The 71,333-nt window shown below is 32.4% G+C and overlaps 8 protein-coding genes and 3 pseudogenes across 9 annotated transcripts in view; 3 read left to right on the top strand and 8 right to left on the bottom strand.

Annotated features, from left to right (window-relative positions):
- The window catches only part of LOC120183793 (probable ubiquitin-conjugating enzyme E2 16), a 2,350-nt gene extending 2,282 nt beyond the window's left edge, over positions 1–68 (bottom strand). For both annotated transcript variants that reach the window (XM_039188422.1, XM_039188423.1), the window contains exon 1: positions 1–68. This exon is cut by the window's left edge and continues 85 nt beyond it. The gene's annotated coding sequence lies outside the window, so the exon portion shown is untranslated.
- A 10,343-nt stretch (positions 69–10,411) lies between these two features.
- LOC120183792 lies at positions 10,412–13,277 on the bottom strand (annotated as a pseudogene).
- Positions 13,278–16,733: 3,456 nt separating this feature from the next.
- On the top strand, positions 16,734–19,130 carry LOC120183779 (transcription factor bHLH110-like). The gene is made up of 7 exons (XM_039188407.1): positions 16,734–16,861; positions 17,049–17,733; positions 17,981–18,100; positions 18,203–18,274; positions 18,424–18,489; positions 18,589–18,648; positions 18,790–19,130. The coding sequence occupies exons 1-7, from the start codon at positions 16,734–16,736 to the stop codon at positions 18,907–18,909; spliced, it is 1,251 nt and encodes a 416-aa protein (XP_039044338.1). The 3' UTR covers positions 18,910–19,130.
- A 154-nt stretch (positions 19,131–19,284) lies between these two features.
- LOC120183758 lies at positions 19,285–21,672 on the bottom strand (annotated as a pseudogene).
- Positions 21,673–22,593: 921 nt separating this feature from the next.
- LOC120183778 (heavy metal-associated isoprenylated plant protein 43-like) lies at positions 22,594–23,099 on the bottom strand. The gene is made up of 2 exons (XM_039188406.1): positions 23,015–23,099; positions 22,594–22,904 (listed from the first exon to the last, which is right to left on the bottom strand). The coding sequence occupies exons 1-2, from the start codon at positions 23,097–23,099 to the stop codon at positions 22,594–22,596; spliced, it is 396 nt and encodes a 131-aa protein (XP_039044337.1).
- A 9,274-nt stretch (positions 23,100–32,373) lies between these two features.
- Positions 32,374–33,923, top strand: LOC120183753 (salicylate carboxymethyltransferase-like). The gene is made up of 4 exons (XM_039188386.1): positions 32,374–32,446; positions 32,716–33,120; positions 33,229–33,501; positions 33,588–33,923. The coding sequence occupies exons 1-4, from the start codon at positions 32,390–32,392 to the stop codon at positions 33,921–33,923; spliced, it is 1,071 nt and encodes a 356-aa protein (XP_039044317.1). The 5' UTR covers positions 32,374–32,389.
- Positions 33,924–48,058: 14,135 nt separating this feature from the next.
- LOC120183755 (lipid phosphate phosphatase epsilon 2, chloroplastic-like) lies at positions 48,059–49,549 on the top strand. Its single transcript, XM_039188387.1, has 5 exons — positions 48,059–48,425; positions 48,521–48,749; positions 48,865–48,938; positions 49,043–49,397; positions 49,478–49,549. Exons 1-4 carry the CDS (start codon positions 48,117–48,119, stop codon positions 49,220–49,222), a joined length of 792 nt encoding a protein of 263 aa, XP_039044318.1. The 5' UTR covers positions 48,059–48,116; the 3' UTR covers positions 49,223–49,397; positions 49,478–49,549.
- Positions 49,550–50,357: 808 nt separating this feature from the next.
- On the bottom strand, positions 50,358–53,764 carry LOC120183752. Its single transcript, XM_039188384.1, has 5 exons — positions 53,553–53,764; positions 52,770–52,900; positions 51,863–52,647; positions 51,036–51,464; positions 50,358–50,838 (listed from the first exon to the last, which is right to left on the bottom strand). The coding sequence occupies exons 2-5, from the start codon at positions 52,796–52,798 to the stop codon at positions 50,657–50,659; spliced, it is 1,425 nt and encodes a 474-aa protein (XP_039044315.1). The 5' UTR covers positions 52,799–52,900; positions 53,553–53,764; the 3' UTR covers positions 50,358–50,656.
- Positions 53,765–55,534: 1,770 nt separating this feature from the next.
- On the bottom strand, positions 55,535–55,997 carry LOC120183757 (annotated as a pseudogene).
- A 3,274-nt stretch (positions 55,998–59,271) lies between these two features.
- LOC120183756 (soluble inorganic pyrophosphatase PPA1-like) lies at positions 59,272–66,512 on the bottom strand. Its single transcript, XM_039188388.1, has 9 exons — positions 66,325–66,512; positions 66,193–66,221; positions 66,017–66,082; positions 65,611–65,718; positions 65,440–65,505; positions 64,953–65,073; positions 64,727–64,808; positions 64,491–64,601; positions 59,272–59,411 (listed from the first exon to the last, which is right to left on the bottom strand). The coding sequence occupies exons 1-8, from the start codon at positions 66,452–66,454 to the stop codon at positions 64,559–64,561; spliced, it is 645 nt and encodes a 214-aa protein (XP_039044319.1). The 5' UTR covers positions 66,455–66,512; the 3' UTR covers positions 59,272–59,411; positions 64,491–64,558.
- A 1,166-nt stretch (positions 66,513–67,678) lies between these two features.
- LOC120183776 lies at positions 67,679–71,105 on the bottom strand. The gene is made up of 10 exons (XM_039188405.1): positions 69,807–71,105; positions 69,603–69,713; positions 69,124–69,301; positions 68,860–69,041; positions 68,424–68,560; positions 68,239–68,334; positions 68,099–68,168; positions 67,941–68,015; positions 67,819–67,864; positions 67,679–67,740 (listed from the first exon to the last, which is right to left on the bottom strand). The coding sequence occupies exons 1-10, from the start codon at positions 71,103–71,105 to the stop codon at positions 67,679–67,681; spliced, it is 2,256 nt and encodes a 751-aa protein (XP_039044336.1).
- Positions 71,106–71,333: the final 228 nt, after the last annotated feature.

The following is a 71,333-nucleotide window of genomic DNA, read 5'->3' as shown; positions in this document are numbered from 1 at the left end:
TTGTATTTGAGTGTGTTTTTGAAATCAGAAAGAAAATGAAATTATCAATGGACGACGTAAGGGAAGAGAGTTTATGGAGAAAGGGAAAGGAAAGAGCGACGATTTATGGGGGGGAAGGAGTTTGGCCCCGCTTTGTGTTCCCCACCGTTAACTCTCTTTCTCTCTCTCTTGAATCCGATGGCTTACATTTGTTAAGCAGTTTTTCTTTTGACAAAAAGTCCTCCTAGTCAATTGTTTTTACGGAAGATACGACGCCGTTTACTTTTGTCTAAGACCTCGATTTTTTCATTAATTTGATTTTTTGTTGATTTATAGAAAAAAAAAATCATTTGTAACCAGGAAGGATGGGTCATGTTTAAATTAGAGACCTAATCCACATGAATAGTGGAAGGTCTTCATTTTTTCTTTTAAATTATTTTAAGATAATTCTTAAATTAAATTCATTAAATACTGACCTTTTTTATTTTTTTTAGTTTAAATATCTATTAAATTTTTATTAATCTGGATTATATAAATTAAGCTTGATTTTTATGTTGTTTTTAATTTTTAAAAAATTGATAAATTAATTATTAGTTTTAAGATTTTAAATTGAAGATTGAATAATTTGTTATTTTATTATTATTTACCTTTAATCTCTTAAAATTTCAATACGGTTTTGTCATTATAAGTATTTTTGAATATTTTCTATGTTTGTTTTATTATTTATACTTAGAGCTCATTATTGTTTCTTCCGATAACTAGTTGTTAGTGGATCAATGGAGGTACTGCGACCTTGTTGGGCTGTGGCAACCTCTGGAGTACCTGTTCGAGAACAACTGTTCAGTGCTTCAATATGCCCTTTCAATTTATTCCAGTATGGAGAGTTGTACAGAGGTTTTGGTCGAAGTGCAAATGTTGCTTCTTTAGAAGGGGAAACAATCATTCTTATCCCCAAAAGTGACGGACATAGCATCGTAAGGGAAGCCGTGGTGATGTTATTTTCTTAACCAATCGAGGAGAGGTATGCTATTATTCTGTGTCTAACATTGGCTTAGCTCCTTGGCTGGTTTGTTGCATTTTCTCTAAGGCTGTAAAATCAGGTAATCAGACAGGTTTCAGTCGGATCTTGGCAGGTCGGGTAAAATCGGGTACAAGTCAACTCAAGTTGATTTGACACCATATCCAGATCGGTTCAGGTCATGTCAAATCAGTTCGGTTTATTTTCAGATTGATTTAACACCAGATCCAAATCGGGTTCAGGTCATGTCATTTTCAGTTCGGATCGATGTCAGTTCAGGTCCGAAGCAGATAAAGATCAGGTTAATTCAGGTTCGGGTAGACTTCAGTCGGATCTTGTTCAAATCGGGTCACATCATTGACATATAAAATTCAAGTCGGATGTTTACCGGATACGGATTGAGTTTAGGTCAGGTCGTTTTTATTTTTGGATTAATTATTTTGTCATCTTTCGTGATTATTGAATTGCAAGTTGTAATTGTATATGATTTCGAGTAAATTAAGAGAAAAATAAATATCCATGGATCAATTTTGTAAAAAATATAAATTTAAGGACAAAATTGAAGAAATGTAAAATTATAAATAAAATATTAAAATATAAATTAAACAACACAAATAGGTAAGCGACTAAATCGAAATAAATTTAAAATGTGAGGTTTAAATTAATATAAAAAAGACTAAATTAAATACGTTTAAAAAGTTACGGGCCAGTTACAAAAATAAATAACAACTAACAATGGGCCAATTGAAGATGCAAATATAAATTTAAGGACTAAATTGAATACATATAAAAGTGAAAGACTTAAAATTGAAATAAATTTAAAAAACAAAAAAGGATTAAATTGAAATAAATGCAAAATGTGAAGAAATAATGAAAAATATAGTAAATTGCATTCATTTAAAAAATTAAAAAAATATAATATATATATATATAATATAAGTTCATATATAAATTATATATAAACTATATAATTATTATAAATTATATATATATATATATTATGTTTATATGAACTATATATATAACTATATATGTATAAACTATAAAAAGTATATAGTTTATAAGCTATAATTTATATTAATATAGTATATATATATATATATATATATATATATTATTCAAAGTGAGTAGTGGGAGAAATCTTATTAAAATAAATATTTTTTTGTGTGAAATTTTTTGATTTTATTTGGGAACTTTTAAGGAAATTTTGAGAATATAGAGAAATTGAGAATTTACTGAGAAATTGAGAAATTTTGGGGGGAAATTGAGAATTGAGATTTTATTTGGAAAGATATTTTGGGTTAATTAGGCTCATGCTCCTCCAACAATCATCATTTTTCCACTTATATTTGATTTTTGATTTCTTTCATTTTAGTCATGGTTTAATTGTAAATATCTTCTTGAATTTTCAATTTTTACAATTCGATGCAATTTAATCCTGTATACATTTTAATTACTTTCAATTTTCTCTATATATATGTATGTATGTATATATGTATGTATGTATGTATGTATGTATGTATGTATGTATGTATGTATGTATGTATGTATGTATGTATGTATGTATGTATGTATGTATGTATGTATGTATGTATGTATGTATGTATGTATGTATGTATGTATGTATGTATGTATGTATGTATGTATGTATGTATGTATGTATGTATGTATGTATGTATGTATGTATGTATGTATGTATGTATGTATGTATGTATGTATGTATATAAACTATATGTATAAACTATATAAAATATATAGTTTATAAATTATAATTTATATTAATATATATATATATATATATATATATATATATATATTACAGAAACACTAAGCATTAACTATATAAAGTAATAAAGTATATAGTTTATAAAAACCTTAAACCCTAAACTCTAAATTATAAACCCTAAATATTTAACCATTAACCCTAAACCCTGAACTATATATGTATAAACCATGTAGAGTATATATAAACTATATATATATATATATATATATATATATATAATATAAAGTAAATTACTTATATAGTTTATAGAAATACTATGCATAAAGTAATAAAGTATATAGTTTATAGAAACCATAAACCCTAATATAAATGAACTAACAATAATGCATATATATTTGTAATAAAAGAGTGGACTTATGTATTGGGCCTATGTAAACTAATGTAAATGAACTAACACTATTGGAAATGAACTTATTTTTTGGTTTTATTATTACTTATTCATAACAACAAAATAGATAAACTATTAATGTGAATTAACCTAACATGCAACTAAAATATTAATTATGCAAATAAAATTAATATGGCATGTACTACTATTTATGAACCATATAATATGCAATGTGACATACTAATTATTTAACACCTAATTAATCATGTTTTATATAATTTACATTTAAATAATTTTATTAAATAATTTTATATAATATGTATGTATAAACCATGTATATTATATATAAACAATATATATATATATATATATATATATATATATATAAACTATATAAAGTATATTACTTATATAGTTTATAGAAACACTATGCATAAACTATATAAAGTAATAAAGTATATAGTTTATAGAAACCTTAAACCATAAATTATAAACTTTAAAGCATAAACACTAACCCTAAACCACAAACCCTAATATAAATGAACTATCACTAATGCATATATATTTGAAATAAAAGAGTGGGCTTATGTATTGTGTCTATGTAAACTAATGTAAATGGACTAGCACTGTAACACCTCAACTCGTACCCGATCCGGATACGAGTCTGAGATGTCACATTGACTTTTCAAAACATTTTTCTTACAATATATCAAAACATTTGAACTCATTTTAGGAAAATACCATGATATTCTATTAAATTGTGTTTCGTATAAAATTTCAAATCAAAAACGTATTTATGAACAGTACCTGCTACAATACCCAAATGTTAAAATTTTACATATTCAAATAGGGGAACCGATTCCCCTGCTACAGAGAATCGATACCCTACTATAATGCTGCTATAATACTGCTACAGTACTTCCGTAAAAATACTTATAAATTTATAAAAAAAATCTGAGGTTTCATTCGTATAAAATTACCATTTACCTATACATATTTAAAACATTACCAAATTTAAACATCTGATTTTACAAAACCGATTAAAACATATCAGATTTAATCCTTTATTTACATGCCAACCACTATCCTTATTACAAAATACATACTATACATTTCTTTTCTGATCTGATCTTTGGAAAGGAGAAACTGACCTGTCTTGCATAACTTTTACCAATCTTTCTCTTCTCGGAACCTACGCGTGAAACAATCACACGCTAAGTCGTTGACTTAGTGAGGCATATAAAACATAATTATATGCTAATTGTAACTTCTACAATGCATGAACATTTGATATTACCTTATCATACCAAATCATATATTCTTTTCTGTAATATATACATACATGCACATATCATGTAACATAACATCATTAACATGCTTATCATTTCTAATTTTATCATCACTAATTTCTTTATATACTATATCAGCATATAATATAAACTCTAAATCACACCATTGCATAAATAATTACCAATCTCATATAACAAATACATTTCACTTAGGAATACACACAGTATCACATATGAATCTTGTAAATACTTTTGATGTCTTTTATAGGCCCATGTACATTACTAAGAACTCAAGGTATGTGAGTACTGTGAGGTTGTGCACTATGCTGTCACCACAGCTCGTATAAATTTACACCGTAGTGCCACGTAGAATTTGCACCGAAGTGCCGCGTAGAAATGCATTGTAGTGCCGCGTAGAAATGCACCGTAGTGCCATATAAGATTGTCCATAAGGACCACATATAAATTCTTTAAGAATCATATACATATACAAAGGATCAAGTAAGTGTCTCAAAGACCTCATACATGTTCCAGAGAATACATATACGTCCCGAAAGACCACGTAGAATTTGTCCCAAAGGACCGCGTAGACCCTCTACTCTTGGCATGCCAACTATACCCCTAGCTCTCATATTACATAACATGGGCATTATCATTTATGTCATTTCACATATTTATATATGCACAAAGTTCACTTACATGTAGAACATTTTCATATGATTCACTTTCACATGTCACATGGCTTATATCTTGTTTTTATGTCTTCTCATAGACATATCATTTCCATACCTTTATCACGTAGCTCATATAATTTTTCATGCATATCCATGTCACATATTTCATATCACTTTGCATGGAATCACGTAGGTTGTTTCATATGGCTTATATCATTTCTCGTTTGTTCATATATATATGTCATATATACATCACATAGCACATATAATAACATATAAATTTATAAATAAATCATTTCCATTTGATTCACATATCACCTATCTCATTTCTTATATCTCTTATGATCATGTAATCATACCAAACATATTCACACATACATGTATTCACATAAATCACATGTAGAAATGCACTTACTCTATAGACATATGCATGTATTCATTTTATTGCTCTTATAATCACATATAATAACATATACATATTTTTATGTACTCATGCACATAAAAGAATTCCATCAACTATATAACATTTTAGGAGTCACTTCTTACCATAGTAACTCCGCCATCGGCTCATCGCAAGCCAATGTATGTTCAATAACATACGTACAATTAAATTGCACTCACCTTAGCCTTGCTTTGATTCGATCCTAATCCTTTGATTATTCCGGAACTTGTTTAGGCTCAATATCTACATAAATATAACATTTCAAAACAACTATCAGAAACCTAAACCTTAAACTTGATATTGATAACTTAAGCCGGTTTAATGAACCAAAATTCCATTTTTTCATTTAGGGGGAATCGATACCCCCTCAGGGGGGAATCTGTACCCCCTGCACAATCTGGAATTTTCGTTCAAGCCTAGAAAAATCATTGTTCATGCCCGAAAATTCACTATATCAACTTAAATTCTTCATGTTTCATTCCCTTTTATATTCTTAATTCAAATATACACACTTAAACTAATTTATATCCATTTATTTAATCTTAAACCTCAAAATTTTATTCTCCATATAGAAATCAATAATCATACCAAATTTTCCATGTTGTCCAAACTTAATTCTAACACTTCTAACTTCTTATTCTCATATATGACAAGTCAAATTCAACCTCCAAATTCATTTAAACATTCATATTCAAAATTTCACTTCAAAACCCATTTTCTTTAATCTGTCATAACTCCTTTATCTTTTGAATTTAAGATAACTTAAGCTTTCCTTAAGCTTAGTTATCGTCTAATGATCAAAACCCAACCTTTAATTCAAAAAATAATCAACAAAATCGAAAACTCACCTTTGCCTAGCTTCCACGGGGAGGAGGAAGAAGAAAGAAAGAAGAAGATGAAATGTTTTCATCTCCCACGTTTTTATCTCCTATTAAAGGGGATAAAAATATCTTTAATGCCAATTGACCATTTTACCCTTTAATTCCTTGAATAATTACTAAAAACTTTTCGGAAATATTCCCAAATAAATCATTGAACTATTCAACTATTCTACTTTAATTACCAAATTTCAAAATTTTACAATTAGTCACTAACCCATAATTTGGGATGTTACAAGCACTATTGGAAATAGACTTATTTTTTGGTTTTATTATTACTTATTCATAACAACAAAATAAATGGGCTATTAATGTGAATTAACCTAACATGCAACTAAAATACTAATTATGCAAATGAAATTATTATGACATGTACTACTATTTATGAACCATATAATATGAAATGTGACATACTAATTATTTAACACCTAATTAATCATGTTTTATATAATTTACATTTAAATAATTTTATTAATTTTATTAAATAATTTTATATAATATGTATGTATAAACCATGTATAGTATATATAATATATATATATATATATATATATATATATATATATATATATATAAACTATATAAAGTAAATTACTTATATAGTTTATAGAAACACTATGCATAAACTATATAAAGTAATAAAGTATATAGTTTATATAAACCCTAAACCTTAAACCATAAACACTAACCCTTAAACCATAAACCCTAACCCCAAAACCATAAACCCTAATATAAAGGGACTAGCACTAATGCATATATATTTGCAATAAAAGAGTGTGCTATGTATTAGGCCTATGTAAACTAATGTAAATGGACTAGCACTAATGCAAATGAACTTTTTTTTGTTTTATTATTACTTATTCATAACAACAAAATAAATGGACTATTAATGTGAATTAACCTAACATGCAACTAAAATACTAATTATGCAAATGAAATTAATGACATGTACTACTATTTATGAACCATATAATATACAATGTGACATACTAATTATTTAACATTTAAATAATTTTATTAATTTTATTAAACAATTTTATATAATATGCATGTGTAGTATATATAACCTATATATATATACTATATAAAGTAATAAAGTATATAGTTTATAAAAACCCTAAGCCCTAAATCATAAACCCTAAACCCTAAACTTTAAACTATACACACTAACCCTAAACCCTAGTATAAATAAACTAGCACTAATGCATATATATTTGTAATAAAAGAGTAGGCTTATGTATTGGGCCTATGTAAACTAATGTAAGTGGACTAGCACTATTGGAAATGAACTTAATTTTGGGTTTTATTATTAATTATTCATAACAACAAAATAAATGGGCTATTAATGTGAATTAACCTAACATGCAACTAAAATACTAATTATGCAAATGAAATTAATATGACATCTGCTACTATTTATTAACGATATAATATGCAATGTGACATACTAATTATTTAACACCTAATTAATCATGTTTTATATAATTTACATTTAAATAATTTTATTAATTTTATTAAATAATTGTATATAATATGTATGTATAAACCATGTATAGTATATATAAACTATATATATATATATATATATATAAAGTAAATTACTTATATAGTTTATAGAAACACTATGCATAAACTATATAAAGTAATAAAATATATAGTTTATAGAAACCCTAAACCTTAAACTTTAAATCCTAAACACAAGCCATAAACCATAAACCCTAATATAAATAGATTAGCACTAATGCATATATATTTGTAATAAAAGAGTGGGCTTATGTATTGGGCCTATGTAAACTAATGTAAATGGACTAGCACTATTGGAAATGAACTTATTTTTTGGTTTTATTATTACTTATTCATAACAACAAAATAAATGGGCTATTAATGTGAATTAACCTAACATGTAACTAAAATACTAATTATGCAAATGAAATTAATATGACATGTACTACTATTTATGAACCATATAATATGCAATGTGACATACTAATTATTTAACACTTAATTAATCATGTTTTATATAATTTACATTTAAATGATTTTATTAATTTTATTAAATAATTTTATATAATATGTATGTATAAACCATGTATAGTATAATATATATATATATATATATATATAAACTATGTAATGTAAATTACCTATATAGTTTATGGAAACACTATGCATAAACTATATAAAGTAATAAAATATATAGTTTATAGAAACCTTAAACCTTAAACTTTGAATCATAAACTCTAAACCCTAAACTTTAAACCCTAAACCCTAAACCATAATATAAATAGACTAGCACTAATGCATATATATTAGTAATAAAAGAGTGAGCTTATATATTTGGCCTATGTAATCTAATGTATTGCCAAAATTATTTATATTAATAATATAAAACGTTAATATATATTACATAATAAATACTTTCATTATTAATATTATTTTTTCTTTATATAAATTAAACAATATAATTTATATAAATTAAACTATATTAATTTTCCTTTGTATTATTAATCATGTTTTATCTAATTTAAATTTAAATAATTTTATTAATTTTATTAATTTTATTAAATAATTTTATATAATAGGTCTATTTATTAATTTAATTATCATAATAAATATTTTATTATAACATTTAAAAAGTGATTATATTAATTTTTTAATTAAATCATAAATTAAAAAACTCATAATTTTATTAAAATCTTATAATTTCGTCCATGGTAATATATAAGTCAGGTAAATATCATATCAGGTCATTAACAAGTCGGATAATTTACAGGTCAGTTTAAAAACATGTCAGGTTGAAAACAGATCAGGTTGAAAACAGGTCGGGTAATACCACTTATTTACCATGTCAATCTCGGGCTCGGGTTCGGGTTCATATCAGTCGGATGCAGATCGGATTCGGGTATCATATTTTCGGTTCAATTCTGGTTCAGGTTCTTAGGTCGGATGCAGGTCGGGTTCGGATCCATAATTTTCAGGTCCAACTCGGGTTCAAGTCAACACTAGTTCCGACTCGAGTCGGTTTCGGATCGCCACAGCGTAGGTCAAAAATAGTTTTGACTCGAGTCGGTTTCAATCAGTTTTGCAGGTCGGATCAGCTTTTTACAGCCCTAATTTTCTCAACTACAGTGTTTGGTCATGCATGTATAGTTTTCATTTTTTAGTACGTAGCTGCAAAGTGATGTTAAATTTTATCTATGCTGAAGACTTGGGAACATAGAATAATGCATTGATCCTTTCAGGTAACCGCGTACTCTCCTGGCTTGCACGGACATGATGCTGAATGGCAATGGCAGCTCTTGACAGATGCTACATGATCAAATCTACCTTCACCTTCAGGGATGATGGAAGGTGGTAAAGGGGTTCCAACATTGAAACCGATCTCATTGAGTGTGTACGGCAATCAGCTAATGATCCTTGCTGCTGGAGATCAAACAGGTGCAATTATTCCCCCCCCCCCCCGGTGGAAGTTCTTAACATCAATCGATCTTCCTGCTCCACCCACCTATGCCCTGATCACGCCGAGGACTTCTCGAATGATGGGCTCACTGATATCATTCTTGTGACCTCCAGTGGAGTATATGGTTTTGTCCAGACTAGACAACCCGGAGCTCTCTTCTTCAGCATACTGGTAGGCTGCCTTTTACTTGTGATGGGGGTAATCTTCGTCATCCAACACTTGAATTCAATAAAAGTTAAACCTCGCGCTTCATCTGGTCCTTGGTGAAAAACAAGGTTCGTGTTATAGGCATGGCTAACAAATATCTCCAACATTTGAGCTGGAAAAATGGCTGTAATAACTTATACGAGTTCTAACACTCTGGAATTCGAAGAGATCAAAGATTCTCAGGCTCATAGTTCTCGAGTTTGTATGATTTATGTAATGCAGAATTGGATTTACCATGGAGGAGCCGAGGAGGATCATGCAATTGTTTTAAGCTCAGGAAACGTTTTACTATTAATGTTGTGGGATCTCTTATGTTTTTCAATTTCATTTTTTCTCGTTCTAATTTTATATTCATCTTAATTGGTTGCTGAAGTGTATTATATTCATAATAGCAAATAAACGCAATATACCTGAAATTGCATCTGCATTGCAATTTAAGTTCCTAATTACAACATAAATAATTGAAGTAAAACAAGATTAAAGAAGAAAAAAGAACTCTGGGCATCTGAAAAACACTAGTAAAAGAAACAAGGGTAATATTAATAGCAACTAGAAAGCTACGGTATGCAACAAAGAACTGATTAATCAATACATAATCATATCAGCAGAAGCCATGAATGGTTGATTAACAGAGAACGAATTCCACGGATACATGAAAGCGTCATCATTGATCTGATGATGAGGATTAAAATAGGCAGCCTGGTAAAAGTTTTCACTTTCAAGAACCCCATTGCTCGAGTTTATGAAATCAATGATTTCATTGAGAGATTGCAATCTGGTAGTGAGCTCACTCATCTGAGCTCTAAGAACCGAGTTCTCAGCCTCAACCTTCAAGTAAAGTTGGGAGGTGAGAACTCATAAACTCGAAGGAGAACTCGGTTGATGCAGATCATGAACAAGCTGTTTAGACAAAATCATGGCAAAATTGGTGAGATCCAAAGGAGAATTCCCGATAACAATGTCTACGTTGGAAGCAGATCATGAAAATGCAGTTGAACCAAGCAAAGTTAATTTCATATAACCATTTGTTGATGCAGCCTCTGGGTGGTAGTGAAGCATCTCACTCAACATCATCTCCCTAATCATCTGTTCTCCCATGTTTTTTTCATCAATATCGAGATTAATTGGGACTCGGGCTGGCGGATTGCGGCTTGGATCGTACAGGGATGACATGTAAGGATGTTGGAGAGCTTCTGTGACAGTGATTCTCTTAGATGGGTCAAAAATCAGCATCTTTTGCAACAAATCTATGGCTGATGGATCGGCTCGAGGATATAAACGCGAAACGCGAAAAATGGATGCCCCTAGTGTAAGGAAGTGACTTGATGTATCTTCTGGCTTTGGGATTATCTATAAACTCGAGATCAGCCTCTTCCTGACTTCCAAGGACATCAAAAATTAGCTTAAGCTGGTTGAGGCATTCCGTCCCGGGAAAGATAGGTTGCCGGCCAAGAATCTCAGCGAAGATGCATCCCACAGACCAAACATCAATGGAGGTCCCATAATTGTCACAACAGAGTAAGAGCTCCGGTGAACGGTACCAGCGGGTGACAACATACTCTGTCATGAATTGTTCATTGCCTATGCTGGTTCGGGCCAGCCCGAAATCACATATTTTCAGATCACAGTTAGCATTGATGAGAAGGTTCCCTGGCTTTAAGTCTCGATGAAGGATGCTCGCTGAGTGCAGGTACTTCAGCCCACGTAGGAGCTAAAATTCATTACAAATGTTAGTAACAAGCTGATAACCAAATCGAACTCAGTCTGTTAGCATATGGTACAAGCTGCATTTCATTCGTAACCGAACGAAATGAACACGGAAAAGACCCTTGCCAAACGAAACGAACACGGTATTGCTAACCAAATAACTCTCCTCTAATGAATATACATATGCACATGTTCCTTAAACCGATGAACGACAATGAACAACCGATAAGATTCTAGTGGTACAAGCTTTCTCTCACACCAATCCTAATAACTCATCAACCTACTTTTGCTGCTGAACGAAAATGCAATTAGGGACCAGAATGTCACACATTAAAATGCAGCAATTCAAAACAGTAAACGGTAAAGAAAAAGAAAGGGGTTATTTCCCAGTACCTGAAAAACAAAATACTTGCAATGATCATTAGTAAGTGGCTGAGGAGACTTGATAATCTGGAGCAAATCGGTGTCCATAAGCTCGTAAACCAGATAAACATCCTTAAAACTGGTTCTGGAAGCAGGCATCATAATGTCTTTCAAGTCAATCACGTTCTCGTGTCGAATGTGTCTTAGAAGTTTCAACTCCCTCAGAGTTCTCAATGCATCAATTCGGTTCCCGAACACGTTGCTGATCTTCTTTATGGCCACTTTCTCATTGGTTTCCCTGTTGATTGAGGAGCAAACAACACCGTATGATCCTCTCCCTATAGGCTTAATCGGAACATACTTTGTGTCAATCTCGAAAAGGATTTGCCATATTGAATAATAATGCTTCCCTCTTGGCTTCTCCCCATTCGGTGGCTCTACAGGAGTCGCCATTCCTCTGAAATTCCCAGAAAAAATAACACTTAATTTTAACCAAAAATGAAAGGGGGATAGGGATTAGAATCAATTCTTACTTGCCGCTTCTACTTCTTTGCTTTGATCCTTGCTAACAGCTTTTTCGCTACCCTTTCCTTTAATCTATAAGCAAACCCCAAATTCACCAATTTGTAAAATTTCAAACTTTCTCACCCATTTCTTCCAAAATGAAAATAAAAATACCACAATTTTGTTCTACCTCTATACCAATTCCAAATTCACAAATTTGAAATCATCCCATTGTAAATAAAACCAGAAATCCTCTTCATTTGAATTTCACAGCAACAAAAGTTGGGTCTTTATGCAAAATTCTTATCCAAAACAAAGAGAAATCGATCTTATCTGAATCAAAATTCCATATCAGACAAAAGAGACAAGAAAGAGAAAGAGAAAGAAGAAAGTATCTGTATAAAGAACGGAAATTTAAAAAGATGTGGTAAAGCCTTTAAATGGTTCTTAACAAATAGTAGTCCAAGGAAAAGAATTAACTAAAATTGATGAAAAGCATTGGTTTTCCAATTAATAATTTCTATTAGTAGCACATCATAGTCAGCTTGAAGCTGAAAACTTTCCCACCCCAATGGCTAAACTTAGCTTTGCATTGCCAAATAAAAAACGTGGAAGGGATGCTTCTTGCATTGAACTTATCGAGCATTGTCCATTGCTTTTCCTTTAATCAATCAATGAATCTGTCGGTCCAACGGTGCATTGGATTTCTATTAGTTCCAAGTAAAGGTACCGCCCACGTGTGCTCACCCCTTTTGGCCGCCTCGCTTGCTTTCGTTTGCAGACATCACATTCCTCAGGATAGTTACCATGCACGCAATGATTGAAGATAGAATGAGAAACGAGTATCGTTTTGCGGCCATGGGGATAACAAATCGGTTACTAAATTCGTGCTTTTCTCGACTTTCAAGTCGTTACATCTTCAAACTCGAAAGGAGATTCCCTTTTCATTGGTTAAAATTGCATTTGATTATTAGAAAGAAAGATGGCAAAAGGAGGGATAAAATGCAAGGATTGTTGGATTAAACACTTGCAATGTATAATTCGGTTAAGTTTTTCATTTTCCTTCAGGTTTCAAAGGAAAAAAAAAACAAACATCAAACTTTCAGCATAAACTATAATCATTCGGTCTGGTTTTTCAACATTTCATGCACCTCATGTTCAAAGAACGAATAAGATTTAAATCTTTAATTTTTTAATTTTATTTAAAAAAATTATGTCTCACTCTATCAATTAATAATTATTAAATTATATAGTTGTCTCTCTCTTTCTTCTAACTTAGATTTTTTCTAATTATTTTTATGAACACTAATTTTAATATTAGTTGTAAATTGACGGTGATTATTAGTTCTCTCATTTTTTTTTATTATGTATTTTGTTTTTTTTCTTGTTTTTTTTTTCAATTTTGAATAAGAATCTATATTCTTGTGACACATGTTTTTTCTGTTATTGTGACACTATCTTTACGATTTTTGGTACATTTTTCACATACATTTGTAATCGTTTTGGTGCTCACACAAAGATTCTCACGATATTTATTTTTGATTGGTTTGTCGGTGATCACATAGAGTCAAATCCCCTCTTTGGTAAAAGGTTGTTTGCCGTTATAATCAGAATTGTGTAGTGAAGCAGCCTGCCAAATAGTTTAGTTAGCTCACCACTCTTTTATCACTTTGCAAAGCTTCTCGTTCGACAAAGATAATGTGTTTTTATAAAGGTTGCTAGGTTCTTTTGTTGTTGGTTGTCATTCTCAATGAAATGTTTTATTTTTCTTCCTATCTTTGAGTTTAGTACTTTTACTTTTGTATGAGTTTTTGGTGATTATTGTCTTCATTTTTTTTATACTTGAGTGTGTTGCAATTGTGATTAATTTCATTATTTTATTAATAAAATTCAGTTGTAATTGTTAAAAAATAATTAAATTATCAATTATAATTGAGTCCCTACAATAGCCCTCAAAAGTAATAACAATGGAGAGGTTATGTTATTTTATGATATTTAAAAGAAAAAAATTATTTTTGAATAATATAAATTTATATTTTCAATATATATATATATATATATATATATATATATATATATATGAGTTAGGATCTACTTACACTCTGTGTAAAACTTAGTTTTACATCTTTTTAAGACTGTTGGAGGAGAGAAATCAAAAGTTGATATTAACTCATTGTTTTTTTTCAATGAATATATTCTCATTTTCTACTGTTAATCACAACCTTTGATTTCTCTCGTTCAACAGTCCTAAAAAGATATAAAACTCTTAATTTTGTATCGAGTGTAATTGAACTCTATTCCTATATATAGAGAGAGTTAATTGCATCACATGTCCTCAAAATATAACTCTCATTTTAAATTGGTCCCTAAACTTTTAAATATTCCAAATTCATCCCTAAACAATAATTATCATTCTAAATTAGTCATTAAACTTTTGAACATTTCAATTCAATCCCCTAACTATGACCTTCATTCTAAATTGGTCTCCAAACTTTTTGAACATTTTAATTTCATCCTAAATTATACGTATATACTAATCGCATCCCTTTTTAATAAAATTGTTAGATTAGGTTATATTATTATATGTTTGAGAGAAAAAAGCAAAATTTATGTTAAACTATGGTTGAAACTAAGGAAATTGGAATTTCTAAAAGTTTGGGGACCAATTTAGAAATGGGGTAATAGTTTATGGATGAAATTAAAATGCATCCTAACGTGGATTCCAATTGGGATACTTATTTAAGCCAGTAGATAAGTGGCCTTTCACTTTGAAATTCTCTACTAATTAATTATAAATATACAAAAAAAATAGGCAAAATTAGTTGAACTAGTAAAGAAGATTTTTTTTATGAAATAGTGATCGTGAAAGTTTATTTTCTTAAATAAGAATCTTTTTATAGTGTGTCGGAGAAGATAATCAGACGACATAGTATCTTTTGAGAAAATAGTTGGATGGCATGGTATCTTTTACATATACAAAGAACCATATCATAGTTGTCTTCTTCAGATACAGTAAAAAATCGCTAATTTAGAAAAAAAAATCCATTGCAATACACATTTTTTTTCTATACCTTACCCGGGCATTTTTGCCCAAAAAATTGCATCTTGGAACCCTAATGTTATTCCAATAATTGGTTCATTATTATAAACCTAAAAATTAGACAGCCAATTAGATAATTAATATTTTTAGTAATGCATATAAATATAATTTAAACTTATTAAATATTTATATAAATAAAATTTTAGTTGATTATTCTTTTAAAACCACTTAGCAGATAAGGTTGACAGAAATGTTTGATTTGGTGTTGTGTTCCAAATAATGTATTTTAGGAACCGACCCAATGTTGAAACAAAGGGACTGGGAATTAAAGCATGAAAAAGTAATGGGAGAAAGTAGAGGGGAATAGACAAACGACAAGTTTGCTATATGGCCCATAATCTCCATATTTTTATCATCTTTTTCCTCTCATTCTCAGCTAACTTTTCTGGGTTTATCATTTGCTTATTATATGCAGATCCTTTTTCCTTGAAAATACATCTTGTTATTGTTTAGTTCAACAATTCCGAAAGTTCAGCTCAAGCAAACCCTAGCTGGTTTTCAATCATCTACACAATTACCATCTAATATAAATATATTTGAAATGTTAAGATTAGAATCTGGATTTATAACCTTTTAAAAATATTTATATGAATTATGTTTCGTTAAACAGTGGTATTACCTGATATTTTTAACTTTAGGATGAAAACCCCAGCTCCTAACATATATATATAAATTACAAAGTGAAAGGAAAGAGCATTTTAAAAAGGAAACCTTAGTGCAATTCCAGGGTCAGGGTTTCAATCATGCCTCATGCATCTATTTGATCTTGCTAACTCCAACATATAGGGTACTCGTTTTTCTTTGCTTCAGATTCTTGCTTTAAGCTGAGACTTTTGCATGCAGTTGAAGGAAAAGGAAATCAAGGGAGAAAAGTAGTTTTGGCTAAAGTGTTTTACAATATATATTGCTTTCTTCCTTGAACCAAAGGGAAATGATAGCTTATTTGGTTTATATTTTCAAGGGTTAATATATAATATTTATTATTTATTGGAATCATCATGGAGTCTGCAAATCTTCATCCTCATAACCATAAGGTTCAAGAGCAGTATGTCAAATATTCTTCTCCGGTACCTTCAACAAGCCATCGAGTTTCAGCCATAGATGAATGGAACCCGAACGTCTTTCCGTAAGTACCTAAATCAGTTTCCTTCTCATTCCTGCTTTCCCTTTTTCATTGTTGTAGTCCGAGAGTCTGAGCTTTATTTATTTGTTGATTATATAACATGTACGATCTGGTATGGTTCATGCAACATCTGTATGCCTCTGGGGTTTGTTTGGTTTTCAATATGATGGTATGTTGGTAATGTTTTCAGGCTAAATATATTCTGTTTGTTGTTATGTCTTTCATGCAAGAATATTGGTAGTAAATACGATAGGGATCTGAATGAAACCATCTCAGCAAAAGATTCATGGCAAGCGCCACCACTGACAAGGACTTCCATGAACCAAGATAGCTTCAACCAACAATCTGCAAGTGAATTTCTCCTTGCAAATATCAAAGATGATATGTCAGATTCCTTCCCCAAATTGAGTGAGATGATGTACTGGTACTCTATAGAGCACTCATATCTACCCTCTAAAAAGCACTACTGTCCACAGTATCCTAGTGATTATGATCTTGGAGGGAATCTATTGCACAGCAATCTCTTCATTGCTAACAACATGACCGAGCTGCAACTTTCCTCAGGAGAGTTGTACAATAATGTTCATCATTCCCCACGTACGGGAACTACATCAGCAACTAGCAGATATGATTTCAATCATGTCTTTCCAAGTACAAGCATTTCCACCTCGGATTTTTGTTCCACATTGTTGTCAAGCTCTTCGGACTTGAACTTGAAATCCTTGGATCTTTTGACCTCAACGTATGATGGTGGAAGTTATAATCAATCTTTACTTGATATGATTCCCGGGAAATTAAGCAGAAGTGTGTTTATAAGCCATGAATCCAATGATCAAAGAAGAGAACACAGTGATAGTATGTCCACCAGTTCCAAAGTGGGTATCTTTCTCTTATTCTTATCCATGCCACTTTGAATTTTCATGCATTTACAAACTCCTTAACACCAAACAAAACAACTTAATAATGGAAAAGCTAGCCTTGGAAAGATATAGGGAAAAGGGTGCACTTTCCATTTTTCAGTTTTACAAACGAATCTTCAATTCAAATTCACCAGCAATGAAATAGTTATTTTCTCATTGGTCACTCCATAAATTGAATTGCTTTTCTGTCAACCGTCAAAAGGTATCAGCCTTTGTTAGTGGATCTCATACAAACACAAAGAGGCCTGGAAGCTTTTCTGATACAAAAGAATCGACCCATACAGATGCTAAAAAGCATAGGTCCTCATGTCCCACATTGAAGGTGAAACTGATATTCCACTTACAAACTCTGCAAGTTGTAGTTTCTATTTTACTTTGTCAATCTCTTAAATAGCTTGGTCTTTTGTTTTTTTTTTTTTTTTAGCTTCAGGTTAGGAAAGAGGAACTAGGAGACAGGATCGCAGCTCTTCAGAAGTTAGTGGCACCTTTTGGCAAGGTATATTTCATTTCCATGTTACTTCCCGATCACCGTCCACTAAGTCTGATTGCGTCTGAGATGAGAGAACCTTGCAGTTAAAGAAGTTAATATATTAATAGGGCCATACTTGCATATATCTAAATTTTCTATATTTGAATGATGGCCAGACAGATACATCTACTGTGTTAACAGAAGCCATAGGGTACATCCAATTCCTCCAGGATCAAGTTCAGGTAATTTTCATTCCTTTCACTATTGCATGCATGTATGTGTGTATGCATGTAGTTGCTTTGGGATCTTGAACAAGTTTCTTCTTCAATTTCCGTTTGCAGACACTGAGCGTGCCATTTATGAAGTCATCACAAAGCAAGCTTTATAGGACAAAGCAAGGGGTACAGAATTCCTTAGCTATCCAAATAAGCCGAACAGTTGCAATCGAAATGATTTTAGAACTAAATATTAATCACCATTAATCGAAGAATCCATTATTGGCGAGAGAAAAATACAAATTTCTTTTCTCTTATCGGCTGCAGGATCCAAGAGAGGAAGGAGGAAAAGAAGGGCAGAAGTTTGACCTCAGAAGTAGAGGACTATGCCTTGTGCCCCGCTCTTTAGCATCATATTTTATTAATAGTTGCAGTAGTGGGATTTAGACATCTCCCCATTGAGAACTTGAGATTGTACTTGTACATAAGTAACAGTAATTTCAGCCTTTGGGATTATGAAGCTTTATATAAACTACAGTTTATGAATTCGGTTCAAGGTCTGGTTATAGACACCACGAGCTTTGGCTGGCCCATTTATTACTTGCCAACCTCCATTTATAAAATCTTTATTAGGTACTAATCAACTTGGCATTAAACTTCCCCATTACAAGGCATTATCAACAATATTGCAAGAAGGAAAAAAACAGAAATATAATAGAGAAGGTTGTCACCACATCTAGCAGTAGAATACAATAAATTTATGAGCTAGATGCAAGTTCAATCAAATTTCCTCCTAAGAAAATCATTCATAAATATGATGAAATGCTAAAATCTTGCAGGAAATTACTACAGCAATTGAACGTCAACAAAGATGTATGACTTGATACATAACCAGGCAAATAGCACAATCATACATCTATGACCTTTACGGAAATAAAGCATAACCAGAGAAATGTCACATAGAGAATAGTCTGCCTGTCAAGCTTCCTCTCTTTTTCAATACAATTAGAACTTCAAACCCATATAATCATGTCATGAAGGCCGAAGGCCAGCGCCCGTAATTAATTTTCTTAGCATGTTGCTATTGATTTGAGAATTCAAACTGCACTTCTTGAGATAAGGAACCTGATAGAAGCCAGTAAATTTTTTTCCTTTTCTTTTTCAGTCGGAATCAGAATCGTGATTTAGAGACGATCTCACTGATCTGCGCCTACTCTCGTCATAAATGTCATCCTCATCATCTTCATTTTTCTTCTCACTAATTATACCTGTAAAATGATACATGGTTTTCAGCTCTGCTAAATGCTATAAAATATAAATTGCATGTTTGTTCAAGGCAAAGTCATTACCTTTCTTTATCAGAAAAACCTCGAGTGTCCTTGTAGCAAAATCATCTTTCCCCCAAGATCTTGAAACCCAACCAACCTATCTACAGCAACCCCTTTTCTGACCAAACATTGCAAATATTCAAGTTAGATAGATGTGATAAAAGAGAGAATTGTTTTCTAAATTCAACAGTCGATGCCAAAACTTATCAATATTCGTGCCAAGGAAAAAGAAACTAAGAGATGGCTGACCTGAAAATTATAACACAAGGCAAAGTTTTGACTGCAAGTTTGGTAACAAAGAAAGGAGCATTCTGCCAAAAAGTTCAGAATCGTAAGTTCGCAATGAAACCAACACCAAAACTGGAATGAAATATGATAAACCTCTACCAAGCTTTAAATTATAGTAAGCTTGTTGATGTTCACCTCAGCATCCAGCTTGATGAACTTTGTATCCAGATGCTTTGGTGCAAGGGCTTTTAAATGTTTATCCATAATCCTGGATGTCCATGCATAATACCCAACAAGTCTCGCACATTTATAATTGAGCATGCGCAGTATGTGTATCCAAACTGTATGTCATTTAAAGTGTATATGCTACATAGTATACAGAGAAAAGTAAAAAAAAAAAACTTTACTTGCATCGATAGAATTCCTTATGGTAGAAGTGGCAAATCACTTTCTCACTTCCAGTGACTTCACCCAAGAAATCTCCTTCAGAGATCTCCCTGTATTCTCCATGCCCTTGCCCTTCATTGCTTCTCGCTTCTCAGCTTCTTTCTATTCAAATAAATCTAGTGTCATTATGGACTTCAGAACAAATATGCCCAGATCTATAGACCATTTTGCATCATTTTGAATTCAGAATTGTCATTAAATTTCTAACCTTGAGAGCAGCAATCCTATCTGCATGCAATTTTTCCAGCTCAGGATCCTGTACACAAGAAGCACATGAGCCTACGGAAAAACAGAGTAATGTAGAATGGATGAACGATGCTCCATCATAAAATATAAAAAGCTTCGTAAGACTTACATCCATCAATTCATCCAGGTCAACCTCCTCGTTGGCTGAAGCAGATGACTGTACCTTCTCTTGGGTAAGCAACTCCTATAAGATCAACACATACACAAATTCGCACACATTAAACACGTATCACTCAGCGTGCCTATTTTCTTACCAGCTAAATTGGATAACCAGACATCAAATTTTACAGCAAGTCAAGTCAACCTGGCTTAGCCATTTAAAAATCACTATTCAATTTACAGTTCCCAATCCATCATTGAGAAACCATTCTATTAGACCAAAACAGAATTTTAAAATTGTATGACTATTATCTACAAGTTCAAGCACAAGTTATTGTCTTCAAGTTCTCCAACAAATTACAGTACCTTCAGTAGCTTAACAGTAAAATTAAAATATTTCCCAAAGGCAAGCATGTAAAAACCCAATTAGTATAGTGTATCCAACATTGATGTGCAACTATTTATCGCCTTTGGGGAGGAACAACATAACAGACAATATAATTTCAAAAAAAAAAAACATGACAATATGTCAACCATCTACTTTTGTTTTTACAAATTTTCAGAGCATTACTTACTATTCAGTAGAAACTTTGTGGATACAAATGGGAAGGATCAAGTCAGCGTATAAAAAAGAACCAAAATAAGAGAAAAATAAGGTAAAAGGACAACCTTTTGATAATCACGAGCAGCTGCTGCCATAACATTCCCGAATGCTAAATTGGACAACGTTGATTTAACTGAATCCGGATCCATTTCTCTTTCTCCGAAAGATCAAAACAAACAAAAATAAAGAACAATTGATTTAGAGGGGGGGGGAACCGAGGCTTTCGTGGAAACTATATAGAAGCAAGCAGATCCAGGTATAACCTTACCTGTTTTCAATTATTTTGGTAAAGATTCAAAAAAAAAAGATGAAAAGAAAAATGAGATCTTGAAAATTTTAAGAGAAGGTTCTCTTGCGAAAGGCACCGTTTTCGATACGGACTTACTGTGGCACACAGCAGGCTAACCTTGTCTTTCTTGAAGGCCCAAATTTGATACTTTATAGTTCGATGTGTCCATTTCAAGCACAAATAATGGACTGACTTGATAGTCTTTGCAGGCTAAAGCACCGAAGGCACAATTATACAGATTGTTTTCCACCTGAAGTTGAACTTTGGGCTGTTCATCCCAAGTCCCTTAAAAAGTAAGTAATCTCTCAATTCTTACACCGTCCATGAATATGAAAGTTCCGTGTACAACTTATATACAAGTATTTCAAATATATTTAAAATATATATTTTTAGAAAAGAATTTTGAAAATTTTAATTTATAAATATTTATAAATTATTTAAAATTCATACATTTACTTTTTTTGTTTTTAATTTCCTAATTTTATACTTTTACAATTCATAGTTTTTTTTTGAATTTTTTATTCTTTCATGTAGTACTATCTAATATGTGATAGATGGATGTAGTCTTTAGGATAGATACTGAAATTCAAATTTAATTTTTTAAATTTTAATTTTTTATTAGTTATTTGTTTTATTGATTGTATAAACTATAAAATTTTATTGTATCTAGCTATATATATAAATTTTATGCTTTAATATATGTATGTTAAACCTAAAAAAAAAACTTTCTAAATCTGCTGCTGTATCTAATAGTGCTCCAAGACGTGTTCTAGATGTACCGTATCAGTTTAAACACGGGAGATAATGATGAAAAAGAAATTGCTTAGGATTATAATTTGGGTTTTTTTGGATTGATTAAAGGTTTTCATTTTGTGCAATAAAGGATACTATTACATGATAGAGCATCCTGTGTTGGGCTCTGTATAGACGACATGCATTTGCTGACAGACAGGACATGTTAAGGGATTGTGGAAGTGGGGCATTATCAACGGGTCGGTCTTCTTATCATCTTTCTTGGGTTCAGCCTTCTTCTCTTCAGGCTTCTTTTGGGGTTCCTTTGGAGGTTGTGGAGGAGGCCCTACGCTCACCAGCTCTACATGTTTCCCTACTCTTCTCGTTCGAACAATAATCTCGTACGGATCGGCATCGCCGGTTACTGATAGAGTTCCCTTACCAGCATCCACCTCTATCTTGTCTACTCCTGTACGTCATTAACATTCAATCATCTTTAATTGATTGCAATGATTAATTAAAACTGTAAATAAATACGAAGAGAATGGAATATTATGTAACCGTGTTTAGTGTTTTTACCTTGTAGTCCAGAGATTGCCTTAAGAAGCTTCTTCCTGCATTTATGGCATGAGATATCAACTTTCAGAACAGTCTTCTTTACCATGGAACCAACAAAAAGAAGGCTACTTTATATCTAGAATAAAAAAACAAGTTTTAGGTTAAGTACTGTACTAATTGCAGCATTATGATGTTATTTAAAGAGGAAGATGGAGAAATATATCAGAATCAGAATCATTGGATTGTTCACCTGGCCATCGTAGTTGGGGGAGGCTTGTCCTATTGCCTGTTTTCCTTGAATCCATCAAATTATATATGATCACAAGTTTCAGAGTCATGGGTTTCTTGCATTTGACCTATCTGTGTTTATTGTTTATATTTGGACATATTAGCTTAGGCTGCCTTCGGCTTTTAGTAGTCACCAGGTTGCACCATCTGGTGCATTAGCACTTAACGAGTCAAGAATCAAAATTCATTGTAAGGGTCATCGCTAACCAAATCCAAAATCAATTATGTTGGTATAATTCTGCTTGTCTTTTGTATTAGGGTAAATTACAAATTTATCATTAATCTTTACTTTCTTCTATTTTACTCACTAAACTTTAAAAGTTTTAAATTTTCTCACTGAACTTAATATATTGGGGTTTTTTTTCACTCCGTTATTAATAGTTAATGGCGTTAAAACAAAACTGTTTTAAAAATACAAAATTTTCACCGTAATGACGTCGTTTTACATTTATATAACAGTCCATTTATAATGTTGTTAATGAGAAAATGACTAAGTGACCCCAAAAAAAGCCTAATATACAAGAAGAAAATATGTGATAACATAAGAAGTAATATGTATTATCTTTTCGATATGAATTGTATACAAGACCTTTTATAAACTCTATATTTATAAACACGAGAGATTAATATATATCATATAAAAATCCAATCCTAATAAACATTACTACAATAGATTATAATAATAAAGTACTTTAAGATCCTATTTAATACATAGAACCCTTATCACAACAAACAATCACATAATTAAATATCCATAATACCAACAACTAATTGGTTTTGTGAGATAAGACACTACAACCATTGAGAAAGGTTAAGGGTTCAAATCCAGGCATTTACGAATGGAACAAGCTAAGTTGAGAGCCCATGCCTCTGTAATATTCGATCCAAATTAGTCGATTAATAAATCGAAAATCGGTGGTTATACCAAAAAAATAAATATTCATAATATTCTAAATTTTATTAAATAATTAATAACTATATTATACAATTATATGTTAATATTTATAATATATAAATTATATAATACTTGAAATACGAAGTAATATATGCTGTAAAATAATAAAAATGAACCGAGATGTTCAAATCGTACACGATTTTTTTTTTCAACAAGTCCAATTTTTTCCAATATAATCTAACTCAACTCTCAAAATTTGGGTATTGTAGTATTGTTTACATTTTGATTCTAGATGAAGAATTGTACATGTATTTGGGGTGTTGTTAATCATGAAGAACACGTTTCCCTTTCACGGAAAAAGAAACGTTTTATTCATGTATTTACTTGAAAAAGCATTCGTATTTACAGAAAACTTCTTCAAAACATCTTGGTTCCTTGGAGAGTCCACCCCAACGGCACCCGAACCCGACGGTTCCGACCCGATTGGGTCGGTTTATTTTTAAAAAAAATCGGGGTCGAATTCAGGTTTATGATGAAAAATACCTGACCCGAAAAAATTTATAATTTTACCTTACATATTTAGGAATAATTACAATAATACTTTTCTATATATTACTTTTTTTCAATTAAGTCACTATTTTTTATTGAATAAAAATAATATTTTTATTATTATTTCGAATCAGATTTTTAAGTTATATATCGGGTCGGGTGAAATCTTATTTTGGTCGGATCGGGTCTCGAGTGGAGGATTTCTTAATCTCGGGTCAGGTAGGGTGGACCCAAAACCCGACCCATGCCCATCCTCTACCGTCGCCGTGCCCCACCTCTATTTAGTTTTTTAGGGTAAACTACACTTTTAGTATCCCAATTATCCTTTTTATTCTATTTTGGTTACTCAACTATATATTTTTTTCAAAATCGTACATAACAATTGTATTTTTTATTTTTTCCAATTATGATGTGATATTATCTTAGGGTAATATATCAACATCATCGTTTTTTTCTAAAGAAAAGTGACCAAAATGAAATCAAAACTAAATGTTAAATATGATTTTAAAAAAAATTAATTGGATGATAAAAACAAAACAAAAGTGATAGTTGAGATACTATAGTTTTTATTAATTATTTCAAATATTTTATTTTATTAAAAGTAAATAAATATATAAAAATGTACAGAACATAAAAAATAATACTTTCTTATAATATTTGTTATGATGTAAATAATTATATATAAAATTAAAATGATAATTTCATATAATAAAACACAAAACTATTTTTAATGGATGTAATATCTTAATGGAAAATGATAATTTTGGAACCTTTTAATAGTAAAATAACTAATTTTTAACTTTTAATAGTCGAAAAACTTAATAAAATAATATTTTTTAGATGGGGAATTGTTTTTTTTAATAGTAAAAAAATCTCTATAATCAATATAACAAGTACTTTTAAAAAAGGTATAACATTAATAACACGAGCTCAAGCAAGCAACCCCATTTAATGATCAATATGTGGCCGTAAATATACGTATGCCTAACATCTAAAATTATTGATATCCTCCACTCTTTTAATCGGTGGAATATGATTTTTGTAATGAAATTTCAGACTAAGAGCTCAGCTAAGGCACATCTTAGTTTAAAATTGTCAAATTTTGCTCCTTGTCTTCATGCGCTTTAAAATTTAAATTCTTTTATTTTCTTTTAATTTTTACTTGTTTAATTTAAAATTTAAAATTCAATTGATAAAACTAATAAATATATTTTATACATTTACATTTTAATACGGATTATCACTTTCTGGTACGTGAAAAGAAAAGCAAAAATGACATTATTTTGTATGATTGTTTAATACTTGAAGCTGATGGTGACTCTATAATAAAATAGACAAGTACTATTTTGAAGAAAAAGAACAGAAAAACTGGATGAAAATAAAATAAAATAAAATTATTGTACCAAAATGAAACACGCACATTTAGTGGCCAGATACATGCATTGACACATACATAAATCAAGCCACAACAGTGATGCACATGTGAATGTTTTAACTTTCATCATTCAATGAAAGTAAATTAAAAAAATTATATTTAAAAATTGGGGGGGGGGGGGAAATAACAATATCCAACCACCGTAAGATTGCAAACAAACGAAATCTCACATTAGTTGAATATTAGTTTTTTGGGTAAACTACACGTTTAGTATGTAAACTATCAATTTTATTTTATTTTAGTGTCTAAATTTTATTTATTTCAAAATTATACCTGATATTATTTTTTGCTTCATTTTAGTATCTAAGTTTTTTATTTATTTCAAAAGTATACCTAATATTTATTTTTTATTTTAGTATCTCGTTGTTAAAAATTTAATGTAATTGTCGAGCGTGGTGTTTTTATGGGTAAATTACATATCACTTAACCATCTTATAACTCCACTTTTGATCACTAAAGTTTAAAAAATTAAATTTAACTACTCAATTTTCAAATTGTTCATGTTTTAATACTCTAATTTATTTTATTAATAATTTGTGACATTAAATTTTAAAGATTTTATTTTCCTTTGTTATTTTATCATTTTGTGCTTCTCTTTGTGCGGTCACCATATGCATCTATCGGTTGTAATGGTAGCCCACCATTGATTCCGTCCAAGTGTGCAAACCCAACGTATGATGCTATTATTTTATTTATTTATAATTATTGTAATACATTATATATATTTAAGGTTTTATGATATCAATAATATTAGATAATTCCTTTATAGTCTATTATTAATTATGATAAAAAAATTCTCCCCATATTTTATATTTAATTTCTTTTACATAAATTTATTTATATCATTTTGTAACCATTTGCCTAAACTTGATTTATAATGAACATATTCTATTAAGTCTTTAATAACATCATTTTGAGACCACTAATTTGCACCAAGATATTTCCACGTGTGTTATGGAATACTTAAAAGCATGAAGCACACGATCGAGTCAATTGGGCATTTATCCAAGTACAAAAGTGACATTCTGCACAGCTAAGCTAATAACACATTGAAAACTACTTGAACTACTCTCACTGGGGAATCTTTTTAACTTCATCTTTCTCCATTCTTTTGACTGTGCCTGCCTGGCTACCAATGCAATGGTTAGTGCCCCGACAAATTTGATTGTGATTGGAGCCTTTTGGGGTCTTGAACTACAAAATATGGATGGGGACACTCAAATTGCAGCATCATTTGCCTGCCATTTGTTCACCTCTTTCCAGCTGCAGAAGAATCCACACAATGTTACACTCTAAAGTTGCAACTCTTGGAAAGCTAAGAGCAATTAAGGCAAATACAAGACAGCACTTAAAATGGGTACTCCGGGAAAGTTGACAAATTAGGCAACGTTTTCATTATATTTTTATAATAAAAAATTGTTGCTAATTAGGAGAGATGACTGGAATTTGAACCTTACTTTTACACTTCACCGTTAATGGTCCTCTCTTTCAAACTATCGAATCTTCACGCCCATCGTAATGCATGCCATAAATAATTGCATTTTATTTCAACCGATAGGAACGTTATGTGATTATGATACTTGCATTTTCATAAGAGTAATTAAGATTGTACTTCTTCTTCGTTTACATGCAAATTAAGCTTTTAATTCACCAGGGTACTTTTGAATGGTTACCCCCACCAAAAAACCAAGAGGAGCAGTAACAAGGCATTGGTTCATGGGGGCCCTGCCACGATGGTTAATGAAAAGATGTTAATTATTAAGCTACCATGACAAGGTATATAGGGTTGTAAAAAGCTAATACGAATTGCAGATAAAATTGACTTAAGTCGAAATTGTTTGAGACATGGGAAGAGATGATTCGAGATCGATTAGAGTTTTGACTTAAGTCGAAATTGTTTGAGACATGGGAAGAGATGATTCGAGATCGATTAGAGTTTGAATTGACGTTGACCTGAACCTGAGTTGGACTGAGAAATTGTGGATTTGAACTCGACCTGCATCCGAACGATATGAACCTGAATATGAGATTAACTTGGTAAATGAATGGTATTACATGACTTGTTATCAAACTGACTTGTTATGAACCTGACCTGTAATTGACTCAACCTGTAAATGATCTGACTTGTTATTGAACTGATATAATATTTACCTGATTTATAGGTAATAAGTTAGCATTAATGCAATTTATAAGATTTTAAATTTATACTAAACTTGTGATAATTAAATTAATATGTTAATTTTTGAAATTTAAAATAAATTATTAATTATGATAACTAAATAATAAATTTACTTTCTATATTAAATTATAATCCTTATATATAAATTTTAATTATAATCATTAAATTAATTTTATTTACATGCAAATTAGCTTTTAATTCACCAGGGTACTTTTGAATGGTTACCCCCACAAAAAACCAAGAGGAGCAGTAACAAGGCATTGGTTCATGGGGGCCTGCCACGATGGTTAATGAAAAGATGTTAATTATTAAGCTACCATGACAAGGTATATAGGGTTGCAAAAAGCTGATACGAATTGCAGATAAAATTGACTTAAGTCGAAATTGTTTGTGACATGGGAAAGATGATTCGAGATCGATTAGAGTTCGAATTGACGTTGACCTGAACCTGAGTAGGACTGAGAAATTGTGGATTTGAACTCGACCTGCATCCGAACGATATGAACCTGAATATGAGATTAACTTGGTAAATAACTGGTATTACAGACTTGTTATCAAACTGACTTGTATCAAACTGACTTGTTATGAACCTGACATGTAATTGACTCAACCTGTAAATGATCTGACTTGTTATTGAACTGATATAATATTTACCTGATTTATAAATAATAAGTTAGCATTAATGCAATTATAAGATTTTAATTTATACTAAACGTGTGATAATTAAATTAATATGTTTAATTTTTGAAATTTAAAATAATTATTAATTATGATACTAAGTTAATAAATTTACTTTCTATATTAATTATAATCCTTATATTATAAATTTTAATTATAATCATTAAATTAATTTTATTATATAATTTAGTTATTGAACATGATTTTAATAGATTATATAAAATTAATTAAGATATTATAAATATATTTTATTTTTATATAAAAAATATTATACTATAAATATTTACTTAAAATTTTAATATATTATATATTATAAAAAGATGAATTTACTAGAGATTGGAAATTTGAATACACAACAACAAAATAATAATTTATAAATTAAAAAATAAAATTATTACACTTTAATACAATCAATTATAATAAAATCAACTAAACAAATATATGTAAAATTTATGCTCTTGTCATCACCTATTTTATTCGGATGATGGTATTAATATAAACTATATATTAGTATATACAATATACCATATACCATTTTCATATTCCATATCCATTTACATATATTATCCATAAAAATATAGTCTACTTTTATTCAAATTCAAAAATAATAAAAACCCATTTATTACATGTAGGTCTATTACATATATTATAACCCAATAAATGAAATCCATTAAAAAAAAACTTTTAGGCCAAATTACAAGCCCAACATGATACAAAAGTCAAATCCTAAACTCTAAAATTTATCATGCTTTGCCTCCACTTTCTTGGTCATTTTATTGATGGAAAGCAAAAAGTAAAGGGCTTTATTAGTGAATTTTTGCATTTAAAGGAGATTCAAAGCAAGCCCCTCACCATCAGAACCGGATCGGTTAGCGAACCGATCAGTTACAGGTTTACTGGTTCAACCGGTCAAACCGGTCAACGTCATAATTATTTAAAAAATTAAATAAAAATACCAAAAATATTTTAATAAAAATAATTTTTATATCACAAGTCATATTCAAAGCAAGTCATAACATATAAAGTTAAAAACTATAAAATCAAATGAAACAAATGATTCAAATTAACTACAACATAATATTTAAGTAAAACATATAAATAATAAACATAATTAATAACTATAAAAAAAATAAATTTGGGGTTAAAAAATCATAAAAATGATATTGTTTGGTTTATTTTTTTAAAAAAACAATCCCACATGCTAAGAAACATAGAAGAGCATCCTAAAAGTCTAAAGAGTAAAATATGAGAACAAAACAATCTCACATTGCTAAGAAACATAGAAGCGCATCACAACTAACTTCTATAAAATAGAGGTAATTGGCATTCAAAATGGGAGCCTTTTGGTGAGCAGTGAACTATTATTTCACTTCAATCAAGCTATAATTTTAGGCTTCAATCGAGATTCTAATTTTTTTTTTGAGTTCAAGCCTTTTTGTGTTCAAGTTTCAATATTATATTTCGAGTTTGAGTTGAACTTGATAATTTTTAGCTTGTGAGTTTGAGTTGAGTTGAGCTTACTTTTAAAGTTTTCAAGTTCGAGTCGAGCTCAGCAATACTCAAGTCGACTTGGCTCGTTTAACAAACGACGTTGTTTAGTTTAATTTTTTTTAAAAAAATAAAAAATCCCGGTTTTTCCCGGTTTTCATCCGGTCTGGTTCGAACGGTTCAGCGGTTCTGACCGGTTCACTAATAGCGGTTCAACTGGTTTAGATTGAACCGGATTAAGCAACGGTTCCGGTTGAACCGGTCGATCCGGTCCGGTTTTCAAAACAGAGCCCTCACTAATTCAAATTCACCTCTTGGCAGTAAGCATCCTTGTAGTGAAACATGGATGTGGAGAAAGTCTTTCATATGACTGACTATGCCCAAAATTCTTCTCTCCAGGTTTGGCCTATCCTTATCTTTCAATTTTCTTTTCTGCTGACCAGAGGCTGAACGATCGCTCTTAACACAAGCAACCGAAAGAGGACAATACATTAATGTTATCAGCACTAACACTTTCTATTTCACCATTTTCTTTCATTTTCTTCTCTGCTAACTATGTTTTCTCCAACAGAAAAATGGATCCGATATGGTGAAACATATAACCATGGAAACGATACAAAAAGTTTGGGCTTTAATCTTAAAATGAACTGGACAGAATTAGGGTAATGATCTCACCAATGCTGGTACAATAAAAAATGAAATCAAACCTAATTGGAGAGCATCTTGTACTTGGTTCTCGTGGATCAATATAGATTCCAAGCATTGCTTGTTTGTCGGAATGCTACAATCACATGCAAAGAAAAACACAATGTCCAACCTGACTGTGACCTTTATTCTTTTAAGTACTGAGTTGAAGATTCCCATCCATTGAATGTTTGTCGGAATGCATCCAAATAACATAAATAACCAACCAGCCTGACAGTGACCTTTATTTTAAGTATCGAGTGAAGATTCCCATGCCGAAAACCCAAATGCTTGATCTCAAATGAAAAGTTCCAAAAAAACTAATAGGCCGAACAACAGTTGAATTGTTTCCACGAAGACTAAGTAAAGATGCCCTTCCAATATATTTGATTTCATTTGTTTATTTTACCAGCGTTGGTGAGATCATAGCCAGCGAGGTTCCAAAAGTACCATAATTAATATATATATATATAATAATAATAAGATGATCACCAAAATAATAGTTTATGTAAGATTTAAATAACCCCAGAAAATCTGACGAAACGGTAGCAATGTAATGTCAGATTAGCTGCATTTTACTTGGAATTGTGTGGTAGATGTTTAAGGGTTCACGTGTCTGGTCTAACCAATGCAATGGTTAGTGCCCTGAGAAATTGATTGTGATTGAGCCTTTCGAGCCTTGAACTACAAAAGATGGATGGGGACAGTCACATTGGTGCATCCCTTGTCTGCCATTTCTCCAGCTCGTCCGGCTGGAGAAGAATCCCTACAATATTACACTCTAAAAGATACGGTATCTGATTTGAAGCTCATTTTCTTTTTGATTCCTTGCAAAATGGGAACTCTGGGAAAGTCGAGAGCAATGAAGGCAATACAAGACAGCAGTTAAAATGGACTTAAAAAAGACTTCATTTACATGCAAATTAAGCTTTTAATTCACTTAGGGTATTTTTGAATGGTCACCCCATCAAGAAACCAAGAGGAGCACTAACAAGGCATTGGTTCATGGGGGCCCTGCCACGATGGTTAATGATAAGATGTTAATTTAGCTACCATGACAAGTAATATATAAACAAAACAAGGATAACCACAAAAAGTAAAGTGCTGTATGATTGAATTTTGCCTTTAAAAAATGTGATTCAAAGCAAGCCCTCACTAATTTAAATTCACCTCTAAGCAGTAAGCATCCTTGTAGTGAACATGGATGTGGAGAAAGTCTTTCATATGACTGGCTATGCCCAAAACTCTTCTCTCCAGGTTTGGCCTATCCTTCTCTTTCAATTTTCTTTTCTATTGACCATTGTGCTTATAACTCTTAGGGCGTAGTTACTTTTAAAAACATTACATTCTCGAGGTTCTGTCTCCGATTCTGAAGAGAGCTTGAAAATTCCTCTTAGTGCCTGAACGATCGCTCTTAACAAATAGCACCCAAAAGAGGACAATACATTAATGTTATCAGCACTAACACTTTCTATTTCACCATTTTCTTTCATTTTCTTCTCTGCTAACTATGTTTTCTCCAACAGAAAAAGGGATCTGATATGGTGAAACATATAACCATGGAAATGATACAAAAAGTTTACTATGAATTAAAACCGAGGAGCATAGGCATAGCTGATTTGGGTTGCTCTTCTGGACCCAACTCGTTATCCATCATCAAAGATATGGTCCTGGCTGTTGAAGGAACAAGCCATAAAATTTTCCATCCCATGCCGGAATTTCGAGTTTACCTTAATGATCTTCCCACAAATGACTTCAATTCAGTGTTTAAGTCCTTGCCTGATTTTTATAGGGACCTTAAGAAATACAAAAATCAAGAGGGTCCTGCTATTTTCATTGGAGCCTATCCCGGTTCATTTTATGGAAGACTGTTCCCATGCAATTGCTTGCACTTCATCTATTCATCTTACAGTTTGCACTGGCTCTCCAAGGTAAAGTTCTCTAATATCTCATTGTTTTTAAAAATTTATAATATTGCATGAAATGACAAACCAGGGTTCATGAATCAATATCAATTACGATCGTTGTTATCCATACAGGTTCCTCCAGGTCTTTACGACAAGCGTGGCGAGTCTATCAACAAAGGAAACGTTTACATTTGTGATTCAAGCCCTCCAAGTGTGTCCCAAGCATACTACAACCAGTTCCAAGAGGGTTTTGAATTGTTCTTAAAATCACGATCGAAAGAGCTAGTTACAGGTGGGAGAATGGTGCTGATTCTACTGGGGAGAATAGGCCAAGATCATGTTGATAGAGGCAATTCTTTCCTCTGGGAAATTCTCTCAAGATCCCTTGCCATATCTGTTTCTCGGGTACCCTATTTTGCTGACATATATATATAAATACATACATATATTTCTTTACTTCTTGTTTACATCTTCTCCTTGCGTTGTTGCAGGGTGAAATTGATAGGGGAAAGCTTGATTCTTACGAAGTGCATTTTTATGCAGCATCGAGAAATGAAATAGAGGATGAAGTGAGACGAGAAGGGTCTTTCGAAATGGAGAGGCTGGAGATGTTTGAGACAGAGAGGGAAGGGAGAAATGGGGTGAGCTACGGCACGACAGTGGCTATGACCGTGAGGGCTATCCAAGAATCCATGCTTCGTGACCATTTTGGAAATGGGATAGATTTAGACAACTTGTTTAACGTTTATGGAAAAATGGTCGATGAGGAAATGGTTAAAGAAGATATTAAACCCATCACCTATGTTGTAGTTCTTAAGAAACTATAAGAAGTGTCATTTTTTCTTCATAAAGTGCATTAATAAGAGGTCGAAGAAGCATCATTAGGCCCTAAAAACAACTCATGCCTCCAACAGGGAGCCTGAGAGAAAAAATCTGGAGTTACACCAAAACCATCAATGTAATAAAAAAATGTCCACCCAATTAGTTCCAACGAACATAAAAGACAAACCCCAAAGAACACCAAACATAGTTCATGTGAACTAGAAAAAGTAAATTCAGCAAGAATTCAAGGTTAAGTCTTGAAGATCATATATTTGAATGGAGTAATCATAAATCTTAAATATAAACAATAAAGTAGACCTTAAGTATGAAAAAAAAGTTAGCAAACAACAGACATCCATAAGTCGGCCGACAAGGAGCCCAAAACAAACCAATGCTTTTTAGTTTTTAGTGGTGATGCCATCGATAAAGACTGCGCTCACAATTAAACCCATCAAAGGGTTCGGTCCCTAAATAAGTCCGGCCTGTACTTGACGGCCCATGGTTCACTCTTCAGTCTTCCCATTCCACCTACAACGCGTGGGACAAGTATTAGCCATTGTGTCTTGCATAAGTTATTCACGTATTCGGAGAGTCACGCCTTGATTCTCCTGGATACAATTATCAGTGGAAAAGAAAGAGACAAACTGGTAAGAACTTTAAACACAATCAAACGCATGCAGATTTTCTGGATACAAAATGGAACACTTTTTGCCGAATTCACTGAGGTTGCAGATAAATAATATGATTTTGTACAGATTATAAAGAATTGTTAATAAGCAAGTACGGACAAGACCAAACATACCTAACCCTTAATATCCGGCAATAATTATTTATATAGATGTAAGTTACCCTAGATTTATTGTGGTCGCTGCTGTCCTTTTGCTTGAGTAATATAGTGAAACTTCTAATGGCAGGCATGCAGCTATTATTAGCTAGGGGTAGCGGAAGTTTGAACAAATAATTTTTCTATGCATTATTTTATATACATCCTCTCTCCTTGATTTCAAGCAACCATGAGCATATATATATTTTATATATATATATATATAGCAATAATTATTTATACAGATGTAAGTTGCCCTAGATTTATTGTGGTCTCTGCTGTTTTTTTTGCTTAAGTAATATAGTGAAACTTCTAATGGCAGGCATGCAGCTATTATTAGCTAGGCGGTAGCAGAAGTTTGAACAAATAACTTTTCTATGCATTATTTTATGTACATCCTCTCCTTGATTTCAAGCAACCATGAGCATATATATGCATGCATATACGTACATCATTTGCATGCATATATATATATATATCTATATATATATATATATATATATATATATATATCATTGTAAATGCATGCAATTATCAAGGTGAAAATAGGTAAAAACAAAGCATTGGCAATGCTATTCAATAATACAAAGGCAACATTCAATATAGCCCCCAGACAGACTAAACCAGAGACCCCAAGTCTATCAGGTTGTCAATTGCTTTGCACATATAGCTCCTGACAATGCCATGCCCTACGAGCCCCTAATTTTGCCTTTAATAGTTATATGCTCACAAGGCAATCTGTACAAATATTTTTTACTCATTTAAATCCATCAACCTCAACTTTTTCCTCAATTCAAAGTCCTTCAATATACATGCTTTCCACTCCAAAACCAACAATTTTCACATAAAATTAACCATCTACCAATTACATATGCAACTAATTTGTTCAGCTCAACTCGTATACTTATTTCAGTTTCTAATGGTAAAAGTACTTATTTTCACTTCAAAATAACCACCTACCATTGTCATCATCTCTAGTTCTGACTTTTGCTCACTTTTACGATGCTCGGGGGGGGGGTGCTTGAGCCAAGTTGAAAAGGGCTTTGCAAGCCAGCACATTGAAACGGGGAAATAGTGGGCACATTCTCCATTAGGGATACTGTAATTATTATTATTATTTTTTTGTCAAAGACAACGACAATAGAGGGATGAGTCTAAAACATAATTGGTTAATATAAATTAAAAAAGTAAAAGAAATTGACTGTAACAAAAAAATTTACTAAGAGTGTAACTCTTTAGAGTAATTTGAGTAATATTTTAGGTTGAAACTAAAAATGTTAAGTTCTCTATAATAAAACATGTAAATTGCATACTTATTTCGACTACAACTTAAAAAGTTAACGTCAAGATATTCTTAGTTGTAATCAAAATTAATATAAAATATGTAACTTTTTATTAGTAGCGAAATTTGGTGATAGCGTTTGGGAAAAATTAAAACTTTTGAAAACTTAGAGATTTAAATTAAAATTTTGAAGAGTTATGTCTACATTTTTCCAAAAAAAAGAATTTGGGGTCTAACTAAAATTATTGACAGTCATAGTGAGAATTTTTAAAAATTATAGTAGGGATTTAATTAAGACATTCAAAAAATTTAAAATTTAATATGAATTTTTTTTAAATTGTGTGAGAACAAATTATTTTTAAACTTTTCCAAGGTCTAAATTATAAATTTTCAAATTTTTGGGGTCGTAGTCCCAACATGTCTTTATTATGTTTTGCCCTTGCTTTTTAAAATAAATAAATAACATTTTAAGTTAAAACTCAGTTTAATATAACATTCTCAACGGTAACTACCTACGATTAAGACCCCCAATCTGAATTTTGGATAAAAGAGAATTTTATGTTCAAAAAGCTTTGCAACAATTGGACTGCAAACCATGAACTGTGTGATGTTTGTTGTACATGAATAACGTTCTTTCTTATAATAGTTAGTTACCTAGCGAAAACAATTTTTTATTAAAAAAATATTTAAAATATATATAAATTTAAAATTTTTAGGGGCCGACATTTCCACTTGCCTCGTCTAGTTCCGTCCTTGCTGATATTTGGGTAATGAGCCAACTATACATGCTTTGAATTTTAATGATTGGAGTTTGAGTTTTGGGAATGATAATTGCGAAATAAATAAATGAAAAAAGAAAAGAGGGTAATTTAGGTAGGTAAAGAAACAAGAAACAAATAAGGGAAAGGGAATCTTGAAGGTCAAGTGTAGGTAATTTCAAACCATTGGCAAGAGAAGAAAAAATGGTCATTTTAGACAATTTGTGGTTTCACCTTGCATTGCACATATATAGAACATATATCGTAAAAAACAAAACAAAACCTGAAATTTATTTAGCTTAACAAACTTTTTTACTTTAAAGGCATTTGATGTTCCCTTAGGAAATACATATTCGACATTATCGTTTCCAAATTAAAAGAAAACATGGTAACATCAAATTGACATTTAAAGTTTTATCAATAACTTAACAAGACGCATATACCTTGCATATATAGTTGCTCGTGCTCAAAAATTTTAAAGAGAATAATATTTTATTTTACCGTTGAGATATTTGATAGATTCGTCTCTCTATAAATTTTAAAATAATAATAATTAGGACAAGTTAATCCACATTATTGAGGTTAAGGTTAAATTTGAAATTTTGAATGGATATGCTTTATAACTCATGAATCAACACAATTAACATAGCTTTTGGATGGGGGATTTATTCTGAAAGTAGGTGACGGTGAGACGTCTTTTTTCAACTTTAGGAATACTTGTCAAATGCTTCTTTCTAACACGAAGGAATATATGCCTTCTCTTATCGTCATTAAAGCCCCCTCAATTGAAATCGAATTTAATGGGGGAAGAGGCAAGCGTAACTAAAGCATGGAGCACCGCATAATACATATTAATCGCTACATCAAATGGATTTTGCTGCATCCGTGGGATAAAGTTTTCAAAGTTGAAACCTAAATTTGTCTTTATCTTATTGTTTAAAAATATGGATTAAGTTAATTACAGATTTCAACTAAATTTGTCTCGGCCTTCTTGTTTAAATTAATTAAGTTAATTAAAAAAGTGGGGCTTGGAGAATATTTGGAGCTTAATTAATAGCTTTCTAAAGCGGTACTTTTAAGCCCATAAATATGGGCAAAAATCCCATTTTTAGCACTTATCATTAGTGAGGAAGAAATAATGTAGGCACAGATGTTGATTGCCCCTGTAACAAATACATACTATATATATATATATATATATATATATAGCTAATGAATTAGTAAAATTCAACCACTCCCAATTGTTTTTGTATATGGTGGAATTAAGATTGCCTACATAAAGGAAAAGGTAACAAAAGGTGGAGGGAAAGAAATAAAGTTTGGCAAAGTTCTCCCCATGGAAACAGTAGAAGTGGTTTTCCCCTGAGATGATGGAAAGTAAATGATACAAGACTTCGATTTCAAAATTATTGGACGATGATTGATGCTTTTAAGCACTAGTTTATGTTGCTTAAGGGAAATATAGAAATTATTGTTAGTAGGACAGTGCTTAGTATGCACTTACCAAGTAGAAAACAAAAGGCATGGGTGATTGATTAGACTATCAATCAATCCTAGAAATACAAACTTTAGAGTTTAATCTCAATCTAACAAGTATCGATAATTAATTTATAAATAATTTTTTTTTTCCGAACCAAATTTCATTTTAAAGGTTAAAAACCATACCGTGAGCACTGTACAACCGAATTACTCCATTCTCGTTTTAGCACTGTACAAGCATACATAAGCAGTCGTTTTCCTTTCAATTTTCAAAGGTGAAAAGGAAACAGTAACAAACAATGTTCTTTTTTTTTCTTGTGCGGTTAAAATTTACTGAAAAAGTAAATTTATTTTTCAGGATTTGAACAATGAAGAACAATGGACAGAGATTCTTCTCGGCGAAACCTCAACTGTTTGGCGATAAATCTTCGATCGTTCGTTGAAACTCTACGTTGCTCAGCTCGTCTTCTGGAAATACTTCATCGTCCGTGTTTTCAATTTTGCGGCACTTTTCTATCTCCGATCGTCGCAGTTCCTTAGTCACTTGCTCCTCGGTTTCTCTTATCGGTAAATTCTCCGATTTACTTCTTCTATACACTCTCGGATTATCGGTCTCAGTATCGGAATCCGACTCAGACTCTGGCTCCATTTCTTCGCTTGTAAGAGTATTTGTGTTCGGTTCAGAGATGATCTCCTTGTCTTGATATATAATCTCTTCTTGAGCTCCGATTTGGAGCGATTCTCAGCGATTTTGGTGATTTCCTCGTAGATTTTGGAATCGGCATTGCTAACGGCGGAGAAAATACCTGACTTAGAAATGAGAGTGACGATGATGACGTTACAGACGAGGAAAACGAAGAGCGGACTCGCGACGACTCCTCCGAGCTTGAAAATGAACTCGCCGGAGATCTTGACGAGGAAAGGCACGCGCTCGAAGGCCCAAGCCAAAAACAGCAAAGTCAAGAGCAATTCCAAGAAACGAAACGCGTTGGCTAAGCTTCGAAGCCGATTGTACCTTCTCATCGCCCTGGCTTTCTCTGCTGTCACGTTATCGAAAACAAACGAATCCATCAAGACAAGTTTTCAAGGCATTCAAAGCTGAAGTACCGAAAGAAACTCGAAAAGTTTATCCGTTTGGTTCTCTGGAAACTGATGGTCTTAATTTTTGCGGGAAAAGAAAAGGAAAATGTGAAAGCTATGGGGAGATGTACAGTAAGAGCAGCGAGGTATTATTTTCGGAGAACTGAACCATCGTAAGGAAATGCTTATATAGACTATAATCATGGAATTTAGGAATTATTTATTAAGGAATATTAGTAATAGCTAAAAAAAATCTTAAGCAAAAACCAAAGCTTAAAGGGGTCTACAATGAGGCAGGCTTGAAGTGGAACATAATAGAAATATCATGCCTATAAAGTACATCACATGTGGACATCTATTTCTATTTGGCTTTTCTATTTTTCTTTCTTAATTTAAAAATTACATGGAAAGATAAATATATAGTATTAAAACTCAATAGCAATTATTAAAATTTAACAAAATAATTAAATTATAAATCAATTTGTTTCCAGTTTTATCTATCGCCTTGCTCAGCAGTCAGCACAAGGACAACATGACATTAATCACATTTGATAAAGTGAAAAACGCCATGCATAAATGACGTTTTCTCCTTGAATTTTGAAGACAAAAACACGACGCATCGAATGCGTTAAGGTCCCATTTCAAGTTGTCCAACATTGAAATGCCATAAATTTTAAACATCAAAATATATTCGGTTAACTCGGTTCGAATGACAGGGCTCGTAGCATCTCTGTTTGCAATCACGTGTGCCTGAAAAATCTCATCACTTTCACAATAAAATTTCTTCCACCCACTTCAAAGTTATCATCCTTTGCTCGCTGTTTAGATTGTCGTAATTAATAACTCCACCAAATTTCTTTTCAAAAATAAAAATTTAGGTATGGGATTGTCAGACGCGTCATAATGTATGACCTTATTTATTCACCTTGACTTCCCTCCCTGTCTTCTGCTTTATTTATTAATTTATTGTATATCGGTTTCCCATGATGGTTTTATGTACATTTTTATGATAGCAGCTTCTTTCACTTCTGTTCTTGTCATTGACTTGGCCTTTCCTTTAAACTACAAGTTCAAGGACTTTCCATTCCAAATAAGAGGATTTGATTACACCTTTTTCTATTAAAAATCAAGTAAACTGTTAAAGGGGCAGTTCATCAAACTTAATAATTATTGATTGACTGTGATATCAATTATAGTACAGTTTGAGTTCAAATAATATATAAATTTAGCAAGAATAGAGGAGCAAAATGAGATTTGGAAAAAGAGATGTGTAAAAGCAACAATTTTTGCGAATGACACCCCCCAAAAAAAATGTTCATTATATTATATATCTGACATTGAATCCTGCTTGGTGAGTTTTGAACCGAGCTGTGTACGTACAGTAGATTCAAAACCAAAGGAGGGAAAGACTAAAAATTGCCAGAGACCTTTCATTTCAAACATATAACTATCTTATTTGGCCTCTCATTTAATACGATTTGGATATGAGAGTCACGCGTGTTAGTGTTATCCCATTGAAATAGAGAAAACCACTAGTTTTAGCTGTTCATCACCTGCCATCCTCGTGCTTAGGATCGAGGGCTTTGCTGGTGTGATTGTCTTGGGGACCAAACTTACCTAAAGATTCAGCTGCATTTCTTACAAATATTAGCATGGGATAATGCAATGTTGATAAAATATTAACTTGAAATGAATGGTGGCAGTCAAGTGAAGTTTACTAGGTCTAGGCCGTCCAATCCTACAGATCTAACTGCAATTTGTCAACGAAGCTAAGGGGAGGAAGAGCTTCATTATTGAATATCAAAGAATACCCCACAAGGACAAGTTTCGGCTTCATTATTGAACAAAACATTGAATTTGATCCTACAGCATTTTGATAAATAAAATAATTAAATGTTTGAATTATTCCAAATTGAATGCATAAATGTTTCTAAAAAGTTTTGATATATATATGTATGAGAAATTTCCGGGTTGCATCATACAAATTATGGTACAGTTTAGGTACAAATAATATATGAATTTAGCATGATAACCCTAATTAGAATGTTCATGCACTTGGCACACGAAGTCACGTATACTTCATTAGTGTACTTCATGAGTCATAACACTATATTCCCCTCTTCAATAATTTGATTACTTTGTACATTCAATAAATTTAAAATTAGAATCAATAATTTTTCTTTTATTCTCAGAATACGATCTCATGTTAATCGATATATATTCTAATCTATAGTAGCAGACGCGTAATTTCGAATAGATTTTGTTTGATGGGGTCTCCATGTATCTCACATGCTCTGCACCTTGAATTTATTCCATATTTCCAACGCCCCTGTATATTACCCGGATTTTCAAACCAGGTGTGCTCCATCAATATCTATATTACCCCAAAAGCACCAAGAGATGAGGAAGATAGATCGAAAAGGGATGGATTCAATGGTTGAAATTGGTTTCCATGGAATCTGCACTCGCTTAAAAGTTTACTGGTTCTCTGCATCAAATTCAAGGGAAATCCATGATTTCCAGACGATGGTTTTCTTTAAGTGATTTTTTAAGGGTCAAGGTTATTTAATTATGTGTTTGATATTAAACGAGTTATTTTTAAAAAATAACATTTACAAATAGGTTATATAATTAAAATATTAGTACAAATAGATCATTTTGTTGTTAAAATTGAAATGATTGTCTAACACGGCTTGCTATAATAATATTTTTAATTTATCTTTTTTACGATATATCTAGCAAGTCCATCGGATCAAAACAATTGTTGGATAACTATATTTTGTCATGAAGCATAAGTTGCTGTCAAACTGTTTTTATATTACAAAAGTAGCAAGAAAATAATATAATATTTTTGAGAGAATAACAAAGATTAATATTATGAAATTTTTAAATATGAATGGTTAAATTTATTGAATTATTTCGGATTATGACCAAACTGATAGATTATATAAATTTTGAGGACTAAAACTATTTGTAATATTAGGACCAAATTGTTTCTAATATTTAATGGTTAGTGATATGTCTGTAATACTATTTATTTGATTGGGTGATACATGTTTATAATTTTTAGGAAAATGGTGATCCATTTTCATCTATGGGCCATTTTACAGGTCTAATAAAGGACCCACTTTTTACTTGTAATGATCAATAAAGGATTGTTATTATCAAGTATATCGTTATTGAAATGCTGCTAGATTCATGAAGCACGCGAGCTGTTCGATGCTGAATTTCATGTTTTTTTTTATTTTAATATCAATCGTTCTGAAAACGACGTAACTCATATTTTAGCTCATTGAACTCTTATATCAAATTATATTTTTAATTTTTAATTCGATCTCTCCCGAGATTATTGTTTTGGATGTTGCAAACGATAAGGTTTCTTAATTTTAATTTATTTTGGGTACTCTTTTACCCTTACAAGTCTCACATCTAAATGTTGCTTCAAAAGGGAGTTTTAACTAGCCTCGCATATTAAAGGTAATTGTATTTTAGAAACATTTGCGAGTTCTATGAAAACTAATCGGCAGACTTACTTCGATTTTCAAGAGATAATTGAGTATATTTTCAGTTATAGATAATAATTATATATATGTTATCATCTTACGGGATTTTCGTACTTAATAATAAATTATATAAAATGGTCGTAGATTGTAATAAAATCATATAAAATGCCAGAAAAACGTGGGTAGATGTGGTGGCGATGGGATGTTGAATCAATTAATATCAATGTTTTTGAAACTGGACCGGATCTTAAACTGATGAAGGTACCGGTTCAACCGTGATTAATATATATATATATATAATACTATTTTTAAGTTCACAATATTAAAAGGTATAAAAGTATCACAAGTCATGACATATATAAGTTAAATATAATAATATCAAGTGAAACAAAATGATTCAAATCAACTACAACATAATATTTAAGGTCAATACCTAATGAAATTCATCAACAACTAAGGGTCTGTTGTTTGGCTGTAATTGATTTTATGAAAAATGAATTACTGAAAAATGAATTACTGAAATTTGAATTTTGGAAAATGTATTACATTTTTAGAAAACGTTTTTCGGAAAATATTTTCCGTAAAATGAATTATATTTTTCTGAAAAACATCTGGAAAACATTTTATGATGTTTGGAAGATGTTATTTAAACCTTTTTCCACTTGTTGATGTGTTTTTAAAAAAATATTTATTACAAATATTAAATATAATAAAAAATATTATTTATCATCAAACTTAATATTATTATTTTAAAATATTAAAATAATTTATTTATTATTAAATATTATTTTTATAATTTTATTAATAAAAATATTAATATTGGTATATTTTATTGAAATAAAAATATTATAAATTATATTAATTATTTATTAAAGTAATAGTGTTATATTATATTTTAAAAATATTAATTAGTATATTTTAAATATCTTTATTAAAATATTATTAGATTATTATATTAATATTAAATATATAAATAATATTATTCATTATTAAATATATAAAAAATATTATATATTTATTAAAATAAAAATATAATATCTTATATTATATTATTATAATATAATTAATAATTTTATTATAATATTAAAAATATAATATTATATTATATAAATATAATAAATATATTTTAAATATTTTAATAATTAATATTTTGATGAAAATGATATTAAAATATTTTATTAATATTAAATTCATAAAATAAAATTATTTTGAGTATTTATTCTTTGAAGTGAAAAGTTCGGAAAATAACTTACGGAAAATCAGACCGTAAGTCATTTTCCAGAAAACATAAAGGAAATTATGTTGATCAGGAAAATAAATTACGTTGACCAACCAGTTTTCCTCCAACCAAACACCGGAAAAAATTTTCCGGAAAACGAATTACGTGAAACAAACACGGGAAAACATTTTCCGAAAAACGGATTACATGAAACAAACACGAGATTTCGGGAAAAACCAATTCCGTAATTCATTTTAAGGTAAACAAACAGACCCTAAATAAAAAAAGTACATAATTGATACAAGTATCAAACATCATAATATTCATTGAAATTGATTGTAACATCCTCAATATCGGGTTAGTGACTAAAGTGTGAAATTTTAAAATTTCAGTGACCAAATTAGATAAATTGAGAAATTCAAGGATTTAATTGAAGTATTTGGTGTAGGATGAATTAATAAGTGAAGGAGAAGTAAAAGGGTAAATGTGTCATTGAACAAGAAAAATAATTAAATAATAATTACTGAGTATTATAATACCCATGTGAATCATAATTGGGGAAACATAGTTTCTAGACAATTCATCATCTTCCAAGCCAAGGTAAGTTTAATTTCTTTTGGTTAATTCTCAAAATTCAAGAGTGGGTTTTGATCCTTAGGTGATACTTAAGCTTAAGGAAAACTTAAGTTGTTTTATAATCAAAAGATGAAGAAGTTATGGAAAGATTAAAGAGAATGGGTTTCAAAGTGAATTTCTGAAAAATAGTTAATAAATGAACTTTGAGATGGAATTTGACTTGTCATTGGTGTGAATAATAAATTATAAGTGTTAGAAATAAGTTTGGATAACATGAAAAATTTGGTATGATTCTTAGCTTTAAGAATTTGAATGAAGTATGCGAGATAATAAAGCGTCGGAATGATATAAGTTAGTTAAAATGATTGTAGTCGAGTTTGGTGATATGAAAGGAGCTTTGTATAAGAAATTTCAGTGAAGAATTGATGAATTTTCTGGTGAAAAAGCCTGTTTTGGACAGAGTGTATCGGCAAACTATGTATGTGTACCGATACCCCCTTGAACGAAAAATAATAGAATGTAGTAAGGGTACCGATACCTCAAGGAGGGTATCGATACCCCCTAAGGGAAAAAAATTAATATTGATTCATTAAGTCGTTTAAGCTATTAGTATCAAATTATAAGGTTTAGGTTTTTGATAATCATCTTGAAAATTATATTTATGCAGATACAGAGCCTAAACGAATTACGGAACAATCGAAGGATTAGGATTTATTCAAAGAAAGCAAGGCTAATGTGAGTGCAATTTTAATTGTACTTATGCTATTGAATGAACATTGGCTTGCGATGAGCCAATGATGAAGTTACTATGGTAATAAGTGACTCCTAAAATATTATTTGATTTGTGATTCTTATATGAGTATGAATACATGAAAATGGGTATAGTATATTATATGTGACATGATATACATGCTTACATGAATATGCAATATGTATTACATGTTATATGAAATGACATAGATGTTTACACATACATGTGGTATGTGACATAAGAAAAGGTATATGTGATCTCAAGATAAATGACATGAGTACATGAACATATGAGACATAAAAATAAATGCCCATGGTATATGATATGAGAGCTATAGGTATAGTTGGTATGCCAAGAGTCGAGGGTCTACGCGGTCCTTCGGGACATATACAGAGGTTCTTCGGGACAAATTTCACATGCCCCTAGTGCACAACATCAATGTACTCGAATACCTTGAGTTCTCAGTAATGTACATGGGATTACAAAAGGTATAAAAAGTGTTTGCATTATTACATGTTATCATGTTATTATTATTTATATGGAATTATATATTACATGATTGAATAAGTAGATGATACTTTTATATGTATATGAAATGCATCATTATTATTATATGTTATGCCTCACTAAGTTTATGACTTAGCGTGTAAGTGTTTTACACGTATGTACTGAAAAGCAGAGAGATCCATTATAAGCTCAGCAAAACAACATAACTCCACTTGAAGGTAAGATCAAAAGTAGATTAAATAGTATGTCTTATTATGTGAAAATAGGTTGACATGTAAACAAAGTCGATAAATTAAGTTTATGCACTGATCAAGTTTTGTAATATTTTAAACGTATTTATGTAAATGTATAGTAATGAACGGTAAGATTTTTACGAGTTTTATGTATGTTTTACGGAAATATTGTAGCAATATTGTAGGAGTACTGTAGCAGGGTATCGGTACCCTGTAACAGGGTATCGTACCCCTGAAGCAATCTGGAAAAAATTTAGCATTCAGTACTGTTCACGGTACTGTTCATAAATACGTTTTTGCCTTAAAACTTTATAACGAACATAATTTAATAGTATATTATTGTATTTTCTTAATATGAGTTCAAATGTTTTATATTTTGTAAGAATATTGATTTAAAAAGTCAATGTGACATCTCGGACTCGTATCCGGGTCGGGTACAGGTTGAGGGTGTTACATTGATTCCCTCGAATTCCAAAATATTGGGAAAAACTTCTTCATTAGTTGAACTACCATCGACATCACCACTTTTAGCTTGAAACTCTGTAACATCACTTTGAACTTGAAAAAAATCATAACAAACGACGTCGTTTGGTTTAATTTAAAAAAAAACAGAACCGTGTGAACCGCTGGTTCACACCTGTTTTGCCGGTTCCCAACCGATTCTACTGATTCTTTAGCGGTTTATTGCAAAACTGGTTTTGGAGACTGACAGACAACAGATTCCCGGTCAAACCGGCGGGTCCGGTCCAGTTTTGATAAAATTGATTAATATTAGGTAAAGTACGCAAATGATCCCACAATTATGGGGTATTACTTTACTGAGTTTCTCAATTATTAAAAGTTATAAAATGGTCCTCTAATTGCAAGGAATTACTTTGTTGAGTCCCGATGATTAAAATTTATAAAATGGTCCTCCAACTATTTATATATTCTAAAGTCGCCTCTTTCTGTTAAAAATTGATGGCAGATTGAGCTGAAATTAAGCTATTGACTAGGAGATGATAGTTGTTTGAAATTTTGGAATCATATTTTTATCATATCATAATCAATAGGTTGATGTCTACCTTTGATTGTCGTCAATGTTTTAACAAAAAATTGATGAATTTGAAATATATGAATAGTCGAGGAATCATTTTGTAACTTTCAATAGTAAAGGGACTTAACAAAGTAGTAACTATAGTCAAGAGATCATTTTAAAACTTTTAATAGTCGGAGACTTAACAAAGTAGCACCCTATAGTCGAGATCATTTGTGTACCTTACCCTTTAATTTTATTGGTGATCAAGTTAAATTAATTAAAGTTGAATTGATTAAAAATTTTAAATCCTTAATTAAATTAAAAAGTTAAACTATTAATCAAATTGAATAAAGTTGAATTAACTTTTGGTTTAACATAAATTCGTTCGATTTTTTTAATTAGACTAATTTGAAATTAATAGAAATATTCTTTTCATTGAGTTAAAATTTAATTAAATCTAGAAAGTTTAGTGAATTTAATGTGATTAAAAATAGTTGAATTTTAATTCTTAACAAGTATTGACTTAATATAATATAATATAATATAATATAATATAATATAATATAATATAATATAATATAATATAATATAATATAATATAATATAATATAATATAATATAATATAATATAATATAAATAATAGTATTTTTTTTCAAAAAAAGTTATTAATTGTTAATCAGTCTAACATCTAACTGTTTTAATTTTAATTTGATCGATGGTTATAATAAACATATACACATGTGAGACATGACAAAATGATGATTGGGAAAGTTCTGGTATAGAATCTGTCGTTCGTATGAGACCAACATCCTTGGAATTTTCACATCCATTTATTACACTAATAAAGAAACATCATCTTCCCTGACCACAGTCCACACGTTTTACAGAAATCTCACAAATTTCATTAAATAAAACCATGCATCTAATCTACACTTGTAATTCGTTTCCTTTCATCGTCGCCCAAAAACATGTCTTCGATTTCAACTCCTTTCCAGCCCCTACTCTTTAAATTCAAGCGTAATTCTTCACCTAAGCTTTATAAACCCTTTGACCCAGAATTTTCCCTGTGTCTACGAACCCGGAAAACTAGTTTTCTTGGAGGGATTTTGACCGAGAAAATTGGGTTGCGGGACCGTTCAAGAACTATGATTAAAACTTTGGTGTTAAAGGACTCCAGGGACGGAGACGATGGTATTCAGGTGCTCGAAGTTGAACAAGAAAGTCTCATTGCCGGATCAATTCGGGTCCAAAGTTTCGAGGCCACTTTGAATCGTTTGGTGAGTATATTTATCTCATATCCAGTATTAGGATGCATATTTGTTTTCAATATTTAATGAAGTTTTTTTTTTGGCTGGCTATTTGGAAATGATAGAGCAAGTGGTTGGTGGCGGCGGCTTTGTTCGGTGGAGTGATACTTTGGAGGCACGACGCGGAGGCTTTATGGATGGCGATGGGTTCGATTGTGAATGCGTTGCTCTCGGTTGTGCTGAAACGCGTCCTGAACCAAGAGCGGCCAGTTGCAGGGCTTAAGTCCGATCCGGGGATGCCATCTTCTCATACCCAATCCATTTTCTTCACTGTCGTCTTCACTATTGCTTCAAGTAAACCCTTGCATTACACTCCTCCATCCTCCACTTTGCATTAAGATTGCAAGTTGGGATTTCAATACAAAATTGAGTGAAGGATGTTTTAATTCTGTATGTTGGTGTTTCACAGTTTTGGAATGGCAGGGAATTAATGAATTTTCAGTGTGCATCTCCGTTCTGGCTCTGGCTTTCGGTTCATATTTTGTGAGTGCACAAATCCTAAAAGTTAAATTAAAAAGCGGAAAGCATTGATGCTTGTAAGCTTGTGAAAAACGTTATCTAATTTGGTGTGTCTTTCTGGTTCGCAGTCATGGCTTCGAGTGTCACAAAAGCTTCATACGATCAATCAAATTATTGTGGGTGCTGTCGTAGGTTCGATTTTCTCAATTTTGTGGTACATTTCATGGGATGCAGTTGTTTTGGAAGCATTTAATTCCTCGTTGTTGGTAAGGGTAATTGTTCTTCTGGCTTGTGCTGGATTGGCCTAGGTTTTCTTGTATACGTGATTCAATATTGGCTCAAGGATGAAAGATGAACTCTGTATTTATGTTTTTATAAAGATAAACTAATACAAGTCATTTGACTCCTCATCTCAAGAGTTTCAAACTCATCTAGACAATTTGTCTGTCATGATGTTTTCCAACAGTTCCCAGAACTGATTCAGTGTTTACTAACTGGTCGAAAATGCGGTCTAAGTAAGAAATCAATGGACTCGAACTAGGATGCTATGTAGAAACTTTCAGAAAGATGTTGAGGAAATGCAGATTGACACGTTAATGCAAGATGTTTGCAGATTACTCCAAAATTGGGTTGGCGTCTAGTCATTTTAACTTGACGTGCTCTTAAAGCACTTCTCGCGTGATCACTGTTAACGAGCTGCTCGTCTATGGTCTCGGTTGTATGCTACTACAAAAACTAAGTGCTGACTAATTGTTGTATGTTAACTACTGATTAGCTCCTTGCTACCGTTAAGGATTTGGGTTATATAGATCTGTTTCTAAATTTATCCCTCTACTCATTATCTCACTTCCACTTTCTTGGTCACTCTTCTTAAAGTTCGTTAAATTATTCATATAAAGTTTTTTTACAAAATAAATGAATATGATAAGAAGAGTGTTGGTAGGAGAGGGAGGCTTAAACCTGTATCCCTTGGTATTAATTCAGCCACGCCCTTGCAGCTTTACCCAAGTCTTAGAGAGTTATGAACCACCCAAAAATCATGTTAATCGAACATATAAATCAACATTAAAACTTAATATATCCCTATTAAACCAGCAGGTGTGCCTTTAAAAAAAATATACAAACAAATACAAACTGAACATATATATTTTCAAAATTAAACAAAAGAATACAAACACATCAGGTTCATTTACAGCCCCAACTTTCCCAAGCCCCAGAGATACAGCTCTGCTGTATTTCCTTGTTTTGGTCTCACCATAGCAGTTTCAAACAACAAGAAGCGAACTAAATTATCTTGACGGACACGTATTCATATCCAGTACAAACTCATTGCATATTTGAAAGATGAGATACAGTTGCTGGAACATCCCAAACAAACTTCATTCACTAAACAGGAAGTTAAAAGATTCATACATGCTGTGCCTTATCACTGAAATGTCCTGCTGCACTGGAAGTATATCTCTGGCTGAATCTATTACAAGACATTTAAAACAAATCCAACAAGGTTTTACGTGCATTACGCACACGCTAGGCCAAAATTGGTTAACAAGTAACGATACATAATTTTGATAATTCATCAACTCACAGCCTACTAAGGAACAACTCGATTTATTATTGACGGTACTGCACATCCTCCGATGGCTCATGGCAGTTTCGACTGCTATTCGCAGGAATGAACGTAAACATCTCATTCGCTTTGCCACAATGATGGGTTCTCGCGCTTTAGTGATTGAAGGTAATAATCAATTTGCCACATCAGCAGCAGGATCCGAGGCTTGAGGAACATCACCCGGAGATGATCCTTTACCTGATGGAAGATAAGACCAAGCCAAGGCTGCAGTCCCAAGGGTAATTGCAGTTGCAATTGAACCCCAAACCCATCTCTGCTTCCTTTTCCTCCTTTGTCTCTCTCGCCGTGCCATCTCTGTAGAAACAAAGATAATTGGTAAAAACGGAATCAGATAACATAAACTCAATTGCATTATATTCATGGGTAAAGCCCCCGCTTGCAGCAAATTTCAACAAAGAGAATCAAACTAAAGAAACTAGTTGAAGATATGTGTTACATTTTCCAAAACAACTAGTTACGCAAATGAAAGTAAATTAGGATATGGCACTCACCTATAGCCTCTTGGTTCCTCTGAGACATTTCCTGATTTACGGCCTCATAATAGTGTAGTTTGTCCCATAATCGCGCAATTTCGAAGTTCTTTGACTCAATTTTAGCTTCCATTTCCGTCTCCAACTCTGCCCTTGCAATGCCCCTTCCAACACATAATGATACAAATCGTGCAATATCTGCTTGCTGCCTCATCTCTTCAGCCTGTTTCACCAGATCATCATCTGTCACATCAATAGGATCTGCAGGCAGTAACAATCCCACAATAGCCAACTCTTGGCTCATTCTTTTCCACACACATCGCAGCTTGTTTAGAGCCTCTTCTGCCTGCTTCCTCTTTTCTATTTCCATGAATAAGCTCAATCTTATTTCTCGCACTTCAGCTTCAGTATCACGATAGCTAGGCTGTGTACCACTCTCAGAGGATAATTCTGAAGGAAACAAGAAATCAAAGTAAAATTGCTAAAACAACCACAAAATCATCCCTATTCCAAATTAAGCTGTATCTATGGGAAAATTTTCATAGTTCCCAATATTTCAAAAAAAGTGTCGTATTCCATCCAGACATACTGGACACACATGCACACATGAACATAGAAAAAACTATAATATGACTTTTATACATGGCCTTTTCATTGTTAAGTCTTAATGTAATCAAGACATTTAAACAAAGGCTAGCACATATCATAATATCACAGACGAAGTAGATACAGCAGGTTTTAAATGAAAAAATTAGCAACATGCAAGAAATTTGTTTTTCAGCAACCCTACATTGAAACATATGCAGTTATCCATGATCATATTCAGAAGAAAATAAAACTCTACATACCATCCCAGGCATCAAAAAACTCAACCCCTGAGGTACCAAGCCTAACAGCACTTTCATCATCTCCATTGGTATTAGTTGTGGCGCTCATGGAATCCATTGGATCAAAGAAATCTTCACTTTCATCACCTCTGTTCAAGTTCAATGAAACAAGCTTTGGCGAAGCAAAATCACTGGCCATACCATTATTCATTCGCCTGCTTCCAACTGCTATATTACTGCTCCCAAATTCACCATAATGGACACCATTCATGTGATTATCTTGAATGGAGCTAGCATGGAAACCATTTGCCTGCTCTACTTTAATAGGACCATTATTGACACCATTCTCATGCTCCTCTTCATCAGGTTTATGAATGCTAAAACTAATAGAAACATCCTTAGATAGATCAACGGACATGGTTTCTATAAGCTCTGCCTTCCCATTAACCTCACTTTCTTCAGTGGTTTTCTTCCGAGTTGATACGTTGTTTTCAGAAAAGCTCTTCAAAAGGCGAGGCCCGCGGCGTTTGTGATTAATAATGTAAGGTGATGGAGAGAACGAAGATGGTGAATCGGGTAGTGGAGTTGTCTCAGGAGTGGCATAGAGGGCAGGTAATGATATTTGGGGATGATTAACCTTCCTTTCAGTTACTGATGCACTTTTCCTACTCTCTAGCTTCAAATTGGTTATAAGCTTTGGCTTGGGCAAAGGTGGTTTCATATTAGGACCAGACTTGTCAACAGATTCTGAAGTTCCAGGTTCTAACAACCTATCCAAAGCTATAGCAGAAAACGTTGGCATGGCTCTGGATTACCAAAAACAAAAGCTAAAGTCAATAAACCCATACATATAATTTTCTTAGAAGAATAACCAGAAGGAGAGAGAAAGAAGAAAATATCATTGTTGCAACATGTGAGAACATTCTACATTCCATAAACTAGATAAGAATCACCCATAGTTGTTAACTGTCAGTTCGAGTGACCTAATTACAACCTAAACTTCAATGATTTCCTCCTGCCTCTAATGGGAACTGTGAGCTAACTAGAACCATCCAAACCCTAAAGACAAAGTCCCTGAACCAACATAGCCAAAAAAAAGTGTGTTCCGTCTTCCAATCACTCAATCAGCAACCAGAAAAATTGTGACAATAAAAAATAAACAGGTCAAACAATCTTAAATTCATATAGAAACATTTACTCAGCATTTCAGATATTCTGTTTCACTAAAATAATTTTATTTGCTTCATGAAAACTAAAACCTATAAGATGGCTTTGAATAAGAAATCAATCAGCTAAATTAAAGCCCCCATACAAATATGACGCAATGGAAAAGTGAACCAGAAACAGAGGTATCAGACATACAAAAGTGAACACATGAGTCTTCCTCTTGATTTACAGCAACCAATCAGAACGAAAAAATATCCTTTAAATCTTCAAAATTCAACTACCTACTTCGACTATTAGATGAGTTGCAAAAAATGAAAAAAATATTATAAACCGAACACGACCACCAATGCGATAACTAAAAAAAATCACATCGTTTCCGCTTCCAAGTTAATTAACGAAAAGGAGGAAAAAAATAAAAACGCAAAGGATCTCTAATATAACAAAGCTAATACCAGCTAATTCAAAAGCAGGAAAATAAAATAAACCGAAAAATCATTAAAAAACTAAAAGATTTCATGAAAGGAAAAATTAAGAGATTTATTACCTAATATGCTAATAAATATATAATCCTTCAACTAGAAACCCTAAGCTCGAGCTGCGGTCGAGACGGCGGCGCAACTGGAGGGAATCAAAGAGATCGGATCAGAGCGCGTGCGGTGAAGACATAAGACAGCGATTTTGATTTCTTATACTTATATTTTCCATAAGAAAATGAAGGAAAAATTGATATTCTCTGATATTCTCGAAGGGGAAAAATTAAAAAATAATAGAAAGGAGGAGGAAAAAGAGAGAAGAAAACCTGTTCGCCAAGTCATTATCGCATAGACCGCCTCCACATCTCCCCGCGAAAATTTCAAAACGCTGACAATGTTTTGCTATTCCTAGCTGGGAAACTGCTGAAATGTCGGATTTGACCTTATATGGGGGGATGTGATGTAGTGTTCTGTTTTAAAATGGGAGTAATTTCGGGGTTTTGTAATGTTGGGGAGGTTTCCAAAGTGTTGGGAAATATTCTTTGTTTTACTGGGTTTCACTACGACATCGTTTTATGGGTTCTTTGAACTTTCTTTTGTAAACTTCCTTGGCCTTTTGCCTTGGGCAAAACGTCGAAATAATTAAAAGAGTGGGTCAGCTAATGAAATTGACCGACAGCGCTCAAATTAAGCCACGGACACACCCTCTCTTTTTATGTGGATGTCTCATATAAACATCTTCATATATGACTAATAAAATACGTTATTAAAAATATTAATATTTTTATTATTTTTAATAAAATATTATTTTTATTAGAAATATTAATATTAGCCGTTATCTAAAATGTTTAATATTTTGGTAAAATATTATTTAAAATATTATTTTTTACCGCTAAAACATTATTTTTTCTACCATAAATTAGGTAATGAAATTAACATTTCCGGTAGAAAAAATAATGTTTTAAGTAATATTTTATTGGAAATATTAAGACTGTTGTACAACAGAACTAATCTCTTTTTATATATATATTTTTCTTTAAGATTGTTTTTTAATTATATTTTAAATTTATTGATGTATTTCTATATTTAAATTAATTAGTTTATTTATTTTCTTTTAATTATTTTATAAATCCATAAATCAAATAATAATATAAATTTAAACATATTCAAACATATATAATCATTAGTGTTATAATAGCAATAATGCTAATTAAGTTAGAGTTTTATCAATTTTAAAATTTAAAAAATCAAATATAATTTATATATAAAACTTAAACTTGATCTTATAAATAATCATAACACAAAATACATTGATTATTATTTTTGTGAAGGTACAAAATACAATAGACTTAAGTATCTATAATTTTTAATTATCGTGATAAAATAATTTAAAATTAATTACATTAAATACCTATAAATTATATCTTTGATTCTTTATTAGTACTAAAAATTTATATTATTTCAATTTCATCTTTAAATTATTGATGTATGCCAATCAAGTCTCTCAGTTAATAAACTGATATTAAATTTGTTAAATGTCAAATAATTGTTGATACCGAATACTTAAATAAATAGAATTATTTGAAAAATCTTAATTGTAAACTACAACTCTAGACTCGAGTTCAATCAAATAATAAGTAATATTTCAACGACTTTAAAAGTGTTAAAAATTATTTTAAAAGACGGTTAACGATAATATATTGGAGGAGTTGATGACATTGAATAGCCTTACGAAGCAGAAGATATAAGGGACAACAACCTTTCCATTAATGCATTTGCTTTATCCCCATAAACTACCTACACATGCTTCATTTCACACCCTTGGCCATTTTCATCAAAGAAAGCATCACCATTCATCAATCTCCAAATGGAGGTTGAAACCTTTTGGAAATCAAACGAGCTATTAACTAAATCAACGAATGAAAAATCACAGTACTAGTTTACAAAATCCAATCCATATAGTATTTGTTTACGAAGTTTTGGACAATCTAAAAAAACAAAGAGTACAAATTTAAAAGCAGTCCAATATGTAAATTGCGGGTGTTTTTCTGTATCCCAGAACAAAGCTTTATTTGTAGGGAATGACAGGCATATTAGCATTCTTGTCCCACATCCCCCCTTCTTTAAGATACTCTATGTACCTACCAAACTCTGGTTTAGCTGTTGTTTTCTTCTTGCGACGACCATCAAACAGGCTGAAAAGTGGGTGAACACTCTTGGACTTGGCACCCTTTTTGTTTGTCTCGGTTGTCGTCGTTGTCGACTTCACTCGACCCTTCTCCGGTATCACCGATTCCGAGGCGATAAATTTTCTCTATACACCAAAAACTCGAGCCGGCACACTTCTAACTCTCTTCAACTGTGCTTCAAACAGACTATTGCTCGAAACAGGCTCGTCGGTTTCAACGAGCAGCCTTTCATAGCCACTACGGTTTCTTCTAGTGCTGAAAGCTCTAAGCATGGCATGGTGTGATGTGAATGAAGATGAGAAGATAAAGCTTAGTTTAGTTATAGAGCAAAGACTATATATTTGACGAGACTGAAATAATTGCACGCAGTATATGATTAAAATGGGTGGTTGTTTCGTTTGGTGCCTTTGTAGTTTGAACATGATAAAATTAGTGTTTGACGTTGGTCAGATTTTGCAACCTCTTCGGCTTTGAAATTTCTCTGTTTTGGACTTTCGTCGCTATACTCCAACATATTTGGTTAGGTGACGCTTAGAGGGAGAAAAATCCGCAATAATCAATTGATCCAATATCGTCACTAAAACATGTTTCTTGCTTTCTATTTGTAACCTTTAAAGCATAAAATATTCGGTGAAACTTCCTTACAAATGCTTCTGTTTCAAATAAATATATACTAATTTTGAGTTTAATCAAATTACATGACCTTAATTCTTTTTATTAATTTGGATAACTATAAATTAGTATCTGTTTAAATAAATATATACTAATTTCAATTTCATCTCTAAATTATCTCACTAATTTTCGAACGACGTTATCTGCTTTTTTTAGATAATGAATCGTGTTAGGTTTTTTAATAAATCTACGGTGAATATAAGGTAATATTTGTTTAAAGACTCAATCTTTTCACAATGATCGCTCATATCCCTGCATACGCGGTATTCGAAATCATGATCTCAAGAAATAACTATAAATTAAATATCTTAAATATTGAGGCCGCTTGATTTGTGTCGAATTATGTTAGTTAAATGTGAATTGAAAATTATTCGAGTTTATAATTTGAATTAAAATATTTTTTAAATAAAATTAAAAAAGTATATTAAATTTAAAGTGATTTATATATTCAAAATATTTAAGTTCAAAATTTTGATATTTTTAATCGATAGAAAGTAGTCTGCTCGAATTTTACTCCATCTAAAACATTTTAATATTGTAATATTTATTGTCCTTTCACTCGAACAATAAAATCCCGCAACTCTTCATTTTCAAAGGTCTTCTAGAACCGTGGATCGTGGCATGCCCTGCTGGCAAGTAGGGTTTTGTAGAAAATAATTAAAAAGTTAAAAATAAATTCGAAATTGATTGAACAAATTGTAATGATTTTTTTTTGTAGAAAAATATTTTAAATTATTTGTTTAATTTTAAAAAAAGACCGAGCACGACCGATTGGAAAAGAATTTGGAAGTTAGAGGTCCCTCAACGAGTTCGAACCTTTTTGTGGTTAGCCATGCACGACCGATTACTCACCAACGTCGAACGTGCTCGTCTTCACCTTTCGAGTTCGGATATGTGTTAGATTTGTCACTTGGGGGCGGAAGATACGAATCATATTTTAAGACATTGTAGCAAGGATAAATATGTTTGGGGTAAAATGATTCGACATGGGAGGCTATTGGATTTCTTCTCGAATAGGATGGCCGTGAATGAAGATGACTGGCCTATCAGGTTCGCGGTTTACTGCTGGAAATTATGGAAACACCGCTGCAATTTAATCTTTGATTCCAACTATATATGTTCAGAGAGAAGACTTTGTTTTCCATTGCGACAGAATTGCCGGTGACTTTGCTGCGGCCGCCGTACCTGCTACAAACAACTTAGTTTTGCCAGTGAGATCTTCGCTAGTGTGGTGCAAACCGAGTGATGGATGGGTCAAAGCAAACTCGGATGGAGCTGTAAGACAAACTGACAGTATGACAGCTGCTGGCGGGTTGTTACGCGATTCGGAGGGGAGCTGGATTTATGGTTTCTCTCGTAGCTTGGGAAGATGTTCAATCCTCGTAGCTGAACTTTGGGCTGTTTATGGTTTATTATTGCATGCTTGGAGGCTGAGGTTCAGACAAATCGAGCTGGAAACGGATAACCTTGAGGTTACAAAGCTATGGAATCATTGTTCTGAAGCTTTAATCGAAAACGCGCTGGTGAGGCCATCTTTGAGCTCCAGAGTCGTGATTGGAATATTAAGATTCTACATATACTGTTCAAAAAGTGCGTACTACCTAGCTGCCATGAGTCGAGGTGCTCCTATTGGCTTTGTCGATTTTTCAGATCCTCCGATGGAAATGGCTGCTATATTGCAGGAAGATTGCTCTATTACTATCTAGGCTCTAATTTAATCTGTTTTACCAAAAAAAAAAAGACCGAGCGATTGGATTTTAACCCTATTAGAATCACCATCGGTTGATTGCAAATACTTGATTGACCTTCGAGTCTGGTTGTATAAATGCCATTGCAATGTGTTGTTCCTCAGTTATTGCATTTGAAAAAAAAGTACAAACAATAAATAAGGCATTGCCATTAAGTTCGTTTTGATAAAAAAAAGTACTTACTCAATATATTTTTAAATTATAGTTTAGATTTTAATGATTTTTTTATAGAAACCGTTGATTTTTATTAAAAATATAAAATATCCAAATTATAATAAGTTTTACAATCATAATTGCAAATTAAATATATAATAAGAATATTTTTCTGAGAGAAAAATAGAATAAACCCTAGTTAAGATTTTTAAGAGGAATTTCTCTAGATTTTAATTAATTTTAAAATATTTAGTTAAGTTTTTAAAATATTAGTATACATGTATTAATTTACCATTATTTTAAATATAAAAAATGGTAAGATTAAATTAAGTTAAAATTTTTAACGAGCCAAAACAAATTACTTAATATCCTGCTCGAAAAACTCACGAGCAGCTAAAATATATTAGAATTTTAGATTTTTTAAATTAAATCATTATTAATATTAACATTTATATGTTATTTTTTAAAAAATATAATGTAAAACTTTTATATACTTAAGATTTAAGTTCAAGTTAGAATTTAAGCTTCAATCGAACTAAATCTAAGAATATTTCGAGTTTTTTCAAACTCGAGTCAAGCTTCAATTTTTGATTTCAAATTGAACTTGAAAATTTTACGCTCGTAGATTTTCGAGTTTAGTCAAACTTCAATTTTTTTATTTCGAATTCGAGTTGTACTTGATAATTTTAAACTTGTGAAAATTTTAAATTGATTGAACTTAATTTTACTTGTTGAATGGAGCATAACACTACTCGAGCATGAGTTAGCTCGTTTACAGTCATAGTTGTAACTAAAATTGAGTGAAACTCTCAAGGAATGTCCTGGAATCATGGACAATGTAAAAATAGGACCTAATCTTTCAAAAATGATCGAGTACAAGTCTAACATTGAATAAAAGCCGAACATTTTTCTATCCATCACGCACCTTATCTCTGTGTAAGAGGAAAAGTAAAATTTTTAATTCTATGATAGACGCATCAGATGCGTTAAATCAAGTATAAAAACAAATAGTAAGAGGAATATTTTCTTCCCTTTCCATTGATCATAGTTTAATAAACAATGGAGAGCATTCTATTGAAAAAGCATATAACATTTGCAACATAGAGCAATATGACGACATGAGTATTTGGCAAGTTTAACCAAGAGAGGCATGCAACATAAACTTTGTGTTGCGGAAGAAAGCTATCGGATAGAGCAAAATCACAACTGATAATTTGAGAAAATAAAAATGAAGATAAAAGAGACATAAAATTTACGTGGAAACCCCCTAAATAATATAGGGTAAAAACCACGGACAACGGTAGAAGAATTTCACTATAAGAAAATAGGAATTACAACTTCTCTCGATCTACCAAGGAGAAAACAATGATAATTCTCTCTTGATAAAAAGGAGAAAACAACTCTCAAGAAACTCTCTAAATTCTCTCTAGTTTTGGAAGAAAGCTAGAATGCTTTGGGATGGTTTTGAAGCTAAATGAGCTAGGGTATTTATAGTTGAAGCTTAAGAACTAATTTGTAAATACCCTAAATTACAATGACTAAAAATGATTTTTCCATAAAAATATATATATTTTCTGCACCTTTTGGTGCCCCCAAGGACAAAGCAATTTAATGCTTGCTTTCGGTGCACATGGCACCGTTTTTCAACAATCTCCCACTTGAAGATATGATTAGAACAATCATATCGTCACACCATTCATTCTACCTTGTACCATTATGTTGCTTATGTCTCTGACAGGCCACAAGAGGATCGACACCAAGTAAAATTAATCAGCATTGATTGCCTTCGTCATAAAATATGTTATGTTGGCTTTGGTATGGATCTTCTGCATATCTACCGTCCCTTCTTCTACTTTTTCACGAATGAAATGATACTGAACTCGTATGTACTTTGCCTTGAATGAAATGTTGGATTCCTTGCTAAATGCAAGACGCTTTGACTGTCACAAAACAGAGAGACATACTCTTGATTGTGCCCAAGCTCCTCTAATAGCATCTTCAACCAAATTACTCCTTTACTGTAGCTGCTACATATTCTGCCTCTGTTGTGGATGTAGCCACAACTGACTGCAATTTTGAAACCCAACTACAGCTCCACTAGCAATTTTGAACACATATCCTGTAGTAGATTTGCTTTTATCCAAATCTCCTGCATAGTCAGAATCTACATACCCATTGATTAGTAAGTTTGATCCTCCGTAACATAATGCAACATTTGAGGTCCCTTTGATGTATCTCATGATCCTTTTTACTGTATTCCAATGCTCTTTGCCTGGATTCACCATGTACCGACTAACCACTCCCACTGCTTGTGCAATGTCTGGTCTTGTGCATATCATAGCGAACATTAAACTTCCCACTGTTGATGCATATGGTACTCGAGACATCTCCATCCTCTCTTCTTCACTGCTAGGACTCATACTGGAGGATAATTTGAAGTTAATAGGAAGAGGGGTAGAAATTGGCTTACAATCTTGCATACTGAATCGTGACAAGATCTTTTCAAGTAATTCTTTTGTGAAAGCCAAATCTTCCTATTACTTCTGTCTCGATGAATTTGCATCCCTAGAATCTTGTTTGCTGATCTCAAGTCCTTCATTTCAAATTCCCTAGCCAGTTGTGTCTTTAATTCTTCAATATGATTTTTGTTGGGTCCTGCAACCAACATGTCATATAACAACAATATAACAAAATCGTTATCACCAGACCTCTTGAAATAAGCACAAGGGTCTGCATTAAGTCTGTTGTATCCAAGGCACATAATGAAAGAATCAAATCTCTTATACCAACACCTCGGCGCCTACTTTAGACCGTACAGAGATTTGTTCAACCTACAAACCAAGTTCTTCTTTTCTTTTTCTTCAAATCCTTCAGGCTGAGTATATAAATCTCTTCTTCAAGATTTCCATGAAGAAAAGTTGTTTTAACATCTAACTGCTCTAGAAGTAAATTCAATGTAGCACACATTACCAAGACTACACGAACTGTTGTTAGTCGAACCACAGGAGAAAAGATTTCATTGAAATCAATACCTTCTTTTTGAGTATATCCTTTGATCATTAGTCTTGCACGATACCTCTCCACTTGATCATCACCATTTCGCTTGATTTTGAAGACTTTGTTACCAATTGGCTTCTTCCTTGTGGTAGTGACATAAGGTCCCATGTATTATTTTTATGAAGAGCTTCAATTTCTTCTTGAATCGCCATCATCCACAGTGAAGCATCTGAGCTGTTTATTGCCTCATGGTATATTGATGGCTCATCGTCCTCTGTTAAAAGGCAGTATGCAATATTACCTTCTATAACATAATCTGAGTGTCAATTGGGACGTCTTCTCACACGATCTGATTGACGAGTTGTTGGAGCTTCAGAACTCTCTGGTTCTTGTTCATCATGTGTTGGTTCTGCTTCAGAAGAATCTCCTTGTTCAAACTCCTTTTCCACATTTATCTGTGTAGTCTCTGACTTTTCAGCGCTATCATCGTCTTCTTTTTATTGTAGTTTATCCTCTACAAAGATAACATACCTGTTGATGATCACTTTGTGGGCAGTGGGATCCCACAAGCGATACCTTTTTACACCATCAACATACCCCAAGAATTTGCATTTCCTGGATTTTGGATCCAACTTTGAAATTTCTTGGGAGTTGTATATCACGTACACAATACTTCCAAATATATGGAGGTTTGAATAATCAGCTGGTTTACCAGTCCACATCTCCATTGGTGTCTTTAGCTCTATTGCAGTTGATGGAGCTCGATTCACCAAATAACAGGCGGTATTGACTGCTTCTACCCAGAATTGATTTTTCTAGGCATGCATCCCTCAACATTGCTCTTGTTCTTTCTAACAAGGTTCTATTCATCCGCTCTGCCACTCCATTTTGTTGAGGAGTGTCTGCCACTGTGAACTGTCTTTTGGTGCCTTCTTTCATGCAAAAGTCTTCAAATTCTTCGCTTGTGTATTCTCCTCCATTATCTGTTCTGAAACACTTGATCTTATTTCCAGAATCAAGTTCCACCCGCGCTTTGAAGTTTTTTAAAGTTAAAAACACATCTGACTTCTTCTTAATAGGGTACACCCAACATCTCCTGGAGTAGTCATCAATAAATGAGACAAAGTATTTTGCTCCACTTAGGGATGTAACTGGTGTTTCCATACGTCAGAGTGAACTAATTTAGAACACTTTTGCCTCTAGAATTTGATGTGTTGAATTTCAACCGGTGCTGCTTACTTGTTATGCAATGCTCACACAAAGTAAGTGATACATTTGTTAAGCATGGAAGTAGATTTTGCTCCACAATGACTTTCATTCCTTGTTCTGAAATGTGTCCAAGTTTCTGATGCCATAGCATTGCAGAATCTGACTACATGAGGCAACATAGACTTCTACTTCTAGTAAAGTCTCTCCCTTTAGCATATACAAGTTTGCTGCTATCTTTTCACCTTTCAACACTACAAGAGCTCCATGGAAAACCTTCATGATTCCTTTCCGTGTTTCAATCTTGCTTGCATTATTATCCAACAATCTGTAGGATAATAAATTTTTCTCCAGGCCTTTCACGTGTCGCACATCTCGAACAACTTTAATTGTTCCATCATACATCTTCAATTTGATGGTTCTCACGCCAACGATCTCTAAGGCATGATAACTACAACTATACACAGATCCTCCTGAGACATGTTCATAATAATGGAACCATTCTCTTTTTGAGGTCATGTGATAAGTTGCTCCCGAATCAATGAGCCCATATATCTGCAAATATTTTTCTACCTTCCATGGTGGTTGACGCTTCACAACATAGAGCATCTCCATCATCTGAAGTGTTTGTGGTATTGCCTTGGGATTGGAGTTTTTATTTAGACTCCAACAATCCTTTTTCAAGTGATCATTCTTTCCACAGTTGTAGCACTTTAAATTCTTCTTGCTCCTCGACTTCGATCTACCTTGTTTGTGACTGCTGCTTTGGCCACGTTCTGCTGACCTCCCTCTCATCGTTGTCAACGCTTCTGCTTATTGCAGATTTACTTGTCTATCTTCCTTGTTCTTACGCCGATTTTCTTCTTGTAGAACAACAGCTGCAACGTCATCGAAGACTAGACTGGTTACATTACTGTTTGTCAAGTTGATGATGAGTTGATCATACGAATCCGGTAGACTTTGAAGTAGAAGTTCAACACGTTCTTGTTCTCATATTTTACAGCTTAAGGATGTAAGTTGAGAAAATAAAGTATTCAGTGTATTTAAGTGCTCCGTCACTGAAGTAGATTCTGGCATACGCAGAGTGTACAATTTTCTCTTAAGGAAAATTTTATTGTGCAACGATGTGGCCTCGTACAATTTGGTGAAATGATCTCATATCTCCTTAGTTGTCTTATTCTCCTCGATGCTTGACAATACTTCATCTGCTAATGCTAGATGAAAGTTTGTCATAGCATTCCCGTCCATTTCGATCCATTTGTTGTCATCTGTGAAATCCACCGGCCTTTTACTGATAGCTGCTAGACAACCGTCTTTCCTCAGGATGACCTTCATCTTCAATTTTCACAATGAAAAATTTCTCCCATTGAAATTTTCAATATCAAATTTTGTTGTCATAGCTTCTATTACGGATAGCTCCCACTATTTCACTATTGTGAATAGTTCTCTAGAACCTTCAAAGAATGGGTAATACATTCTTAATTTCTTATGTTGGAGGATCCACCTTTTGGTGAGAACCACAAAGACAATAAAACATATATTACACATTCAAATCTAGCTCTGATACCAATTGTTGCGGACAGCTATCGGATAGAACAAAATCATAACTGATAATTTGAGAAAATAAAAATGAAGATAAAAAAGACACAAAATTTACGTGAAAAACCCCTAAATAATATAGGGTAAAAACCACGGACAACGGTAGAAGAATTTCACTATGAGAAAATAGGAATTACAACTTCTCTCGATCTACCAAGGAGAAAACAATGATAATTCTCTCTTAATAAAAAGGAGAAAACAACTATCAAGAAACTCTCTAAATTCTCTCTAGTTTTGGAAGAAAGCTAGAATGCTTTGGGATGGTTTTGAAGTTAAATGAGCTAGATTATTTATAGTTGCAGCTTAAGGATTAATTTGTAAATACCCTATTATAATGACTAAAAATAATTTTACCATAAAAATATATATATATTTTCTGCACCCAAAGACAAAGCATTTTAATGCTTGCTTTCGGTGCACATGGCACCATTTTTCAACACTTATTCTATACTTATATAATACCTAATCAGTAAAATTTTACTGTAATTTTTACCAAAATAGTGGCGAAGACGGTCACTTCCTCAAGCTTTCAACAATGTAAGACACATATAGATCCCTACAACATGGAATTTTTAGGTAAGACAAGAAAAAATGATAGATAGATTACCAGAAATCTTGTTCTTAAGTTAGAGAACATCTATAAACAAGATGAAAAATAGTTCTGATCTCAAACCAACTCACATGGAATACTTGATGGCTTCAATAGCAGTCTCAGCTGGCAAAAAGTCTTCTACATCAACCTTCTTGTTCTCATTCTTTTTGTCTGTTATTCAAGATTAGTGAAGGAGATACTAGTAAAAGAGTTTGACCATATGATTGATGGATTGCCAAAAAAAAAAAAAACCAACAATGGCAGCAATTCAAACTACTAAGAAGCAAAGATTAAATCCACATGTGATTGGGATACAATCCTCAAAGAAGCGGCGGATTTCAGCCAGACGATGGGGAGGAAGCTGTTTGATGTCTGTGTAATGACGGAACTCAGGATCATCAGCACATACAGCAATTATCTTGTCATCCTTCTCCCCCTGCAAAATGCATCTCAACAATGAATGACTTGACATTGAGAGGGAACAGGGAAAAGATCATGCAGATCTCATGAAACTTAAAATGTCAATGATTTTCATTCGATATTTTTGACTTATCATGGACATTGGATTTGGGACTCAATCACTCAACTCAACTAAACAGGAGCAGGATGAGTAATATAACACACAAAAGATCGATGTTTACAGACAATTAGTAACCCAACACAAGAAAACTTAATTGGATTACATCCTTAGATAGTTGAAACTTAGAGTAATTCCATTCCTGTTGTTTCTGAACAGCAACAAGTGCATTTGAGATATCCTGTTCAAGTAAATATTAGAAGAAATGAAGATGAAGCTATTTACCTGATCAATCATGAGCATTAACCCAATAGCATGGGCACGAAGAAAAGAACCATGCAATACAGGCTCCTAAAAAATATAACTCAAAGAATCTTGTTAATTTGTTCAGCTGAAACCCAAAGAACCCCACATTATTTCTTAGAGAAAACCATGAATCAGAGTAACAGACAGTACCTGCATCAGTATCAGGACATCCATAGGATCACTATCTTCGCAGATAGTCCTTGGAATGAAACCATAGTTGTGCGGGTAAACAACTGATGAGTACAGAATACGATCAACCTGGTTTTTAAGAGAATTGTCCATCATTTTCTTCGTTTCAAAGCAACAATTAGCTAATCTTTTCATTAGAGGAAAAGTTAATCATCTTAGCAATAATAAAAAGATCTAAGCAAAGAAGGATCATTAATAGAGCCATGATTCAATTGATATTACTGGTGAGAAATGGATATACACATAGAGAGAGATATAAAAGAACTCATATATCAGTTAGTTCCAAAGATGACGGTGACTGATTTAAGAAGAACAACGATTAATTTGACCATCTCTTTCTTAATTGAAAAAAAGGAGAAAACTCTACTTTTATAAGACCAGTGGCCTTGTCGAGCTCGTACTTGACCTTGCTACCTTTTCCAATTTCAACCACCTTCAACAAAATAAGAATTAATTAATTAATTAAAAATGCATTTCTACAACGATTTGCAAAGCCAGAAACTTAAATTTGAATAACAGCAAAATAAAATAACAAAAAATTACACAGTTAAAATCTGCTGGAGCACCAGGTCCTGCATCAATAAATAAAACATAGTTGAAGTAAGAATCAGATACGGACTTAACGAGTCAACGACAATTGATTTAATTTACTAATACAAATGAAAAATATTATACCGATCTCCAAATCATGCCAAGGATGAGCAGCAACCGATCTTCGAGTCATCGAAGAAAGGATTCTTTCATTGAGAACAACGCGAGAGAATCCAGCGCTCCTCCCGCTAGTTGCTTCGCCATTGTTTTCCATGCTTCTTTCAATACTAAAAAACTCTATATAATGAAAAACAAAATCAGAATCATCGCAATAAAAGGATTAATGAAATATCAAAACCAACGGATTCAAAGCTCAAAAGTGAAACTTACGGGAAATGAGAGAATATTCAAGTATTTAATATTAATGTGATAACAAATATTGTGTTAATGTTATAATAAATTTAAATTAATTTGATCCGATTATATTGAGGCTTTCGAGTTAAAAACAAATTATTCTAAAATCTAAATGTATTTTTCATTTTCATTTTTTCTTTTTCTTTTTTGAATAAAAAGGAGACCACAGGCCATTACAAAGCAGGATTAACTACGTCTGAAAGCCAGATCATGGAGGTCGCAAAAAAGGTGAGGGGTGATCTCCACCGGGGCTTCTGAGTAAATGCGTGAGAGATCATCATTATTCATAGTAGACTTGGAAAGAAAATCAGCAGCGGTATTTGCTTCGCGGTGAATGAGAAGGAAATCTAGAATCCATGACTTTGACGTAAGGGGTGTGATGGAACGAACAAGAGCTATGGGGCTAGAATGAGTCAACGGAGAAGAGATCAATTTTTTTTTAATTAACAAGATAGTGATAATTAAACAAAAAACAAGGATTATTATAGTAATTATATTCGTATATAAATATTATAATAATTATTATAGTTTTTATTTATTTTAAATTCAACTTAATTCTAACTTGACTCTTTCCTCAATAAAATTTATCATCTTACTTCTGACCTAAAATTAAAAAAAAATATAATTTAATAAAATAGAATGAGTAACAACAGATCGAATTCAAATTTTTATCATCATTCCTTTCGCGTGAATAATAGTTTAATATAAGATAAAATCAAAATATTAAAAGGGTATAGCCGAAATAAAATAAACCTTAAAGGACAAATATATATTTTTGTGTGACGGATTACTCGGCCACTGTTGGTGGGAGTGGCTCTCAAAATTTTAAGATTAATGCGAATATCCTCTGAAATTGTGTTGATAAAAAATGACGGGGATATCTTTGGGGCTACGTTCATTTCGAACAAAGCCATTATATCAACTTCAACAACAACAACAAAAAAAGTAGGAAAAATCAGTGATACAAATGAGCCTCATTTTACTTATCCAACAGTACAAGAACTGAAGAAGGATCATGACCCTTCTTTGCAATTAGGAAAAATCCAGTATCCGCTGCAGCTAATGCATATTTCATCCCAAAATATTACGCACACTGAGGATTATTGGAACTCTTCCTATATATCCCCATAAACTTGGCCACAAACTCTGCACCAAAAAGAAACATAAACTGAATTTTGTGGCGCCAGAAAGATTAATAATTGATTACAACTAAGATCTAGTAACCTTCTAGTTTCAACAGAGCAGTTGTTCCTGTCGGCAGCCTCTTGTCCTGTAACAATAAACTTTGAGTTTACTTCTTGTCTGTCCGCTAAACAATATAAACAAGTTCATGAAAGCCTGCTTACATAGTAAGCGTGCCAGTAATAGAGTTCCCTTTTTAAACCAGCTTCGACTTGCTTAAGAAACTGTTCTACAAGCTTCTGCATGTTGGGAAAACAAAAGAAAATTGAGATTCTTGGTTACTTTTTTCGTTGAATTATTCTAAAGGTTTCAAATTCATCACCTGGAGTATCAGTTTGGGATGAACAAAATCCATAAGAAGCTTCTGAAGCTTTCCCCGTGAAATGAACAATCTGATAGAATCACATCATGCAGAATGTCACTTCTGTTTTTCCATATGAACAAAATCCACAACAAACTTACCTTTTACGTGAGGGATCAGCTAGGATTTCTGATGCAAGTTCGATCAAAACATCTTCCCATCCGAGTGGGATTGGTTGACCATCAGCAAAAGGATAGCTGCATTGGTAGAGTCCTATAAGGTGGGGAAATGGATTGCATTCATAAATTTACTGGAAAAAGTAGGGAGATTTGCTTCAAGTTCTTACTTGTGTGCTTTGCAGGCTTCAAGGGCCATGATTGCTTTTCTCAAGTTTTGCTTTGATTTGGCAGCAATTTTGGCAACAAAATCCATGGATAGGTCAAACTCCTCTTTCCTTGCAATCTGAACAAGTACCTCCATAATCTGAAAAGTTAACAGCCACAGTGTTAACATGATTAAATGTAAGTAATTTGGCAAGGAAAGTCATTTGATCAAAAGAATCATTATCACGAGTGGTTTAACAAGAAGATCTTCCAATGCCCAGTGTTGGTATGCCTCTTTTTATGAAAAGCAAGAAAGGGATGTTACTTTGCTTTTACCCCTCGCTGTCGCATATTGAATTACATGTAGTACCCCATCTTGAGGGATGCTGATATATGATGATTGCCATATGCATTTAGATGTAAAAAGAATTTACATTACCAAATTATAGGAATACTTACTTCATGTGTTACTGGGGCATCTACTTTTATAACTTTGCAGCTTTTGGTTACTGATTCTAGGATATCTGTGTCATCTTCACAGCAGAGTATGAATTTACAAGAATCCGAGTGACAGTCCATAATCCATTTTATCAAGTGATGAATATTCTCTGGTGCCTTGTCAGCATCATAAAGAACTATAACTGAAATAAATACACAACATTATTGGCTTTGAGTTGATTGCTTTAAACTGTTCAAGAAGTTTGCTTGAAGAATGAACCGAACCTTTGTAATTTGACTTGAAACTAGCAGTGCTGATTTCAGGGGTAATTGCATAACCGGCGCTTATTTCTTTGACTAATCCCATTAATGCATATTTAGCTTTTGTTTCCAAGTTTACATTGAGCTCGAAATGATGAGCACTTGAAGCGAGTGGAACAAGGACCTGCATTGGCCTTTTCTCCTATATATTCAAATAACAAACATGTCAAACTCTAAATCTGTGAATTGTGATCAAATATCTATAGCTTTCAAGAACAATACATGCAGATATCTAATGGTGATAGAACACTATGTGATGTGAACTTTAAGAATTTATTTAATATTTCTCTGAAATGTTGCTTATACAAATACCTGAACCTGGAATTTTCTTACTTCATGAGATACCTGAAAAAAGGGAAAAAAGAAAGACTACAGTCAGTCTAAACAAGTTTTAAAATGTAAAAAACAATCTGACATGCTGTTAGAAATTGCTAGAGACGTACATTCCAACAAGGGTCTCCGTATATTTCTCGCAGGAAAGCCATTGTTAGTGCCCTTCTCCCAGAACCAGACGGTCCTTTGAACAATATATTAGGACAACTTTCATGGGATGCCTACAAGGAGAAACAAACCATAAGGGAAGAGCTTTGTATATTAAAATAAAACATCCGCGTATACAGAAGATGGGAAATTAGGTAAGGGCTTACAAGTTGCTTCAGAAGCTGAGCTTCTTGTTTGTGACAGGTGAATCCATTCAAAGAAGCCGGTTGATATTTATCAGCCCAAAACGGCCTTAGTTTTTCAACTACAATTGCCTTCCCAATGAAAGAGGCCTCGTCAAAATCTTGCTTTTCTGGTGATTTCATTGAGGTCCTGCAGGGTCCTCTCATCACACAAGCAAACCAGGTCTCACTTTGGCCCTTCAGTCTATTTGCTGTGAACTTCATTGAGTTCACACAACTACTCCTCCCACTGCTATAACTTATCTTACTACTTTCAGTGCTAAGCTTACCGTTACTATGTCTGTTAGCAGCTGAAGTAGAAGTCATTGTTGTTCTTGATAAGCCAGCATTTGATGAGAACCCTTGGGCATTCAGCTTGACGTTTCCATTAGCTCTCATTTGTTGATGAGAAGCAGAATCTTTATGTTCAAACATTGGTGGCTTTGGGAGTACATGGTTTCCAAAGCTTCCATTAATTGGCGACTTATTGGTTTGCATTTGCATTTCCAAGGTTCCAACTTCACGGGAAAAGAAGATATCACCGGGTGAAATGGACTCCGTGCTTTCGAACATAGAAGCATTATACATGGGACTTCTAGAAATCTTTGCATTGGCGATCATTTCATTCATTTCACCTACTGTTTGTTGTTTCACCAGGGAGGCTTCTGTTTGCTTGCATACCATGTTCCTTGAGATTGGCGACAGTTTCCTCCATTCCTCATTTTGTCTTGGCGGTGCAGTCACCGATCGACGACTATAGTTTGAATTTTCACTCCCTCTACCATCCTCAAGAAGCTGCACGATTGTTCCTATTTCATCTTTTGTCGGAATTCTACAACTTTGCTTACTGTATAAGCCAGCAACCTCACCATTTCCCATTTCGTTAATCAATTTATGCTCCTCTCTCCCATGATTATAAGGAGATACATGCCTCCAGTTCTCACGTTTTGACTTCGACAAGGGGCTAGCATTTCGACTCTTCGCTGTCCTTGTCTTGTAAGGAGACTTGCTGCTGTGCCTCCTTGGAAGGGGACTGATTCTAGGAGGAGATCCATTGTTATATTCAGCCTTTGATGTATTTCTTCGGCTGAGTTTCAAAGGGCTAATATTTCTTGGCAAATTGGACACCATTTTATCTGCCTCTACAAGAATGAACGTTCTCTTTTTTTGGTCATGTTCTTGCCATTCAGTCTCTGTATCTGATGGCTCATAACCGCTCCGCCTTTGCTTCATCGAAGTAGAAGAATGACGCAGAGATGCTCTGCTACTTCGAGACAAGTTCATATTTTTTCTGCTTCAAACACAACCAAAGCTCTCAGCCAACTTGGTTTTTATATGATTATCTTAACAACGTTAAAACAACCTAAGACGGGGCAAGAATTCGGTGGAATTTTATCCAAAGAAACGTGGATGCAGATACTGAATTTAAGGAATCCGATGATCACAAAGCATATATCATCGATGAAAACTATGCCCTTTGAAGGTTTTATTCCTGTGTTTTCACAACTTCAG

Source organism: Hibiscus syriacus, unplaced genomic scaffold (genome assembly GCF_006381635.1).
Source record: "Hibiscus syriacus cultivar Baekdansim isolate YM2019G1 unplaced genomic scaffold, ASM638163v2 tig00112812_pilon, whole genome shotgun sequence".
NCBI lineage: Eukaryota > Viridiplantae > Streptophyta > Magnoliopsida > Malvales > Malvaceae > Hibiscus > Hibiscus syriacus.
This window is presented reverse-complemented; position numbering and strand designations above follow the sequence as displayed.

Excerpts from the sequence above, each read along its gene's own strand:
- LOC120183779 (XM_039188407.1), top strand. The coding sequence starts at position 16,734 with ATGGAGTCTGCAAATCTTCATCCTCATAACCATAAGGTTCAAGAGCAG. Across the intron at positions 18,101-18,202 it reads CCTCATGTCCCACATTGAAG|CTTCAGGTTAGGAAAGAGGA; the intron begins GTGAAACTGATA and ends TTTTTTTTTTAG. Across the intron at positions 18,275-18,423 it reads TAGTGGCACCTTTTGGCAAG|ACAGATACATCTACTGTGTT; the intron begins GTATATTTCATT and ends AATGATGGCCAG.
- LOC120183778 (XM_039188406.1), bottom strand. The coding sequence starts at position 23,099 with ATGGTAAAGAAGACTGTTCTGAAAGTTGATATCTCATGCCATAAATGC. Across the intron at positions 22,905-23,014 it reads GGCAATCTCTGGACTACAAG|GAGTAGACAAGATAGAGGTG; the intron begins GTAAAAACACTA and ends AATGACGTACAG.
- LOC120183753 (XM_039188386.1), top strand. The coding sequence starts at position 32,390 with ATGGATGTGGAGAAAGTCTTTCATATGACTGGCTATGCCCAAAACTCT. Across the intron at positions 33,121-33,228 it reads GTTTGCACTGGCTCTCCAAG|GTTCCTCCAGGTCTTTACGA; the intron begins GTAAAGTTCTCT and ends TTATCCATACAG. Across the intron at positions 33,502-33,587 it reads TTGCCATATCTGTTTCTCGG|GGTGAAATTGATAGGGGAAA; the intron begins GTACCCTATTTT and ends GCGTTGTTGCAG.
- LOC120183755 (XM_039188387.1), top strand. The coding sequence starts at position 48,117 with ATGTCTTCGATTTCAACTCCTTTCCAGCCCCTACTCTTTAAATTCAAG. Across the intron at positions 48,750-48,864 it reads CGTCTTCACTATTGCTTCAA|TTTTGGAATGGCAGGGAATT; the intron begins GTAAACCCTTGC and ends GGTGTTTCACAG. Across the intron at positions 48,939-49,042 it reads TGGCTTTCGGTTCATATTTT|TCATGGCTTCGAGTGTCACA; the intron begins GTGAGTGCACAA and ends TCTGGTTCGCAG.
- LOC120183752 (XM_039188384.1), bottom strand. The coding sequence starts at position 52,798 with ATGGGTGATTCTTATCTAGTTTATGGAAT. Across the intron at positions 52,648-52,769 it reads TCTTATCTAGTTTATGGAAT|AGCCATGCCAACGTTTTCTG; the intron begins GTAGAATGTTCT and ends TTGGTAATCCAG. Across the intron at positions 50,839-51,035 it reads GAGGAACCAAGAGGCTATAG|AGATGGCACGGCGAGAGAGA; the intron begins GTGAGTGCCATA and ends TTGTTTCTACAG.
- LOC120183756 (XM_039188388.1), bottom strand. The coding sequence starts at position 66,454 with ATGGAAAACAATGGCGAAGCAACTAGCGGGAGGAGCGCTGGATTCTCT. Across the intron at positions 66,083-66,192 it reads CTCCAGCAGATTTTAACTGT|GTGGTTGAAATTGGAAAAGG; the intron begins GTAATTTTTTGT and ends ATTTTGTTGAAG. Across the intron at positions 65,506-65,610 it reads ATGTCCTGATACTGATGCAG|GAGCCTGTATTGCATGGTTC; the intron begins GTACTGTCTGTT and ends TATATTTTTTAG.
- LOC120183776 (XM_039188405.1), bottom strand. The coding sequence starts at position 71,105 with ATGAACTTGTCTCGAAGTAGCAGAGCATCTCTGCGTCATTCTTCTACT. Across the intron at positions 69,042-69,123 it reads TTTCAAGTCAAATTACAAAG|TTATAGTTCTTTATGATGCT; the intron begins GTTCGGTTCATT and ends TATTTATTTCAG. Across the intron at positions 67,741-67,818 it reads TGCTCTGTTGAAACTAGAAG|AGTTTGTGGCCAAGTTTATG; the intron begins GTTACTAGATCT and ends TTTTTGGTGCAG.